A 72089-nucleotide genomic window follows, 5' to 3' on the forward strand; every position below is an offset into this window, starting at 1 on the left:
GAAGGATTAGGTGTTTAAAATTTTTATTAAAAATACTCGATGCACCGAAAATTTTAATGCCCAGAAACTCTTGACTATATCAATCAAAGTATAATAAAATAAATTTGGATTAGAAGAATACTTGTAATGCTAATCTAATTTTCATGAGACATCTAAGTGTCCACCCTCTAACAGTGATCCACATAGAAATTGAACTAAGGACAGTGCTCCTTCTTCACCTTGCTTCAAGAGTTCTAGCCCCTAGAACTCAACTAGCCACCAATCGATCAGATATTCTTTCAGACCTGAGTCTGAACCTTTTTGAACCATCTACTAGACTTGACCACCTTTTTTTATACCTCTTAAACCCTTAGAGCTATTAGGATTAGGCTTATCTTAAAAGAACAAGCCTTGTCCAAAAACCTAGAGTTGTAAGAGAGAGAGAGAGGGAGTGCATAGGGGATGTAAGAATTGAATGATCACCCCCTCTGTCATCCTTAATTTATAGCACCAGATGGGGAGCTAATAGAGAAGGCATGCCTCATCTAGAAAGGTATATCAACTCTTCGTATCACTTATCTAAGAGTCCTTAAACAGAAGGACTCTTCAGGGGGTGATACGTTGATTCCTGCCTTCTCACGCATGCATGCCCAGAATGAGATGCTTTTTGCATCTCTTCACATATCAAATTAGCATTAACTTTTGCCACATAAACCCTTATTCAAATAGAAAGGTCATCACCAAATGACACATTATTTGGATAAGAGTTCATATGTGAAGGACTCTTCATCGAAGAGACGTGCGAGCACCTTCTCCCTGTCGCACGCGCGCATGCCTAGTAAAGGGTGTGAAAAGCAACCTTTCTTAATCTGATAATTTTTTAAATTTTTATCATATGATAAGCACTTAAAACTAATCCTTATCACAGAAATTATTAGATAAAAAATCACTTAAGACTCCCTAAATAGAAGGAGTCTTCGCATCCCTTCACGTGCCTAGAAAAAACTATCATGCGTACAGCAAAGCTTTGAGCAATTTTATCATGCACAATCTGGTACATTTTTCATACTTCAAAAAGTGTGATAAGTGGCTCATCATCTGATCTACTTGTCATAAAAAATAGAGGCCCAAAACAGAAGGATTCTTAGTCCTTCTCCATGCCACAAATAAAGTGCGCATGCATTCTGCATATTAGTGCCAAGAGTCCTTCTTAAGTTGGACTCTTAGTTATTTGGCATGTACACCAGATATGATGTCTCTTTTTGATAGCTTCTAGGTGGCTTGACCTAACCCAATGTTCACCAAATTGGGCTGGCAAATGAGCAAGGTATGAGACCAAATTGATCTCTAAAAGAGCTAGGGATTCCACACGTACTAGCATGCTTACTGGAACCCCGATTGAATCCAAAATTTCAATCAACCTTTTTAAAAAGGATCCTTGACCTATTTTCATATGTGTGTAACCCATTTATTTTCACATCTAGCTAGTAGTAGGTCAGGATGCAAGTTGACCTAATTTGATTAGAATTTAATCTAACCGATTTAGGTCCAATCAAGCTAACCTGATTTCAGTAATTAGAACTCTTTCTAATTGGCGTTCGAATTAAACTCTTTAATTTGATCAAAAATTTACAAGTAAAGATTGAAATCTAGCAATATATCATGACTATCTAGAAGATATAAAAATTTAATAAAAATACTAAATATGCCCTTCAGTAGCAAGTTATCCTGCAATACAATCCTTTGATCATCCCAGCACCCTGAATATATTCATGAGTATGGAATCATGTCAAACTCAAACACATATTCATATTGATTCTCAATTAACCAATGATAACTTCAATGAAGAAGCATTAGAAACTCTTTCTAATCTACTTCTTATTTTTGGCAAAAAAAAATTTTCTGAGTCATCTACGAATGAGAATACACAGGATGCGATCTCCTCTTACTAGGAGCGATCAATTCCATGTTGACCTACTCACAACCTTCATATACACTCCACCATATCTAAAATACCCCATACATATCTTAATGCTATACTTGGATATGAACCAAAATATGGGTTCATGTGCATAAGATTCTATGGTGGTCTCAGGTCTAAGGATTACTTACACAACTCCACTTAGAGAACTATCTTTGTCATGCAAGTAAGGCTTCCATAAGATGTTCTCTTTCATCGAATCAATTTAGTGGACTCATTTTTCAAATGAGCATCCACATCCTTGTATTAGTATCTCACACAAGTGGCTAGTGAGATCTGTCACTCTCTCTATCGAGCATACATAGAATGTGCCAGTCTATCAGAAATATTGATCTCCGACTCAATGTTCCTACGATAAAAAATATTTAAGATTAGAATTTTAAAATTTTAGATCTCACTAGCATGATCCATTCATGTCTCCTAAAATTATTATCCTAATCTTTGGAGTTCATCATAATCTTAGTTATAATAAGATGCAACTAATATGATGAATCAATACCTCAAATAATAAATGTCATTACATGAGTTAGAAAATTATAAAGAAAAGTTTCATCGCAACACACTTGTGATTGACTTATAGGGCATTCTTCTTTCAATCTTTCACTTGTACTAAAGTCAATCATCTTTGTATCTCATACAATCAAGATGGCGATTATTTAGCTGCTGTGGTATGGCCTTAGTGAATGGGTTTGCTATATTATTCTTTTTGTCTACTCATTCAAGGATAGCATCTTGTCTCTAATGAGATGGAAGTGTCTGAGGATGTGCTTGGATCTATAATGAGACCTAGATTTCTTTGCTTGAATAATGACCCCAGTGTTATCACGATAGAGTGACACTGGTCCTTCATTCTTAGGAATGACTCCTAAATCCATGATGAATTTTTTCATCCAGATAGCTTCTTTAATAGCTTCATTAGCAGCGATGTACTCTACCCCAGTAATTGAGCCAGATATTATCTGCTGCTTGGAACTCTTCCAACTCACTGTCGCATTATTTAGGGTAAACACATACCTTGATATCAACTTGCTATCATCTGCTTTCCAATGATCTTCCCTTGGATCAGCTTGAAATCTGATAGCTATGCCCAAAGCATAAGCTACATCAGGCCTGGTACATAGCATGGCATACATAATTGATCCTATAGCCAAAGCATAAGGGATTTCATTCATCCTCTTTCTCTCCTCTAATGTCTTAGGATATATTTTCTTGAAGAGACGTATACCATGACTTGTAGGCAGATAACCTCTCTTACTAGCCTCCATATTAAACCTCTTTAATATGAGATCTATGTACCGTGACTGGGATAAGCCTAACATCCTTTTAGATCTATCTTTATAGATCTTTATACCCAGTATATAGGATGCTTCACCCAAGTCTTTCATGAAAAACTTATTCGATAGCCAAGTCTTGATCAATTGCATTATTGGGATATCATTTCCAATGAGCAGTATGTCATCAACATACAAAATTAAGAGACAACAACACTCTCACTTGTCTTCTTATACACACATAGTTCATCCTTATTTTTTATAAAGTCAAACTCTTTGACTATCATATCAAATCGGATGTTCCAACTCCTCGAAGCCTGCTTTAATCCATAGATGGATCTCTTTAGCTTGCATATTTGATTTATCCTCTCCCTTGAGATAAATCTCTCTGGTTGAGTCATATAGACTTCTTCCTCTAAATTATCATTGAGGAATGTAGTCTTGACATCCATCTGCTAGATCTCATAATCGTAGTATGCTACTATAGCAAGCAAAATTTTGATGGACTTGAGTATAGCCACTGGTGAGAAGGTTTCATCATAGTCAATTCCTTGCTTTTGTCTAAAATCCTTCACCACCAACCTAGCTTTGTAGGTTTCTACTTGGCCATCTGCTTCGATCTTCTTTTTGAAGACCCACTTGCATCCTATTGGGGTCACACCCTCAGGTGCATCAATCAAAGTTCAAACTTGGTTGGTGTACATCGAGTCCATCTCAGATTTTATGGCTTTCAGCCATCTGTCTGAGTCTCTGCTCATGATAGCTTTTGAATAGGCCAGTAGATCATCATCTTGAATGATATTGATTGAATTGTCATTCTCAATGACAAAAACATATCTCAGAGGTGCTTGACGCACTCTATCTGATCTTCAAAAAGGTGTGTATTGTGGATGTACCTCATCTTTAGGTACTTCTGATTGAGGATCTTCTTGTGGTCCAACTACTAGTATTTCTGGATCGGTTTGCAGATCATAAACTTCAGTAAGTTCAATATTCCTCCCACTACCTTCTTCTTGGATGAATTCATTCTCCAAAAAAGTGGCATGCCTACTAACAAATACTTTTTAACTAGAAAGGTGGTAGAAATTATTGGAAAAGGTGCAGGGTTTCATGCATGAATTTCAAAACTTTTTTGAAATATAACACAGCGAAATATGTAAATTAAATAATTTAATCTATAAATATATGTAATCAAATTATTAAATCCTATAATTAAGACTTATAACATGTTATATTATATTTATAAATCAAAAAATAAAAAATTTGATATTGATCAAATCAATACCCTAGATCTGAAACAGTTTCAGATCTAAAACCTAGATCATATCTAGATAAAAGAAGAGATCAGATCTCTTACCTTCATTCAGGTCGAGAACTCTATGGTTGATTTTTTTTATTGCCTTTAGAGCCGCATACGCATCCAACCTCTACAAGTGATCCACACGAGGCTGCAACAAAATCAGAAATTCGTCGAACGAAGATCCGCTCGAAGTGCTAGCTTCTTACAGATCCCTCCGGATGGTTAATCTAAAAAATATTCTTCAGATCTTTTGGATATTCCAAGAGATGAAGAATATGAGAAGAAATAAGGGAGAAGTCAAACCTTTTGATGTCCCTAAAATCAAAATTAATATTTAATAGAAAAGGATCCTAAGAGAAGACAGATCTTCTCCTTCAGTACATCAACAATTGATATCTTGAAAATATCTCTATGCTAGGACATGAGAAGACCTTCTTCTCTTGATTTTTTTTTAGTTTCTAGATCTTATGATATCTAATTTTTTTCATAGAAAAATCTCATGATTTATAGAGAAGAAGGGTTCTAAAAGAAACCTTAAGAAAAGACCTTCTTTTCTTCTTCTTCTTCCATCAGAACATGATCATATCATTTCCAAAATAAGATCACCATGCTCCAACTCTTTGGAGCATGAATTCACCATGCCATCCCTCTTTCTCTTTCAAATTTTTTACCATATAAATAAAAAAATAAAATAAAGAGATATTAATATGAAAGAAAAAATAATAAGAGAAGACAATCTTCTCTCTTACCTTTCTCTCTACAAGACATCAACCTTTGATCTCTTGATTGAAGAATTTCCTCCAAAAATTTTGGCACCTCAAACCACCTATGTAATTCTTCTTTCTCTCTCATATTTTTATCACATAAAAACACAAAAACAAAGAGAAAAAAATAAGAAAGAAAACCAATAAGAGAAGACAATCTTCTCTCTTACCTTTCTTCTCTACAAGACATCAACTTTTGATCTCTTGTTAGAGAACTATCCTCCATGGATTTTGGTGCCTCAAACCTCCCAGGTATTCCTCATTCTCCTTTGGTATTTTTCTCAATTTTTCATGAATTTTTGACTCCTACATCATGGCATATGGGGCGGCCTCCTTTTATATGGCAGACTAGGTCATAAGACCTAGTCTAACAAGGAGTCCTTGGGGCATCCAACTCTTGGACGCCCCCTATCTCATTTATTTCATGGATAGTATGAAAATAACCACAAAAGGGGCAACAAAAAGAAGGATAAACATGGGAGAAGTTGACGCAAGAGAGGGAGGGAAGAGTCCTTGTGAAGAGGGACTCTTTCAAAAAGAGAAATAGGCTAAACCACTTTCCACAATGAACCAAATTAATTTTTATATTGAACCAGATCAAATCTGATGCAAATCTCTAAAATAAGTAGTGTGAGATTACTTCTCTTAGATATGAAAATTATAGAAAAATTATCTGGAATTAATTAGTGGGCATGGGCTTTGATTTTCTTAGGTGGCGCAAGAGAAGATGGAATCCTAGTCTAACTAGGATTCTTATTTAGATTAGGTCAAATACTTTGAACCCAATTTAAATTAATTGAAACCTAATTAATGGTGATCTTAATCCAACTAGGAGTTCAATTAAATCAGATTAAATTATATTTAATTTAAATCCTAACTTAATTAAGAATTAGGTGTGTTGGGTATAAAATACCCCCCCCCGGTCGAAGCTTGTAAAGGATCGATCCTTCCTGCACTCTTCCGGCTCCCGACCTTGTGCGTGGCACCTCTCCGAACCTCCTCGATCGTCCGGACTTCTCCGACAATGAACTTCTGCATTCTTCCATCGGGCCGCCCCGAAGGCCCTTTGGGGCTCACTGTCAGTCGACCTACTACAGCAACCAACTACCCCCCGAACTTCTTTCGGACTTCGTCAGTGTCCGAGCTTCCCCGACAACGAGAGTTCTATGGTAACCAGACTCCATCCGAGTTTCTACGGCGGTCGACCACCCCCCCGGATCCTAATCAGGCTCCCGCGAGAGCTGAACTTCTACTACGAACGGCCTACTTCGAACACCTACAGCGGGCTGTCTACCCCAAACGTCTACTGTAAGCAAATTCCATTCGAGCCTCTACTATGAACAAAATTTTTTTGAATTTCTATTACAGGTAGACCTCAGTCGAGCTACTCCATAGCGAGGGGATTCTGGATGAACTTCTACAATAGGACACTACTCCGATTTTCCACGATAACTGGTCCTCGCCCGAGCTCCTACAACAAACAGCCCCTTTTCGACCTCTCGCGAGAACCGGATCCCGTCCGAACTTCTCCAGTGGATGGATTCTGAATGAGCTTCTATGACAGACGAGCTCCAGTAGCTGGGTCCCTGCGATGGCCGATCACCCCCGATGTCTGTCGAGCCTCCCCAGCGCTATCCGAAGTCCATCACCGACCGACCTCCTACCAGGCTCCCCATAAAATCGAGCTTCCCCAGTGGACGATCTTCGGATGAGCCTCCACATCAGATAAAACCCAGATAGACTTCCCTAGTGATCGGACTTCCCTAGACTCCGCCAACAGAAAATCTCCATCTAAGCTCCTGCGGCAGGTGACTCCCGCCTGAAACGTCAGCAACCTTAGAACATCTGAGCCTCTCCCAGAATGAGGATGTGAAGAGCCATTCTGCTCCATCAAGTATCTCGATCGAGCTTCAACTAACGGATCCGAACTCTCTGACAAGCCACGACAAGAGTCGTCACCCCGCTCCACTCTCTGCAATGGATTCCACACAGCTCCACCACTCTCTGGCAAGTCACGACAACAGACACCACTCCACCCTCCGCAGTAAGCTCCACGTAGCCCTAGGCGACCTCTGACGCCACTATTCTCTGTAACAAACTCCTTACGTCTCTGAATGGCCCACTTCCAGACGGTTACAGACGTCGCTGTCAGTCAGTTACGCTCTCCATCTATAAATAAGGACCCCTAGATACATTCTTTTCTAAGCTCTAAACTCTATCTCGAAATTCTGCCAAAATTTTCGCTCGAGCACTCCATTTTTGTTGAGCAGAGTACTGACTTGAGCGTCGGAGGATCTTGCCGGAGTACCTCCAACTCCGATTTAGACTTTTTTTGCAGGTCCCGATAGCAGCCGCGATCATCCCAGCTCCAGCTTCTCCGACCTCGATGGAATTCTGCACCAACAAAATTGGCGCTAGAGGAAGGGCGCCTGCTGTGTCTTCGCGATACCCTTATTCTTAAAGGAGTGCTCAACGGGACTGATTCCGATCATCTTCTCCGACATCCTCTTTTCCTCCCTCTACTAGATCTTCACCCGATGCCTCCCCGCAAGGCATCCACCAGGCGATCCCCGACCTCCGTGGCCAGATCTCAAGCTCTGGCCTCGCCCCTGATTTTCCAAGCCCCTCCCCCTCCTCCGACAACAGTGGTCGACAGATCCATCCGACGCCGACCTGAAGGTAGGGAGAATCAGCCGAGGACTCTACCACGATCGACGCCATCGAAGAGGGAAGAACAACCTGAAAATCGATCTCCAATCGGGATCGTCTGCACCATCTCTGGAGAGCCCCGGAAGGGAGCGGCCAGTGAATCGACCGGACCGCCCAAGCGGCAAAGGACTGAAGGACCCATAACTTTTATTGAAGAAGATGCCTGAGAGATCCAGTTCCCCCATAACGATGCGGTTGTAGTTTCTTTAAATATTGCTGATTATGATGTATGCCACATTTTTGTTGATAGTGGAAGCTCGGCTGATATTTTATTTTATGATGCCTTCTCAAAAATGTCCATCCCTGACGGTCATTTGGGGCCGATTATCTCCCCTTTAGTAGGGTTTACCGGCGATGCTATCCTGGTGGAGGGAGTAATAACTTTGACTGTAGTTGCAGGTCAATATCCAAGACAATCCAGGGCTCTGATGGATTTCCTGGTGGTGAAGGCACCGTCAGCCTATAACGCAATCCTCGACCGACCCGACCTCAATGCCCTCCGGGCTGTGGTATCAACCTACCATTTGAAATTGAAATTCTTTACTAACCAGGGGGTTGGAGAAGTCAAAGGAGATCAAGCCTTGGCAAGGCACTGCTATAATATAGCCCTGCAAAGAAGTGGTCAGCCTGACCCCTATCCGGTTGATGGATTGGACACCCGCGATGACCTGACAGAAGAATGGGGCGGGCCAATGAAAGATCTTGTCTCAATTCCTTTGAATGATGGGAATGAGGAACACATGGTGAAGATCGGCTCCAACTTGGGGAAGGAGGTGCGGACGCAGCTTATCAATTTTCTGCAAAAGAATGCAGACATTTTTGCTTGGACTCCGACGAACATGCCAGGGATCGATGCTGAAGTCATACAACACCGCCTAGCCACCGATCCCAAACACCGATCGACGAAGGAAAGAGTTCGAAGTCATGCATCGGAGAGACAGGTGGCAATAGCCGAGGAGGTTGATAAACTCCTGAAAGTCAGGTTCATCAGAGAAGTCAACTATCCAAGCTGGGTTTCCAATGTGGTCTTTGTTAAGAAGACGAACGGCAAATGGAGGATGTGTATAGACTTCAAAAAACTAAATAAAGCCTGCCCGAAGGATAGTTACCCTCTGCCCAGAATCGACCAACTCGTAGATGCAACCTCGGGCCACGAGCTTCTCACCTTCATGGATTCTCCAGCTACAATCAGATCCGGATGGCGCCTGAGGATGAAGAAAAAATCATTTTTATAACTAACCGTGGCCTTTATTGTTACAGGGTCATGCCTTTTGGCCTCAAAAATACAAAGGCGACATATCAACGGCTAGTGAATAAGATTTTCAAAGAGCAGATCGACCACAATATGGAGGTCTACGTAGACGACATGCTCGTAAAGAGCAGATCCTCGACGAACCACGTCGCCAACCTTGAGGAGACCTTCAGCACCCTTCAAAGATACAAGATGAAGCTGAACCCAGCCAAATACACTTTTGGAGTAACCTCAGGAAAATTCCTAGGCTTCATGGTATCGGGGCGTGGGATCGAGGCAAATCCAAAAAAGATTCGCGCCATCCAGGAGATGACCGCCCCGAGGTCAATAAAGGAGGTTCAGCGCCTCACCGGGAAAGTAGCGGCTCTAAATCGCTTCATCTCGAGATCGACCGAGCGATGCCTACCTTTTTTTCGGACCCTCAAGCAGCCCAAGAACTTCTGTTGGACCGATGGATGTCAGCAAACATTCGAAGAGCTGAAGAACTACCTCGGCTCATCATCATTATTGGCAAAGCCCGAGCCTGGAGAGGAATTATTCCTATACCTGACGGTTTCCCCTGTGGCCCTCACTGCAGTTCTGATCAAGGAAGAAGCGAAGATCCAACGGTCAATCTACTACATAAGCCGAGTATTAAGAGATGCCAAAACCAGATATACCAAGTTAGAGAAACTAACTTATACCTTGTTGATTGCAGCTCGAAGGATCCAACCTTACTTTCAAGGACACACCATAACGCTGCTCACCGACCAGCCGATCAAGGCGATTCTGCATCGAGCGGATGCCTCTGGAAGAATCGCGAAATGGGCAATCGAGCTCATGGAGTTTGACATCAACTATCGACCGCGGCCGGCAATCAAAGCCCAGATATTAGCGAACTTTGTGGTGGAATGCACTATCCCAGAGGAGGCCGAACTTAGACAAGATGAAGCTGATAATCCCAGGCTCTGACCGAACTCCCCTGAAGAAAGAGCCGATCTCCCTAATGGTTCTTGGGCCCTCTACGTGGATGGTTCCTCCAACATGTCAGGCACAGGCGCAAGCCTGATCTTGGTCAATCCAGATGGAATTGTCGCAGAGTATGCACTGCGCTTCGAGTTCCCCACAATAAATAACAGAGTAGAATATGAAACTCTAATTGCGGGACTAAAGGTCGCCAAAGAATTAGAAGTAGATCGGCTTCAAGCCTACAGTAATTCTCAATTAGTAGTGGGACAGGTCAGTGGAAATTATGAAGCTCGGGAGGATAGTATGGCTAGATATCTCGAAAGGGTAAGGGAGATCATCCCTACCTTCGGCAGCTTCAACATCAGGCAGATCCCGAGATCGAAAAATATCAGGGCCGACCTTCTCTCCAAGTTGGCTACACTGGCTCCGGCCAAACTGCCTAAGGAAGTCTTCTTCGAGGTTCTGAAGCATCCGAGCATGGAAGAATCACAGTCTATGATGGAGGTCAGCTACGAACCCAGTTGGGTCGACCCACTAGTTACATACCTCAAGTACGGGGTTCTTCCTCCTGATGCAAAAGAGGCTCGGAAGCTTAAGAACTAGGCCTCCCGATATATCCTCTATGAAGGCAAGCTATATAAGAGGTCATACTCCTTGCCCCACTTGAAATGTCTCCAGCCTTTCGAAGCCGACTTCGCCTTGAGGGAGGTACATGAGGGAGTCTGTGGAAGTCACATGGGAGCCAGATCTTTATCCCATAAGCTACTCCGATAAGGTTATTACTGGCCTACCATGTACCATGACTCTGTTGAATATATCCGAAGATGTGACCGGTGTCAGAGATATGCCAATATACAAAGGCAACCTGCCTCCGAACTGACACCATTGAGTGCCTCGTGGCCGTTCGCGCAATGGGGGATGGACATCCTCAGACCTTTTCCCATGGCATCAAGGCAGCGAAAGTTCCTCCTGGTGGCAATAGACTATTTCATCAAGTGGGTCGAAGCTGAACCTTTGGCAAAAATCACAGAAGCCAAAGTGCGGGACTTCATTTAGAAGTCGATTGTCTGCAGGTTCGGCTTACCCAGAATCTTCATCACTGATAATGGGCGACAATTTGCTGGAGCAAAGTTTGCTGAATTTTGTGAGGATCTAAACATATCCCATAACTTCACTTCGGTGGCCCATCCTCAGGCAAATGGCGAGGCCGAGGTGACCAACAGGACTCTATTGCAGGGCATCAAAGCGAGACTTGAAAAAGCAAAGGGAACTTGGGCTGACGAGCTCTATCATGTGTTGTGGGCATACTGGACTACTCAGAGATTGCCCACGGGGGAGACCCCCTTTGCCTTAGCTTTCGGGAAAGAGGCCATGATCCTAATAGAACTCAAGCTTCCGTCAGCACGAGTCGTGGCGTTCGACGAACAGCGCAACCCACAGGATCTCAAGGCCAACCTTGACTTGTTAGAAGAAAAGCAGGAGACAGCTCAAGTTCAGATGGCGGCTTACAAATAGAAAGTAGCCTGCTACTACAACTCCCGGGTCAAAAGCAAGATCTTCCGGGCGGAGGACCTGGTGCTACGGCGAGCCACTGCCTCACAACCTCAGAATCAAGGAAAACTTGCTCCAAACTGGGAAGGCCCGTATGAAGTCAAGGAGGTAGTTCGACCCGGAATATACTATTTAAAAGAGCTCGGAGGAGCAGAGCTTCCGCGACCATGAAACTCGAAAAATCTACGGATGTATTACCAATAGCTATGCCTTAAATAAAAGTTTCATACTTGCATATTTTTCTTTTAGCATGAGTTTATAATGACAGAAAATAACTCTCTCACGTAATTGAAATTAAGCATGTTAAGAACAGGAGGAGAATCTCATCCTAATATGAGCAAAGTCGAAGGTCTGGTTTCTTGAAGACCGGATGGGGGGAGAGGCCCTTACAATGGCCCTTATGTGCCCCCACAGCCTTGTTAGGAACAGGAGGAAAACCTCGTCCTAACATGAGCAAAGTCGAAGGCCCGATTTTTTAAAGATCAGATGGGGGGAGAGGCCCTTACAACGGCCCTTATGTGCCCCCACAGCCCTGTTAGGAACAAGAGGAGAACCTCGTCCTAACATGAGCAAAGTCGAAGGCCCGATTTCTTAAAGATCGGATGGGAGAAGAGGCCCTTACAACGGCCCTTATGTGCCCCCACAGCCTTGTTAGGAACAGGAGGAGAACCTCATCCTAACATGAGCAAAGTCGAAGGCCCGATTTTTTGAAGATCGGATTGGGGGAGAGGCCCTTACAACGGCCCTTATGTGCCCCCACAGCCTTGTTAGGAACAGGAGAAGAACCTCATCCTAACATGAGCAAAGTCGAAGGCCCAGTTTCTTAAAGATCGATGGAGGGAGAGGCCCTTACAACGGCCCTTATATGCCCCACAGCCTTGTTAGGAACAGGAAGAGAACTTCATCCTAACATGAGCTGAAATCGGCTGTCGGGAACAAGGGGAGGACCTCATCCCGATGCAAGCAAAGACTCGGCTGATCGACAAGGAGGAAAGCTTCCTCAATGACTCTTCTACACTCTCACGACTCCGTCAAGAGCAGAGGGAAGACCCTCACTCAAACACAGAATAAAATGAGAGGTGAAAAGAAAAAGCGACGAACTACACCGACGATAGGTGAAAAACGAACTACACCAAAGGTACAAGGGACCTCGTCTTGATGAAAGAGAAAATCCTTGTCGAAAATCTTTGGTCCCTAAGGGAAATCGACACGGCAACGATCAGGAACCTTCAAACTACGTCGGCATCAAACAAAATGGAAGACAAAAGAAGTTTGGCAAACGATGACTCAAAGCAAGAACCGGTGAGGGATTACGAACTACATCGATGCCAAACAAGACAGAAGACAAATGGAGTTTGGTAAACAACCATTTAATACCAGAATGGACAAGGTAATAGATAATTTCATTTCTATTTCATTGGTGAAGTACACATTACAAAGCCTTGAAGGCCAAAAAAAAAAAAAAAAGAAGAAGAGAAGGTGACGAGGTAACGGAAAATTCTCTTTTCATTTCATTGACAAAGTGCACGTTACAAAGTCTTAAAAAAAAAAAACAAACAAACAAAACGAACAGCTCTAAAGGAGCTCATCTTCATCAGACTTCGAACTCCCAGTTTCGGCCATCATCGAGAATTACTTCAGGTACCTGGCTTCTTCTTCCAGTCCCCCTTTTCGGATCAGCAATCACTCCAACATTATCTTCGAAGTACATGTAGACGCCATCTTTTTCGCGCCATGGCTTCCACTGCTTTCGGATCAGCAATCACTCCAGCATTATCTTCGAAGTACATGTAGACACCATCTTTTTCGTGCCATGGCTTCCACTGCCTCACGATGACGGCAGGCATGACCTTCTTTCTAAGGTCAGGTTCCCCCTCACAGTGACGGCAGGCATGACCTTCTTCCTGAGATCAGGTTTCCCCTCACGATGACATGCACTAGGAAGCCCTCGCGATCGAAGATGTGCTATAAGTGCGGGCACTAGGCCATCAAGGCGAAATATGGTCGGATCCGTCTCTTCTACCCTCGCCTTCTTCGCCAACTCGGAAGTTGCAGTGTCTTCCTATTCGTGGGCTTTCAAACTCTGGGCTAACATCTGGGCCGTGACCGTGCCCATTTACGCGATGAAGGAAGACCAGCACGGTCTATGAACGGGGGCACGAAAGCAAGAAAAGTTTTGGGGCTAACCCAAGCTGGTCTAAGGGAGGCGGGGGTACAGAGATGAGGATGACTCAACGGATGCCTGAGGCCAGGAAGGAAAGACCGAAGAAACTCATGTACAAAGTGAGATCCCCGAAGGGGGAAGGCAGGTTTAAATAGGTGATGGGGGTCGGTGCAATAATGGCTGCAGGACTCCTCAGGCCAGTCCGTAACCGCCACATGGCCCACTCACCATGGCAAACGGCTGAAGGTGGCCGACAATTAGTAACACCATTATGGCACCGTACTTGGGGCCACACCCCGACGAAAATTCCAAAAAGAAGAAACCTTTTTCGAAAAGGCTCCAGTACCAACATGCCGATCGTCAAAATATCTGGCAACCGCCAAGCACGAAAATCGAGGGGGACAGCTTCGGCCATGAGAATTTCTCTGTACTTTCTTCATTCGTAGCTCGAACTCGAAAGTAGGAGGACTGGTGTTGCATATAAAATACCCCCCCGGTCGAAGCTTGTAAAGGACCGATCCTTCCTGCGCTCTTCCGGCTCCCGACCTTGTGCGTGGCGCCTCTCCGGACCTCCTCGATCGTTCGGACTTCTTCGACAATGAACTTCTGCATTCGTCCATCAGGCTGCCCTGAAGGCCCTCTGGGGCTCACTGTCAGCCGATCAGCTACAGCAACCAACTACCCCCCGAACTTCTTTCGAACTTCGTCAGCGTCCGAGCTTCCATAACAATGAGAGTTCTACGATAACCAGACTCCACCTGAGTTTCTACGATGGTCGACCACCCCCCCCCCCCGAATCCTAATTGGGCTCCCACGAGAGCCGAACTTCTACTACGAACGGCCTACTCCGAACACCTACAGTGGGTTGTCTACCCCAAACGTCTACTATAAGCAAATTCCATTCGAGCCTCTACTATGAACAAAATTTTTTCGAACTTCTGTTACAGGTAGACCTCAGCCGAGCTACTCCGTAGCAAGGGGATTCTGGATGAACTTCTACAACGGGACACTACTCTGATTTTCTACGATAACTGGTCCTCGCCCGAGCTCCTACAACAAACGGCCCCCTTTCGACCTCTTGCGAGAACCAGATCCCGTCCAAACTTCTCCAGCGGATGGATTCCGGACGAGCTTCTATGACGGACGAACTCCAGCAGCTGGGTTCCTGCGATGGCCGATCGCCCCTGATGTCTGCCGAGCCTCCCCAGCGCTATCCGAAGTCCATCACCGACCGACCTCCTACCAGGCTCCCCGTAAAATCAGGCTTCCCCAGTGGATGATCTTCGGATGAGCCTCCACATCAGATAAATCCCAGACGGACTTTCCTAGCGATCGGACTTCCCCAGACTCCGTCAACAGAAAATCTCCATATGAGCTCCTATGGCAGGTGACTCCCGCCTGAAATGTCAGCAACCTCGAAACATCCAAGCCTCTCCCAGAACGATGATGTGAAGAGCCATTCTGCTCCATCAGGCATCCCGGTCGAGCTTCAACCGACGGATCCGAACTCTCTGACAAGCCACGACAAGAGCCGTCACCCTGCTCCACTCTCTGTAATGAATTCCACGCAGCTCCATCACTCTCTGGCAAGTCATGACAACGGACACCACTCCACCCTCCGCAGCAAGCTCCACGTGGCCCTGGGCGACCTCTGACGCCACTACTCTCCGTAACAAACTCCGCATGTCTCTGAATGGCCTACTTCTAGATGGTTACAGACGTCGCTGTCAGTCAGTTACGCTCTCCGTCTATAAATAAGGACCCCCAGATACGTTCTTTTCTAAGCTCTAAACCCTATCTCAAAACTCTGCCAAAATTTCTGCTCGAGCACTCCATTTCTATTGAAGCAGAGTACTGACTTGAGCATCAGAGGGTCTTGCTGGAGCACCCCCAACTCCGGTTTAGACTTTCTTTGCAGGTCCCGATAGCGGCCACGGTCATCCCAGCTCCAGCTTCTCCGACCTCGATGGAATTCTGCACCAACAAGGTGCATACAAGTCCTAGTCAAACAGGGACTTGTTCTCTCTTGCAACTGGCTTATCCAATAAACCAATTAGACTTAATCCAATTAAATCCAAACCAATTCTAATTGAATCATATTCAATTAGACTTGATCTCAGCCCAATTTTTCAATCAGATTGAGCCAATTAGCAATTCAATTGCTAATGATCCTCCTGCAACACTTGCATTAGGTCAAACATCAATCACATTGATTGTTTAACCTTTGAACGATTCTCAATCATCGATTAACCATCTGATTAGGTTACAACCTCTTATGTGTGTGACCCTATAGGTTCAAAACCTAAGCTGATAGTATAGGAACTAATTTCTGTATCAGTCGAAGTAACCATCTATCAATGGTTCCCGATATCCAGATAGATCGAATGTATGCAAAGCAACATTTTAAGAATCCTGACCCATGGTTACCGTATAATTCATCCTTTTGACTAATAATACTCAAGATGACTTCGAGTATGCTATCAATCACTCATACAAGTCATCTCTATTGTATCTCAAAATTTTGCAAATCTCGTGACTCCTCACGAAGATTACCCAAGCCTAGGTTTTGCTAAATTGAAACACAGTGAGATATTCTCTTTTTGAAGTTAATCAGGAGTAGTCAATCTTATCTTGACTCACACACTGACTTCACAAGTACTTGACTGTACCCAAAAACTTTTCGAACCTATATTAAAAATACAAGCAGTCCGGCACCAAAGCACAGTGAGTTGCTTGCAAGTCACCGTAGTGATCTCAGGTCGGAGGGACACTTATACCCATTGGTCTTAGCTAGCTACTCTTGACAGTAGAGTATTACATTGATCATATTCAATGCAGATGTACTCCTACATCTCACCTGGATGCTATACCAGTGTCTCCACACCACTTGGTTACAAGGACAACCAACGTATATAGCATACAGTGACCTACACCTGATAAGTTATCATCCTTGTTAATAACTTATCATTTGATCATGAACAGTTTAAGAACCATCCGATAAATTCTTCTTTATCGATTGATTGTGGTTCTAAGGACTTTATCATAGTTTAGGAGTTCATTTAAGGAAGATTGAACTTTTATGATGAATCTGCCAAATAACTATTATTATTAGATAATTTATATACTAATTCCAATCATCTACCACTTAGATAATGGCATTAGGATATATTTTCCAACAACTCCCACTTGTACTAAAGCTAATCAGAATGATATCAAATATCCTATCTGTTGGGAAATGTGTTCCAAAAAGTCAATCGTCAAGCTGTTGATGGTTGAGTAACCAAGTATTGTAATTAATTTGTTAATAAATAAAATATATTTGGTATTTTCATCATAAGCTTTCATCTTCTAATGAACTCCATTTTTATGATGAAGTTCTTAGAACTATTTAGATTCGATAAAGAGAGAATTTATCGATTAGTCCTTAAAACAGTTCACGACCAAATGATAGGCTGTTAATAAGGACGATAGCTTCTATCGAGCATAGGTCGTTGTAGGCCATATGGGTTGGTTGTCCTCTTAACCAAAGAGTGTGGAGATACTGGTATAGCATACAGGTGAGATGTACTGGTACATCATCATTGAACGTGACCAACTCCAGAGTATTCTGCTGTCGAGAATGTCTTTGATGGGATGTAGGTATAAGTGTCCCTTAGACTTGAGATCGCCTCAGTGACTTGCAAACAACTCACTGTGCTTTGGTACTGGACTAACTGAATTTCTAATTCAGGGATGGAAGGCTTCTGGGCACAGTCAAGTACTTGCAAAGTCAGAGTGTGATCGAGATGGGATTGACCACTCCAAGAGTTGGAGAAGAATGAGTCGCTGTATTTCAATTTAGCAAAATCTTGGCCAGGGTAATCCATCAGATGGATTTGATATTTTGAAATACAATGTGGACAACCTGATCAGAGTTGATAGTTGAACTCTAGGGTGTCCTATGATCATTTTGGTCAAGGGGATGAATTATATGAAAGCTATATCCACATGGGTTCTAAGGATGTTGTTCTACACATTCGACCTATCCGATCGTCGGGTACCATTGCTAGATGGTCACTTCGATTGGTACAGAAATTTATTTTTATACTACCGGCTTAGGTTCGAACCTATGAGATCACACACATTAGAGTTCATAATCCGATCGGATGGTTGATCAATGATTAAGAATCGTTCTAGGGTTAAATGATCAATACGATTGACATTTAACCCAGTGCAAGTGTTGCAGGAGGATCGATTAGCAATTCAATTGCTAATTGGCTTAATTTGATTAAGCCAATAGGTTGAGATTAAGTTTAATTAAATATAATTTAATTAGATTTGGTTTGGGCTTGATTGGATCAAGTCCAATTGGTTTATTGGATAAGCCAAGTGCAAGGAAAAACTAGTCCTAGTTCAACTAGGACTTGGGTCAATCTAATTTCTAATTTGATTAGAAAATTAAATCAGATTTAAATCTAATTTAATCTGATTAAATTAAATTTTTAATTGGGTTAAGACCTATTTTAATTAGATTGATCTAATTTTGGTTTAATTTAGTTTGAGAAACTAAATTAAAACAAGTCATAAGATAGAATCCTAGTAAGACTAGGATTCCACCTTGCACCACATAAGCCTTCCCCACGCCCTCTCTCTCATTCAACGCCAATCTCCTCTTATTTTGTGTGACAAAAGCCCTCTCCCAGGTCTCTCCCACGTTCACAAAAGGTCTCCTCTCTTCTTTCTTACATGGAAGGTGGTTTGGATCAAATCAAAAAGGAATAAGTTTGGATTTCGAATTCTATGAGATAGAGTTTTAGAAATCCAAAACTCTTTCAATATTGCACCGAATCTATCCAAATTTTTTTTTGGAATTTTTATGGATTTTAGGGTACACATTATGTACCCTTTGCTAGTGATCCATGCATGAAAATAAGGAGGAGGTGCTCAAGAGTTAGGCGCCCCTTAACTTGCCATGTTTGGATAAGCCTTGACCGGGTATTTGACCTAGATAAAGACTCTATCATATCTCTCTATATAAAATGAGTTTCTTCATGAAATTTTTGAAAAAGATAGATATTTGAGAGACCTTTGGGCCATCCAAAAATTAGAGAGAAAAACTTTTAGATTCTGGAGATATAAAAGACACAAGTTAGGATGTCTAGAGAGAGAAACGAGAAGAAGAAGAGGGTCTTCTTCTAGGATTGTTTGTTTTCATATCTTTCCTCCCTCCATCTTGAGTTTTCTGAGAGTGTCTTAGATCTGAAACTTCTCCTTCTACTTTTCATCTTTGGAAGAGTCCAAATCAAGAAGAAGGAGGCACCTGATCAACCATCAAAGAAGAATCAGCGCAGTACTAGCATATTGTGCTGATTTCCTGAAGCAGGACTTCTGATCGAGATTCGTGGGCTCGTGTGGATGACTCCTAGAGGCTGGATGCGTGTACGGCTTGCAACATCATCCTCAAGCCTAGATCAGCAAGGTTAGAACGTCTAACTTGCAAGGTAATAGATCTGATCTATTGTTTAATACATACATTAGATGTAGTATAGAAACATGTTGATATGATCAACATGTAGTTCATGCTATATTTATATATTTTAATTTTTAATTTAATGCTATGTAATAATTATGTAATAGGATCTTAGATCTAGAGATTCTCTAATTTTAAAAAATAATTTTGATTTATTTTAGTCTTCCGCTGTATGATCTTGAAAAAGTTTCAAGATCTAACCCTGAAATCCTAGATCTGGTTCCTACACTATCTTCCACTTGAGTTCGTAGAACTTTCTTATTCCGAGACCTCAGCAAATGGATCGATCAAGTTCTCTCTTTTCATCGATCTTCCAAAAATTGATGTCATTCTGATCTAAAATCAAAAGTACAGAGTATGCAGGTCCTTTGATTCTTTAGCCAGATTTATGGCTCCAGTGCTATGATAGGACTGGACCATCGGTGGAGGGTGCCACTCCAAACCTATTAATGAAGCTCAGTAATTACACAGCTTATATGGCAGCATCATATGCTACGATATACTCTACATCACTAACTGAGTAGACTAAAGTATCCTGCTTGGAACCTTTCCAGCAGATTGCTCCTACAATTAGGGTATGATCCGACACTTTCTTGTTGTCATCTTGATCTAACTAAAATCGAAACATCCACATGTTTAAAGTCAGTATTTTCATATTTGAGTCACTGGATCTTAATATTTTCCAAATACTTAAGGATTGTCTATACAATCTTTCAGTGATTTTTACTTAGATCAGACAGGTATCTGCTCACTACCATTAGTGAGCATACCATATCTGGTCTTGAACATGGAGAAATTAGATGACACCCAAACCTTTATTCCTTGCAATGCTGGATTGTCATTCCCGATTAAGAGAATTTCATCCACAGGCAACACAAGGAATAACACTACAGAATATTTTGCCCACTTGTAAATGCAGGGTTTCTCTTTATTCATAACAAAGACATATATTCAAAATATATGTTCTAACTCTGGGATAATAGCGAAATGAGCTTTATAGGTCTCCACCTTCCCATCTGTGCTACTCCGACCCTTTTGAAAAATTCATTCACATCCAATGGATTTTATTCCTTCAGATGAATCATCTAGTGTCCATACACTATTGATTTTCATGGACTTCAATTTGGATTTAATGGCTCCAAGTCACTTCTTAGAGTTAGACCACTGCATTGTGTTTACTTTAATGGGCTCTGAGTTTGATCTAATCAAATCAGTTCTGTAGGTTTACTGGATTATGTCGGTTCATTTTCTACCAGTCAAACTTTCAAGTTCAATTTGATAGGCATCAGTTCCTTCTCTAAGGAACTCCTTTCCAAAAGGAATGCCCTACTACTAATGAGCATCTTATGTTCTTCAGCATGATAGAATTAGTAACCCTTAAACACCTATTGGACCATGAACCAAGTTTATCTATATGCAAACCTTTGACATAGGCTGATCAACTCCAAACCCAAAGGTGAGAGAGTCTAGGTCTATGTCCGATCCATATCTCATATGGAATCTGCACAACAGACTTACTCAGTATATTTTCAGAGTAAAATAAGTAATCACACAAGAGCACAATCCTGAAACAGGCAGATTAGTGAACCCTATCATGGATTGAATCATGTCTAACAAAGTTCAACTTCTCCTTTCAGATACACAGTGTTCTAAAAAAGAATCTACTGAGAGAGAATCTAATTCTCTCCTAGATATATCATCTTTTTCATCATTTGAATCATTTGAACATTTCAAATGATTTGAACAGACGCACCCATGCCCAAATAGGTCGTCTGTAATGAAATATTAATATCTTCCTCTGGCACTTAAGTTCACAGGTCTACATACATACTATGTATGAGATTTAGAACTTTATCAGCTCCTTCACCTTTTTTATTAAAAGGTGACTTTGTCATCTTTCTAAGAAGATAAGACTCACAAGCTATCAATGATTCACAATCATTGATGTCGAGATTTCTCTCTCAAGCTAATCCGTTTATCCTGTTCTTATCAAGATGACTAAGTCTATAATGCCAAAAATAGACATTCATGATATTATCTAACTTGGTTGTATACATTATACTTAACTGACTGTGTAAATATCATTTTCTTATTATCCATGTATTATTATAATATTATTCATAATAATATCATAATAATCTTCTTTTATGAATGATGATCATCTTTAGCCAAAAGGCCAACAAAGATTATAAATAATGGACAATAGTAATAATTACTTTAAATGATAATATTTGAAAATAAGCTCTACAATTCTTAAAGTTAGGATTGGAATAAGACTTCCATCCCTAACATTCAAGAATTTCTCACCATTTTGAAATATTTCACTTACTTGTAGTCCTAGCAATAAATTGCATAAAACTATTGATATCTAATACCTAGGTAGTGAAATTACATAGAGAAACTTTAAGGTGTTATCATATAACATCCTTGATGAGCAACCCTTGCTTCTTTCTCTTGTTCAGCCTATTATGGTCAAGGAAAGTAAGACAATTCTTCTTCCTATGACCCTGTACTTTTTCTTGATTTGGATCAATTTTGGACTAATTATTTTGACTGGACTAAGAAGCCCCAATACGAACCCATTCATACTGCTGAACTAAATTTAACTTTTGATATTAATTAACGAAGTTAGGTCCCATAAGTTATCACTATCTAACAGTGATTGGAGCAATTAAGATTTAGCCTTATTTTGAGAAAAGAGAACAATGACCTAATGTATATGAATTATTTTAAGCCTAGAGACTTGGACTTTAGTCTCAAGATTCTCTCACTATTTTATTCAAATTGGTAGCCTCTACCTCCAATTCGAAAAAATTACTTTAATATCCTAGTAGGTACTAGAATCCACATAGACTACACACAAGTCCGACTTTGGTCGGCCAACCCATGTGCATCTACAGGTAGGTTCATTAACCAATTGTTTCTCCAAACAACTTCTAGTAATTTAATTTTGTCCCAGAAACCTAATCAGTAGGCTTTGGCCTCCACTGTAAGGATCCGGTTAGGTCCAACCATTAACATGACCATACTTGGTGCATCTAACCAATAAATGATTAAATCCAACTTTGGTTGGCTAACCTAACCATCATTAGAGAGACACATCCAAGTCATCATATGATGAGTGATAATTCCATTAGTCAACAAGCACCAGGCCTTTGGGTCTGCAATGATTATTGAGTTAATGGACTCATTATCAAACACCTTAATGGAAGGCTATGACTCAGTTATCTCCATAACTTTATCATTTTAAGGACCTAATAATTTTAGAGGATTTAAAATTATAAATGATTTAAGGATAGAAAAGACATGGACCAATTCGCTCCCACTGACTTCATCAAGTCAAGTCCTCCAACTGACTTCTCAAGTCATTAACAAGGATTAGGATTAAATTTGATCCATGGGCACCTAGATCAGTCTCACTGAATGAAATCAGACTCTCTGATTTCCTATGTGACATGGGTTAGCATGAATCAATGAGCAACCTAATCAAGACCTGATTAACCACATTGGCCAGGTAAGTATGATCAATGGGAGGGTCTGCCAATGCTTACCTTAGACACCATAAGAAATGGCTAGGTAAGCATGCTCCCAATTAAAAACCACTGGTCAAGTTTATCTTAGACACCAACTAATTTATCAATTTTGATTTGGTATCCCTAAAGACTCGGGCTCAGCCGCTGAGCCACGATCAGTGTCCATGTGTTAGATATATGGATTTTGATCAACTATAACTATTGAAGTGATCTATAGAAATGACCTAATCCTAATTAACTTTTAATTAGGTTTGATCAATTTCTTAACTTAGTCCATATTTAATCTAACCCTAGGTCTAACCCAGTTAATGATCTGATCAAATCTAACCCATTACCCTTTAATCCATGTTTTATGACATTATCTTAGGATCTTTAAATCACAAACCTAGATCCTAAACAATCACTTAATTATTTTAATTAAGTTCATGGCTGAGGGTTGGGGTTCGGCATTTTAAAAAATATTTTTAATTTTTGAAATATTTAATACAATCTAGTGTTGTTTCACTAAATAGGTCGACTCATTTCAAAAATAGGACAGCTTATTTCACTAACAAATACTAACAATTAAAATTAGTCAGAAATATAATTCAACCAATTTTTCAGTCGAACTGGCATGCTGGTCGAGCTGGCTTGCTGGTCAAGCCGGCCTGATCAGCAAATAGAACCTTCACAAGATCCTGTTCTAGGCTGATTTTAATCTATGTACATTACATAAAAATTTATAAAATAAAATAGACTTAATCTAAAATATTCATGATAAGATTTATTTAAACTCTTTTAAATTTTTTAGATCGTAACGTACCAGGACAACCTTTGCACTGTAAGGGGTAAACCTTACAGCAGGACAACCTATAGTCCGTGCGATTATTATTTTATTTTTTAAATTTATTTTAATATAATTATGAACATATAATAAAAGAACCTAGATGCTCTGACACCACTATTATGAAAGGTACAGGATTTCATGCATGAATTTCAAAACTTTTTTAAAATATAACACAACAGAACATATAAATTAAATAATTTAATTTACAAATGCATGTAATCAAATTACTAAACCCTACAATTAGGACCTATAATATGTCATATTATATTTATAAATTAAAAAATAAAAGATTTGGTATTGATCAAATCAATACCCTAGATCTAAAACAGTTTCGCATCTAAAACCTAGATTATATCTAGATAAAAGAAGAGATCAGATCTCTTACTTTCATTCGGATCGAGAACTCCATGATTGATTTTTTTTGTTACCTTTGGAGTCGCACATACATCCGACCTCTACAGGTGATCCACATGAGGCTGCAACAAAATTGGAGGTTCGTCGAACAATGATCCGCTCGAAGTACTAGCTTCTTGCAGATCCCTCGGATGGTTAATCTAAAAAATATTCTTTGGATCTCTTGAACATTCTAAGAGATGAAGAATATGAGGAGGAATAAGAGAGAAATCAAACTTTTTGACCACCCTAAAATCAAAATTAATATTTAATAGAAAAGGGTCCTAAGAGAAGACAGATCTTCTCCTTCAGTACATCAACAATTGATATCTTGAAAATATCTCTATGCTAGGACATGAGAAGACCTTCTTCTATTTATATTTCTTTAGTTTTCAAATCTTGTGATATCTGATTTTCTTCATAAAAAAATCTCATGATTTACAGAGAAGAAGGGTTCTAAAAAAAATCTTAAGAAAAGACCTTCTTTTCTTCTTCTTCTTCCATCAGAACATGATCATATCATTTCCAAAATAAGATCACCATGCTCCAACTCTTTGGAGTATGAATTCACCATGCCATCCCTCTTTCTCTTTTAGATTTTTTATTATATAAATATATATATATATATATAAAACAAAGAGATATTAATATAAAAGGAAAAATAATAAGAGAAGACAATCTTCTCTCTTACCTTTCTCTCTACAAGACATCAACCTTTGATCTCTTGATTGAAGAATTTTCTCCAAGGATTTTGGCACCTCAAACCACCCATGTAATCCTTCTTTCTCTCTCATATTTTTATCACATAAAAATACAAAATAAAGAGAAAAGAATAAGAAAGAAACCAATAAGAGAAGATAATCTTCTCTCTTACCTTTCTCTCTACAAGATATCAACTTTTGATCTCTTGTTAGAGGACTCTCCTCCATGGATTTTGGTGCCTCAAACCTCCCAAGTCTTCCCCATTCTCCTTTGGTTTTTCTCTCAACTTTCCATGAATTTTTGACTCCTATATCATGGCATATGGGACAGCCTTTTTTTATATGGCAGACTAGGTCATAAGACCTAGTCTAACAAGGAGTCCTTGGAGCGTCCAACTCTTGGATGCCCCCTATCTCATTTATTTCATAGATAACATGAAAATAACCACAAAAGGGGCAACAAAAAGGAGGATAAACATGGGGGAAGTTGACACAAGAGAGGGAGGGAAGAGTCCTTGTGAAGAGGGACTCTTTCAAAAAGAGAAATAGGCTAAACCACTTTCCACAATGAACCAAATTAATTTTTATATTGAACCAGATCAAATCTGATTCAAATCTCTAAAATAAGTGGTGTGATATTACTTCTCTTAGATATGAAAATCATAGAAAAATTATCTGGAATTAATTAGTGGGCGTGGGCTTTGATTTTCTTAGGTGGCGCAAGAGAAGATGGAATCCTAGTCTAACTAAGATTCTAGACTTAATCTAATTAAATCTAAACTAATTCTAATTAAATTATATTCAATTAGACTTGATCTCAGCCTAATTGCTCAGTCAGATTGAGCCAATTAGCAATCTAATTGCTAATGATCCTCCTGCAACACTTGTATTAGGTCAAACATCAATCATATTGATTGTTTAACCTTTGAATGATTCTCAATCATCGATTAATCTTCTGATTAGGTTATAACCTCTTATGTGTGTGACTCTATAGGTTCAAACCTAAGCTGGTAGCATAAGAATGAATTTTTATACCAGTCAAAGTAACCATCTAGCAATGATTTCTGATGTCCAAATAGGTCGAATGTATGCAAAGCAACATTCTAAGAATCTTGATCCATGGTTACTGTATAATTCATCCTTTTGACCAATAATATTCAAGAAAACTTTGAGTATACTGTCAATCACTCATACAAGTCATCTCTTTTGTGTCTCAAAATTTTGCAAATCCCGTGACTCCTCACGAGGATTACCCAGGCCTAGATTTTGCTAAATTGAAACACAGCGATACATTCTCTTCTTGAAGTTAATCAGGAGTGGTCAATTCCATCTTGACTCACATACCGACTTCACAAGTACTTGACTGTATCCAAAAATCTTTCGAATCTATATTAAAAATACAGGTAATCCGGCACTAAAGCACGGTGAGTTGCTTGCAAGTCACCGTGGTGATCTCAGGTCGGAGGGACACTTATACCCATTGGTCTTAGCTAACTACTCTTGACAGTAGAGTGTTACATTGATCACATTCAATACAAATATACTCCTACATCTCACCTGGATGCCATACCAGTGTCTCCATACCACTTGGTTACGAAGATAACCAACGCATATGGCATACAGCGACCTACACTTGATAAGTTATCATCCTTGTTAATAACTTATCATTTGATCGTGAACAGTTTAAGAACCATCCGATAAATCCTCCTTTATCGATTGATTATGGTTCTAAGAACTTCATCATAATTTAATAGTTCATTTAAGGAAGATAAACTTTTATGATGAATCTGCCAAATAACTATTATTATTAGATAATTCATATACTAATTTCAATCATCTACCACTTAGATGATAGGCTTTAGGACATATTTTCCAATAGAAATAGTATCCATTAATTTCCTTAGGATACTCTACAAACCTACACTTGTCTAATTTAGCACTAAGCTTGTGTCCAAAAATATTTTTGATATAAGCTGGACAGCCTCAAATCTTAAGATGTTTAAGATTAGACTTTCTTCCCTTCCATATCTCATATGGTGTGCTTGCAACAGACTTTGAAGATACTCTGTTTAATATATATGCGGCAGTCTCTAGGGCAAATCTCTAAAAAGATATTGGGAGATCAGTAAAGCACATCATGGATCGCACTATATCCATTAAAGTGCGATTCTTCCTTTCTGCTACATCATTTAACTGAGGTGTATAAGGAGAGGTCCATTCAGAGAGAATACCTTTACTTTTAAGATGATCAAGATATTCACTGGATAAGTATTCTCCTCCTCGATCAAATCGAAGAACTTTGATACTTTTTCTAGTTTGTTTCTCAACCATGCATTGATACTCCTTGAACTTATCAAAGACTTCGGATTTATGTTTCATAAGATACACATACCTGAACCTTGATAAATCATCTGTAAAGGTAATAAAATAGAAGTATCCACCTCTAGCCTGAGTTGTCATGGTCCACATACATCCGTATGTACTAGGGCTAATAACTCACTTGTCCTCGCTCCATATCCAGAAAATAAAGTCTTGATCATCTTACCTATGAGATAAGATTCACAAGTTTTGAATGATTCATAATCATATGGGTCAAAGAATTCTTCTTTGTATAACTGATTTATCCTTGACTCATTAATATGACCAAGATGGTAATGCCAGAGATATGTGATATTCACATCTTCTCTCTTTCTTTTCATATTTCTTTCAATATAAAAAATATTTTTATTAAGTGAATGAATTAAAAGATTGTTATCAATATAACTACTGCCATAAAAGTCATTAGAAAAAAAAATGAAACATCTATTTCCCATTAACCTTATTTCATAACCTTGTTTTAATAACAAAGGTATAGAAATAATATTTTTAATAATTTTTGGCATGTAATAACAATCCTTCAATACTAAAGTTTTGCCTGAAGGTAAATTAAGCATACAGGTTCCCACAGCCTCTGCACTAATGGACTCTCCACTTGCGCTATAAAGCTCGAGATCACCTCTTTTCAAACCTTTAATATTCTATAGTCGCTATAATGAATTACAAATATATGATCCACAGGCAGTATCTAATACCCAAGTATCAGAGTTTGAGCCACTCAATGAAAAATAGGTTTGTATCATATACACACCTTTTGGTGCTATACTTGCACCTTGCTTCAAACTTGCAAGATTATTCTTGCAATTATACTCCCAATGTCCAAACTTGCCACAAAATAAATAGTTAATATCCGTATGGATATCTTTTACCTTCTCATTATTACTGACCATCCCAAGATCAGAAATATCCAGAAATTGGAGTTCTTCTCCGATATGAACCTAACTTACAAGTTCCTCAATCCATCCATATAGTTGGGATCGGTCAACATATTTTTATCTATAGTGTTATACAGTGAAAATAAAGAAACCATAATACAGACTTAAATCTGTATAAATAAAAAATAATAGTATAAGCAAACCACTCAAGTTTGACATACATTACTAGTTGAGGACTTTTAAAAACTAGTTATGTCTCTCACTATTTTATCGGATAGCATAGTCCTCTCCTATGGCAAACAAGAAACCCTAATCTGGTTTCTCAATGGGGTTGAGATCCTAATTTTTTATTGAAGTCTTATGGATATCACAACAAACCTCAATAAGTTTAAAAATAGAAAAATCTATCTAATTGTATCTCATGCAACTCTCAACATAATCTGCCTCTAAAAATACTCATAGCCTTGTGGATATCACAACATACTATAGTATTTTTTAGTTAAGTCAGACTCTTCATTTTCATACAGTCATATCTAAAAAATGATGCCTCTATAGATATCATAACAAAGCAACATATCCAAATATACCATAAAGCATATAATATGTACTAAGACAAATCTACATCAATCTCCATAGCAAACCTTGTGGATATCACAACAAACCTACTATGATTTTTAACAGGATATTGACTAGGCATGAAGGAAGGTATATGTAGTGTTCTAAATACTGAGCTATTTTCATTCAAGATTCAGACTAATCTAATTAGCCAGAAAAATATTAAGATTGATGGGGGTCCCCCTGTTGCTTTTCTTAGACACCAATAAAATTGATCAGGCCAGCAACGGAACCAATTAAATAACCACCATACTTGAAACACTCCTTAGACACCAATTAATTAATCGATTCAAAAAAATAGATTAGCTACTGATCATAACACTATAACTTAATATAATTTTTATGGAGGCTTTAATGGTCTTAAGCACATCCTAATTTAATCACAATGATGCATTATTATAGTTATATCTTAATAATCATAACAACTAATCATGACATCTATTCATATCTCTAAGATATGAAATCATAATCATTCAATATGATTATAACTAAGCATCTCAAGTATATCACATATGCATGAAGTTCTAATAACATGCATGAATATAAAATATTCTTTTCGTGGTTCTTCTTCTTAGGACATCACAATGGCACCCCTACATACCATAAGAGTACCCTATTGAATAAGAAGAGAGGATCTCTGAACCCTACTTGCTCTTATGACCGGACAATCTGGAGATGAACCTCAATTAGAGTACTAAGCTGCTAAAAAAATTTTATATATATATTATGTATTTTATATTTAAAACATATCTCTAAGACAAACTAGGGTTTGAATGTTCAATCAAGTTCAACCCTTGAGCCGACTTGAATCAAACTAAAAACTCATACTTGATCACAATCAAGATAATAATTTAATCTTTAATTATATAGATCAAGATAGGCTCTGATACCACTGTTAGATTTCAGTGGTGCAGTAGAAGGATTAGGTGTTTAAAATTTTTATTAAAAACATCCGATGCATCGAAAATCCTAATGCCCAGAAACTCTTGACTATATCAATCAAAGTACAATAAAATAAATTTAGATTAAAAGAATATTTATAATGCTAATCTAATTTTTATGAGGCATCCAAGTATTCGCCCTTCAATGGTAATCCACATAAAAATTGAATCAAAGACAGTGCTCCTTCTTCACCTTGCTTCAAGACTTCTAGCCCCTAGAACTCAACCAGCCATCAATCGATCAGATCTTCCTCCAGACCTAAGTCTGAACCTTTCTGAACCATCCACTAGACTTGATCACCTTTTTTCAGACCTCTTAAACCCTTATAGCTATTAGGATTAGGCTTGTCTTAAAAGAACAAGCCTTGTCCTAAAACCTAGAGTTGTAAGAGAGGGAGAGAGGGAGTGGATAGGGGATGTAAGAATTGAATGATCACCCCATCTACCATCCCCAATTTATAGCACCAGATGGAGGGCTAACAGAGAAGGCATGCCTCATTTGGAAAGATATATCAAGTCCTCATATCACTTATCTGAGAGTCCTTAAACAGAAGGACTCTTCAAGGAGTGATACGTCGATTCCTGCCTTCTCACACGCACATGCCCAGAACGATATACTTTTTGCATCTCTTCACATATCAGATTAGCATGACATTTTGCCACATAAGCCCTTATTCAAATAGGAAGAACATCACCAAATGACATATTATTTGGATAAGAGATCATATGTGAAGGACTCTTCACCGAAGAGACATGCGTGCACCTTCTCCCTGTCGCGCGTGCGCACACCCAGAAAAGGGTGTGAAAAGCAACCTTTCTTAATCTGATAATTTTTTAGATTTTTATCATATGATAAGAACCTAAAATTTATCTTTATCACAAAAATTATCAGATAAAAAGTTGCTTAAGACTCCCTAAACAGAAGGAGTCTTCACGTCCCTTCGTGCATCCAGAAAAAACTATCATGCACGTAGCAAAGCTTTGAGCAATTTTATCATGCATAATATGGTAGATTTTTCATACTTAAAAAGATATGATAGGTGGAACATAATCTGATCTACTTGTCATAAAAAATAGAAGCCCAAAATAAAAGGATTCTTAGTCCTTCTCTGTGCCACAAATAAAGTGCGCATGCATTCTGCATATTAGTGCCAAGAGTCCTTCTTAAGTTGGACTCTTAGTTATTTGACGTGTACACCAGATATAATACCTCTTTTTAATTGGTTCTAGGTGGCTTGACCTAACCCAAATGTTTACCAAATTAGGCTAGCAAATGAGCAAGGCATGAGACCAAATTGATCTCTAAAAGAGCTAGGGATTCCACACATGCTAGCATGCTTACCGGAACCCCGATTGAATCAAAAATTCTAATCAACCTTTTTAAAAAGGGTCCTTAACTAATTTTTATATGTATGTGACTCATTAGATTTCACATCTAGCTAGTAGTAGGTCTGGGTATAAGTTGACCTAATTTGATTAGAATTTAATATAACTGATTTAAGTCCAATCGAGCTAACCCGATTTCAGTAATTAGAACTCTTTCTAATTGATGTTTGAATTAAACTCTTTAATTTGATCAAAAATATATAAGTCAAGATTAATATCTAGCAATATATCATGACTATCTAGAAGATATAAAAATTTAATGAAAATATCAAATATGCCCTTCAGTGGTAAGTTACCGTGCAATACAATTCTTCGATCATCCCAGCACCCTGAATATGTTCATGAGTATGGAATCATGTCAAACTCAAACACATATTCATATTGATTCTCAATTAACCAATGATGACTCTAATGAAGAAGCATTAGAAACTCTTTCTAATTTTCTTCCTACTTTTGGCCAAAAAAATTTTTCTGAGCCATCAACGAATGAGAATACACAGGATGCGATCTCCTCTTACTAGGAGCGATCGATTCCATATTGACCTACTCACAACCTTTATATACACTCCACTATATCCAAAACACCCCATACATGTCTTAATGTCATGTCTGGGTATAAACCAAAATATGGGTTCATATGCATAAGATTTTATGATGGTCTCAGGTCTAAGGATTACTTGCACAACTCTCACTTAGAGAACTATCTTTGACATGCAAGTAAGGCTTCCATAAGATGTTCTCTTTCATCGAGTCAATTCAGTGGACTTATTTTTCAAATGAGTATCCACATCCTTGTATTAGTGTCCCACACAAGTGGCTAGTGAGATCTACCACCCTCTCTATCAAGCATATATAGGATGTGCCAGTCTATCCGAAACATTGATCCCCGACTCAATGTTCCTACGACCAGGAATATTTAAGATTAGAGTTTTAAAATTTTAAGTCTCACTAGTATGACCCATTCATGTCTCCTAAAATTATTATCCTAATCTTTAGTGTTTGTCATAATCTTACTCATAATAAGATGCAGCTAATATGATGAATCAATACCTCAAATAATAAATGTTATTACATGAGTTGAAAAATTATAAAGAAAATTTCCATCGCAATACACTTGCGATTGGCTTATAGAGCACTCTTTTTTCAGATATATGTTTATCATTAAGAATGATAACTCATCACATATCATTGAGAATGATGATCCAACAACCTATTCAGAAGCAGTCATGAGTAGTGACTCGACAGATGATTTAAAGCCATAAAATTCAAAATGGACTCTATGTATGCCAACCAAGTTTGGACTTTGATTAATGCACCTGAGGGTGTGACTCCAATAGGCTATAAATAGATCTTCAAAAAGAAGATTGGAGCAGATGGCCAGATAGAGACCTATAAGGCCAAACTAGTAGCAAAAGATTTCAGACAAAGGCAAGGTGTTACTATGAAGAAACCTTTTTGCCTATAGCCATGCTCCAATCTATTCAGATCATGCTTGATATAGCTACATACCATGACTATAAGATCTGACAGATGGATGTCAAGACTGCTTTCCTCAATAAAAATCTTGAGGAAGAAGTTTACATGACTCAGTCACAAAGGTTTGTCTCCAGTGGAAGGACAAATCAAGTATGCAAACTAAAAAATCTATTTATGTATTAAAGCAGGTATCGAGGAGTTAAAATATCTATTTTGATGAGACAGTCAAATCATTTGGCTTTATCAAAAATATGGATGAACCATATGTATATAAAAAGTGTTGCTCCTTGAATTAATTTTGATGATTACAAAGTATTTGAGGAGGTTACTAATGATTTTGGCTTGGAAAAAGACTTATTGTATTTCAGGAGCAAAATCATAATTTTGTCAAGACCTGATTCAGAAGCCTCAAGAGCAAGAACTAAAGACGTACAATCCATTGGAGGAAATTTTAATATTTTTGGAAGTATATTTTGTAAGAAAAATAGATTTTTATTTTTGAGTCGACTCATGGCTTAAAGGGCTGAACGGCACGCTAAAATTTTGGCTGGCACACTCTGTAAGTCGACCCCATGGGTCGACCCCTTGGCATGAGTCAACCCTATGAGTCGACCTCTACTGCTCTACAAGTCAAAATTATAGAACAGTCATTTTCTGCTCTTTTTCATAGAGGTCGACCCCATGAGTCGACCCATGAGCATGAGTCGACCCTATAAGTCGACCCCTGTGACGGAAAAATTCTACAATAGCTAGTTTTTAACCCATTTCAATTATATTTAATGCTCGTTTAATGTGCTCTAATGGCTCTATTTCAGTCCAGATTACTCTCCACCAATATTTGAAGTTATATAAAGGAACTTAAAAGAGGAAATCGAACAAGAAGAAAAAAATTTGAAAAAAGTTCTTCAAGCATCTTTTCAACCCTAAGCAAGAGCCCACTTACAGCGTTCAAGAAGCTTTTAATTCAAGTTCACCAACTCCTCAAGTGCTCATTCAAGTCTCCAACTATCTTGAGAAAATCAGAAAGAGCTTCCTTCAAATTATGTAAAGTGTATTTAATGCCTTATTCACTCATTAAAGGAGCTTCATTTGTATTTCTGTGCTATTAACTATAATACTCTTTTTGAGTCATTATTTTTTATTTTGAAAGGGTTCCAAAACATGGGAAGGTTGATCCGAACCTTGAATCGGATTGTATTGAGTTGGCTTGTATCTGAAAAATAAGTGTTCTAGCTTGGAATAGCTAGAGTCGGAGGTTCCAACGAGTGTATTCAAATTGAATACAATTTAGTGGATTGAAATTTCCAAGTAGGAGCTTGGGGAGTGGATGTAGGTGCAAGGTTGGTACCGAACCACTATAAATCTTCTTGTTTGTATTGTGCTTAATTGTTCTCCTTTTAAATTTCTTTATTCTCTTGCATTCTTGCATCTAACCATTACCCTTGCATCAATTACATTCTCCTCACTTATCTTGCTATTGTTAAATATTCTTCATAAGTTGTAAGTTAAGTTTAAATTTTTAGAAATCCAATTCACCCCCCCCTCTTTAGTTGCATAACTGGGCAACAAGTGGTATCAGAGCTCGATGCTCTAGTCCTACTTTGATTTAATCAATCAAAGAGCTAAAGATCTATGGTAACTCAAGTTGAAACTTCTCTAGCCGAGGGGCAATCCACTAACTGACCTCCACTTTTCAATGGGTCAAACTATACCTATTGAAAAGCTCAGATGAAAATCTTCATTCAAGCACTTGCTATGATATGTGAAGTATCATAGTAAACAGCCCTCACACACCCACTAAAATTATTGATGGTATGGAATCAACCAAACCCGAAAAAGAATCGGATGAGGTTGATAAGAAAATGGCTCAACTAAATGCTAAAGCCATGAATGTTTTGTATTGTGCCTTAGATGCTAATGAATTCAATCATATTTCAACATGCATGTCTGCTAAGAAAATATGGGATAGATTAGAAGTAACTCATGAAGGAACTAATCAAGTAAAAAAATCCAAGATTAACATGCTCGTGCATAAATATGAACATTTTAAAATGGAGCATGATGAATCTATAACTGAAATATTTACTCACTTTACTAATATTATAAATGATTTAAAAAGTCTTGATAAGTTTTATTCTAATAGTGACCTCGTGAGGAAGATTCTTAGTGATAAACACTTAAGTTAAGTATTTTAAATTAAAAAATTATATTTAATTTATCTTATTTATTAAAAATTTGATGTTTCTTTTTATGTTTTACAGGAAAGGTGATCGTCGATACAAAGAGTCCAATTCATAGATCAAAAAGACTCAAGTTTGATGAAAATTGGACTTAAAATAAAATTAAAATAAAAGAAAGACGCATCCGATATTATAGAAAATGAAGATACTATGCAAGGAATCCAAAAAGGATATAGATGTCATTATGAAGGAACTTTTGTTTCTTTTTGGAATATAAAAAAAAAGGATTCACGTGAATTCTTTGGCTCTGGGCGGTTTCACGTGGATTCAAAAGCCTGGGCGCGCGTGAATGTGGGCAGCATGGGCTCGTATGCGTGCGTGAACACGCGGGACGCGGCGTGGATGCGGGACGGGCGCTGACGTGGGTGTGGGCGCACAGCAGACAAGTTCAAAATAAGGAAAAAAATAATATTTAGAAATATTTTAAAAGATTTATATTTTTTTAGTCTCACATCGAAAAATTATGTAAAACTCCTCCCTCCTAACACCTATAAAAAGACTTTTGTACTCTCATTGGAGGGGGAGCCCAGAAATTCTTCTAGAGCCTTGCATAGTGGAATAGAAAGAGACTACTTCATGAGCAGCTAGGCTAGTAGTCTCGAGAGTGGAGAAGAAATTTTGTAACGACACAGAGATGGTTTATTATTCTAAACTTTCCTGTATTTCTTTATATGCAATAAAGATTATGCTTTTTATTTAAATTATCATGAGTTCTTTATTTGCTCCCTTTCATATGCTTTTATTTATGCTTTCTTGTTAGATTAATATTAGGAACAACTTTTACTTTCCGAAGACGCACCGTGATCTACGGATACGGGACGTGCCAAGGAAAGAAGAGTTATTTACCTAGTACTTTTCGGAGACGCGCCATGATCTACGGGTACGGAGCGTGCCGAAGAAAGATAGGTATTTTTTCTAAGATTAATCACATCAATTTAGTTAAAAAAAAGAGATACAACTCTGCTAGTGCAAATTAATTCAAAACTCCCGAGCTCTTTATTTTTTAATTACCTCAATTTTAAGATAATTTATTTTTTAAATCAAAAACAACGCTTCTTTCTTTTACCTTGCAATCTCAACTTAGCCCAAGGTCCCTGAGGATACGATCTCGACTCATCCTACCTACGTAGTGAGTAGAGTTATTTTTTTGGTGCTATCAACGACTACGCATCAAATTTTGGCACTGTTGCCGGAGATCTTGGCCCGATTGAATTAAAAAATTGAAAAAAAAAAAATTTAAAAAAAAAAAATTACTTTTCAGTTTTTATTTCTCGTTTTAAATTTTTTTTCAGTGCTTTCTAGCTAGATAATCTTATTTGCATAATTACAGAATTACCTTGCATAACTAATTTACTACTTAGGAATTTTGCTGCTTAGAATAATTTGCTACTTTTCATAGCCCAGTGATTTATTACTTTTTAGACTTAATCACTTAAATTTATTTTCTTACAAAATTAAAAAAAAAATTAAAAAATATATATATAAAAAGATAAAATTATATAAAAAAAAAATCACTAACATTTCATAACACTTAACTAAAATAGCGTAACCTCAAATATAAAAATTTCTAACTTGATTGGACACCTTGTTTCTTTGCATTGCATCTCCATAATTAATCTTAAGGGCAATAACCCATTAACCAGATAAGGTGGGGATTTGATCACCCTTCCTTGGCCCACAAATCACTCCCTTGCATTTGCATAACCTAGACCTTAATTTAAAATCAACTAGACGTCAGCCCTAGAAATTTCGAGCTCAATAGGATAACAAAGCTCTAGAGTTGAACCGAGTGCGGATTGGTTAATTGCTCGGTGTCTAAGGCAAGTGGTTAAAGAAAGTGATTTTCAATTGGTTCCATTGACTGACCTGGCCAACTTAGTTGGTGTCTAAGGAAAGCAACGAGCAGGAAACCTCCCACATCTTACGCTTACCTGGCCGAGTCAGTTAGTCAGTCTTGAGCTTGGAGTGCTCAAAAGCAATCTTGAAAGTTAGGAGCTGTCTAGATCTAAGTTAACCTTAGGATAGAGAGTCTATGATTGTTTAAGTTGATTGCAATTAACATCTAAACATTAACTAATTTCTCTCTTTTCATAGATTTAAGATTCTTAGGTTTTTCTCTTTAGATTTTCTTCATTCTTTTCTCACTTTATTATAAAAATATATATTATAAAAAAAAAAAAAATTTGTGTTTGCTCTACAGTATAATTGCAAGGTGTATGCTTGGCTGTAGATCGTTACGATCAGAAATCCAACCTTTTGATCCAGAAATAGAAAGAACCCTTAGAGCCAACAGACATAAAAAGATGGACCGAAATCAGGAGAATGATCCATCCAAGCAATTGAAGGAGTACTTTACTCCTTCCACATATACCTACTCTCCTTGTATTCAAGTACCCCCTGTGGAGGCCACTCAATATGAAATTAAGTCCAGTATAATCCAAATGTTACCTTCATTTTATGGACTTAGTAATGAAGACCCTTATAAACATCTTGAAGAATTTCTTGAGATATGCTCAACTGTCAAAATTCACAACTTCTCCGATGATGCTCTTAGGTTGAAATTATTCCCTTTTTCACTTAAGGACAAAGCCAAATACTGGCTACATACTTTGGATTCCATGACTATATCAACCTGGGACCAGCTGCAAGGAGAGTTTCTCAAGAAATATTTTCTCATAGGAAAAACTAATCAAATAAGGAAAGCCATAACTAGTTTTTCCCAATTAGATGGAGAAATATTTCATGAAACATGGGAGAGATTAAAAGACCTTATTAGAAAATGTCCCCACCATGCTGTACCCAAGTGGCAGTTAATCCAATATTTTTATGATGGGCTCTCTGAAAGACATCGACAAATGGTCGATGCATCATGCGGTGGGACATTTATGCTGAAAAGTGAGGATGAGGCATGGCAACTGTTTGAAATTTTAAGTGAAAATTTATTACATCATATGTCTGCCTCTATTAGAGATAAACCCATGTTAAACTCAAAAAGAGGTGGAATATATGAAGTAGGAAATGCCATAGATATCCATCAAAAGGTAAATGAACTGTCTCAAAAATTAGATCGTCTTCTAAACACTGGACAATCCCCGATTCTGCCTAATCCAATTCAAGAAGTTTGTGCATTGTGTGCAACTCCGAACCATTTTATTAGTGAATGCCCAGCCGCACCCTAATTTTCTGAGTTTGTGCACGAGCAGGTTCAGCAAGTCCAACAAGCTCGCAGATCAGGAAACGATCCATATTCGAACACTTATAACCCCGACTGGAGAAACCATCCAAATTTTTCCTGGAGACCACAACCAGTGGTTGGTCCTGCCACACCTCGACCTCAATATCAAGACCCAACATATAGGCATGGATCATACCATCAATTTCAAAATGCTCCTCAACCATCTACTACTGGTCACAGCTCAGCTTTTGAGGAAAAAGTTCTGAAAGCACTAGAACGATTAGAAGTCAACACTCAGATTCTTAACTCTCACACACAATCCATTGCTAAGCTAGAGATCCAAATAGGTCAACTAGCGACTGCATTCAGTAGGAGGGAAGAAGGAAAATTACCTAGCCAACTCGAGAGCAACCCAAGAGGGCAATTTGTGATTGAGAGTTATAATACCCCAGAAGCTTTTTCTGAACATGCCAAATCAATCATGACTCTGAGAAGTGGGAAGGTCATTGAACACACTAGTAAAACTAATGAGACTGACCCTAAACCTCTAACCGAATCCAAATCACCCAAGAACAAGGAGGACCTGAAAATAGAGAAGGAACCAACTGCACCGAAATCATCTTACTTGCCTAAAGCCCCATTTTCGGATGCCCTGAAAGCCCCTATTCCTGCAGATAAGAAGGGAGAAAAACTCGATGAGATGTTGGAATTGTTTAAGCAAGTCCAAATTAATCTTCTCCTTCTAGATGCAATCAAACAAGTCCCTGCTTATGCCAAATTTTTGAAGGATTTGTGCACCCAAAAACGTAAATCTAGATCACAAATCCCAAAGAAAGTACATCTCACTGAACAGGCTAGTTCTGTCTTCCAGCATGCCACTCCTCCAAAGCTTAAGGACCCAGGAGAACCCATCATTTCCTGTGTTATAGGAGATTATCACATTGAAAAAGCTCTTTTGGATTTAGGGGCAAGTGTGAATCTTTTACCTAGTTCGGTGTATGAACTTTTTGGATTTGGAGAACTGAAACCCACATCAGTCACACTGCAGTTAGCCGACAGATCAATTAAGGAACCACGTGGAATGCTTGAGGATGTCTTGGTCAAAGTAGATGAGTTTTACTTTCCAGTTGATTTTCTGGTTCTCAATATGGAATTAAGTGGCAACCCCAGACAAATTCCCATTATCTTAGGATGACCCTTCCTAGCTACGGCAAATGCATGCATCAATTGTAGGACAGGAGTCATGGACGTATCGTTTGGGAATAAGAAACTGAGACTGAATGTGTTTGGTGCTTCCCAAGGACCATCAATGGATAGTTGCTTCAAAGTAGATACACTAGAAGACATTATAGAAGATGCAACACCCACAATTCTAGCACCTGACCCCTTAGATACTTGCTTGGCTCACTTTGGAGTGTATAACTTTAAGGGATATATGAAAGAAGTTAACATATTGTTGGATATACCACATGATAAAACCACTCCTCCATGGACAATCAAGTATGAGCCATTGCCCATTTTTTGTTGGTTTTATTGCATATGACGTCTGGCTGAAGACGTAAAACTTAGCGCTTTTTGGGAGGCAACCCAAATTTTTTCTATCTTGTTTTAACTGATCATCATTTTTTTTAAAGAATAAAGGACCACTCTGTATGGAAGAGTCTGTTAATAAACTTGACGTCTGGCTGAAGACATAAAACTTAGCGCTTGTTAGGAGGCAACCCAATGATTTCATATTTTTTTACTTTACCACAGCTGCAGAAATTTAGAACAAGAGCCTATTAATCAATGAAGCTATCTTCAACTTCTAAAGCAAAATTATCCCAGGTGCACTCTCTCCTTTTATTTTCTTTGCTTTTCTACTCCATTGAGGACAATGTAGATTAAGTTGGGGCGGGGAAAAATTAATCAAATCCTCGAGTATGGTCAGAAATAATTAGTTTTGTGTATTCAAATTTTGATTAAGAGTCAATTAGGCATCCTAATAAATGAATGATTAACGGTCAAGATAATTTTAGAGATACTGAAGAATAAATTATTAAGAAAACCCAATGAATGGTAGGGTTTAAACTAGATCAAATTTTAGGAGTGATTCTACAACCTTCTTCTTACTGATCTCAATAAAAAATCTGCTTCATGAGAAATTGGGTGGAAAGATCGAGGTATGCAAAAAAAAAAAAAATTTCTCCTTAAAATTTATATATATATATATATATAAATAAAAAAATAAAAAAAAAAAAGAGAAAGAAAAAACAACATTGGTCTCCTACTGAGTAACCGGGTCCTTTCGCCTAAGTAAGCGTTGTGGTTCGCGTAAAAAGGTAGGCAATGTTAAAAAAATAATAATAATAATAATAATAATAATAATAATATATATATATATTAAGGGGACTAAATTGCAAGAAGATAATAAACCTCTTTTCCATTAAGTTAGAGGATTTAAAGAGTAAAGTGGAGAGTTGGTGAAAGAAAAGCTCTAAAATTTCTTTAGTTAATACTCGGCCACTAATTGGGTCAAATTGATAATCCAATGAAATATCTCTTTAATGGTCTGACCAAGTAACATCTACCTTTTGGGATGCCTAACCTACTTTTTATTCAAAATCAAGTCAGTACACAATGCTGATATATCTATTTTACTCGAGGATGAGCAAAATTCAAGTTGGGAGGTGTGATAAACACTTAAGTTAAGTATTTTAAATTAAAAAATTATATTTAATTTACTTATTTATTAAAAATTTGATGTTTCTTTCTATGTTTTACAGGAAAGGTGATCGCCGATACAAAGAGTCCAATTCATAGATCAAAAAGACTCAAGTTTGAAGAAAATTAGACTTAAAATAAAATTAAAATAAAAGAAAGACGCATCCGGTATTATAGAAAATGAAGATACTATGCAAGGAATCCAAAAAGGATATAGATGTCATTATGAAAGAACTTTTGTTTCTTTTTAGAATATAAAAAAAAAGGATTCACGTGAATTCTTTGGCTCTGGGCGGTTTCATGTGGATTCAAAAGCCTGGGCGCACGTGAATGTGGGCAGCATGGGCTCGTATGCGTGCGTGAACACGCGGGACGCGGCGTGGACGCGGGACGGGCGCTGACGTGGGTGTGGGCACACGGCAGACAAGTTCAAAATAAGAAAAAAAATAATATTTAGAAATATTTTGAAAGATTTGTATTTTTTTAGTCCCACATCAGAAAATCATGTAAAACTCCTCCCTCCTAACACCTATAAAAAGACTTTTGTACTCTCATTGGAGGGGGAGCCCAGAAATTCTTCTAGAGCCTTGCATAGAGGAATAGAAAGGGACTACTTCATGAGCAGCTAGGCTAGCAGTCTCGGGAGTGGAGAAAAAATTTTGTAACGACACAGAGATGGTTTATTGTTCTAAACTTTCCTATATTTCTTTATATGCAATAAAGATTATGCTTTTTATTTAAATTATCATGAGTTCTTTATTTGCACCCTTTCATATGCTTTTATTTATGCTTTCTTGTTAGATTAATATTAGGAATAACTTTTACTTTTCAGAGACGCACCGTGATCTACGGATATGGGGTGTACCGAGGAAAGAAGAGTTGTTTACCTAGTACTTTCCGGAGACGCATCGTGATCTATGGGTACGGAGCGTGTCGAGAAAAGACAGGTATTTTTCCTAAGATTAATCACATCTATTTAGTTAAAAAAAAGAGATACAACTCTGCTAGTGCAAATTAATTCAAAACTCCCGAGCTCTTTATTTTTTAATTACCTCAATTTTAAGATAATTTATTTTCTAAATCAAAAACAACGCTTCTTTCTTTTACCTTGCAATCTCAACTTAGCCCAAGGTCCCTGAGGATACGATCTCGACTCATCCTACCTACATAGTGAGTAGAGTTATTTTTTTGGTGCTATCAATGACTACGCATCACTTAGGTCCTTACCAAGAATTTGGGAAGCCAAAGTGACCGCTATCCAAGAAGCCAAGGATCTAAACATCCTACCCTTAGAAGAGCTTCTAAGATCACTAATGACACATGAGCTGAGCATGAAACAACATCAAAAAGAAGAAGTCAAAAAAAAGAGGACAATCACCCTCAAATCCATGGCTCAACTTGATGAAAAGACTAATGATACGAAAAATGAAGAGCAGGATGAAGAAATGGCTCTCATTACTAGAAGGTTTAAAAAATTTTTGACAAAAAAGAAACAAGAAATGAGGAAGAGGCCACCCATAAAAGGAGAATATAGCAAAGAAAAGAATAAAGATCAATCCCTTATTTGCTACGAATGTAAGAAATCGAGATATTTTAAGTCTGAATGCCCACAACTGAAGAAGGATCTCAAGAAGTATAAGAAGAAGGCCATGATGGCTACTTGGAGTGGAGTGATGAGTCAAGCTCCGAAGAGGAAGACTCAAATGAACAAACCAACTTGTGCCTTATGACACATGAAAATGAGGTAAATTCTGAAACTCCTGTTGACTTTACCTTTGAAGAACTTCATGAAACTTTTTATGATTTAATTGATGAACTAAAGAAGCTAGGGGTAAAGAACAAAGAGTTAAAATCAAAAAATCAATCTTTACTAAAACAAAATGAGAGCATTTCAAATGAAAAATTTATCCTGCTTCAAAAAAAATCTGAATTTAAAGAATAAAATTGCCAAGCTAAAATCAATAGTTGAAAATTTTACTTTAAGTTCTAATAAACTTAATATGATTCTTGAAAATCAAAAGGCTGTTTATGATAAGGCTAGTCTTGGTTACAACCCCTTAAAGAAACAAAAGTTTTTAAAAAATATCTATGTAAACTCTTCAAACAACAAGTTCTCAAACATTACTTGCTTTAAATATGGTAAAATAGGTCACAAGTCATACACTTGTCTCTCTAATAATTTCTTAAATTTTAATGCAAAGAAAATATGGGTTCCAAAAGGAACCATTGTGACTAACCAAAAAGGACCCCAAGAAAGCTTGGGTACCTAAAGTAAAAACTTGACTTTTACTTGCAGATGTGTCTAGCATCCCAAGGAGCAAACCAAAAATGGTATCTTGATAGCGGATGCTCGAGACACATGACTGATGATGAATCCCAATTCATCACACTTAATGTTAAAAATGGAGGGATGGTCACCTTTGGAGACAATGGCAAAGGAAAGATCATCGGTATAGGTAACATTGGTATCACTCCCTCCAAGTACATTGAAAATATTTTATTAGTAGATAGTTTAAAACATAATTTATTAAGCATCAGTCAATTTTATGATAAAGGATACAAAGTTATTTTTAAATTTTCTGTTTGCATTGTAACTAGTCCTGTTAATGAAGGCATTAAATTTATTAGGCATAGACATGACAATGTTTATATGGTAGATTTGAATGATCTATCCAAAATAAACATACAATGCCTAGTATCCTTGAATGCCAAGATTAATGAGACTAGTTGGCTTTGGCATCGTAGGCTTGCACATATTAGCATGCATTCACTTTCAAAACTCATTAAGAAAGAATTAGTTATTGGTTTATCCAAATTAAACTTTGAAAAGGATAGAATTTATGATGCATGCTAACTAGATAAACAAACAAGAGTTTTATTCAAATCTAAAAATATTGTTTCAACTACTAGGCCATTAGAATTATTGCATATGGATTTATTTGGACCTACTAGAACTACTAGTCTAGGAGGAAAATGATATGATTATGTAATTATTGATGACTTCTCTCATTTTACATGGATTTTTTTTTGGGCACACAAGGATGAAACTTTTCAAGTTTTCTCTAACTTTTATCGAAAAATCACAAATGAGAAAAGTTTTCCAATTCAAAATATTCGAAGTGATCATGGAACCGAATTTGAAAATCAAGATTTTGAAAAGTTTTGTGATGAAGAAAGAATAGGTCACAACTTTTCGGCACCTAAGACACCCCAACAAAATGGAGTAGTAGAAAAGAAAAATAGAACCCTTAAAGAAATGGCCCGTACCATGCTATGTGAAAGCAACCTTCCAAAATACTTTTGGGTGGAAGCTATTAACACTGCATATTACATATTGAATCGTGCTTTAATTAGACAAATTTTAAAAAAAACTCCCTATGAGCTTTGGAAAGGAAGAAAATCAAATATTGCATATTTTCATATTTTTGGTTGCCGATGCTTTGTGTTAAATAACGGTAAAGAAAGACTAGGAAAATTTGATGCAAAATCCGATGAAGCGATTTTTTTTGGTTACTCCTCTTCTAGCAAAGCCTTTAGAGTTTTCAACAAAAGAACCTTAGTAGTAGAAGAGTCAATACATGTTGTCTTTGATGAAACTAACGATCTTCCTTCAAGGAAGAATGAAGGTTTTCATGATGCAGATCCTCTTATAGAAGGAATAAAGGAGATCAATCTAAAAGATTCAACAATTCAAGATGATGAAGAATATGAAGACAAATAAGATGAGGAAGGTGAAGAACGACAAGAACAATCTCAAGGTACAAATAATCTACCCAAAGAATGGAGGGATGATCACAATCACCTCAAGAAACTAAACATTGGTGATCCTACACATGGTGTAAGAACTCGTTCCTCACTTAAAGATGCACTCAATCATTTTGCTTTTGTCTCTCATCTTGAACCTAAGACTATAGACGAAGCTGAAAAAGATTATAATTAGATTAATACAATGCAAGAAGAACTTAATCAATTTGAAAGAAATAATGTATGGACCTTAGTATCAAGATCTAAAAATAATTCAATAATTGGCACAAAATGGGTATATAGGAATAAATTGGATGAACATGAAAATGTGATAAGAAATAAAGCAAGATTGATTGCAAAAGATTATAATCAGGAAGAAAGAATTGATTTTGATGAGACTTTTGCACCTGTTGCTAGATTAGAGGCAATTAGACTTCTACTTGCATATGCTTGCTTTATGAAATTTAAATTATTCCAAATGGATGTCAAAAGTGCCTTTTTGAATGGATATATTGCTGAAGAAGTTTATGTAGAATAACCCCCAGGTTTTGAAAATTATGCTTTTTCTAATCATATTTTTAAATTAAATAAAGCACTATATGGTTTGAAACAAGTACCCAGGGCTTGGTATGAAAGGCTAAGCAAATTTCTACTCAATAATAATTTTTCAAGAGAAAATATAGACACAACTCTTTTTATTAAAAAAAATCAAGATGATATATTAGTTATACAAATATATGTCGATGACATTATTTTTGGATCTACTAATGAAACTCTTTGTCAAGAATTTGCAAAGCTGATGCAGGGGGAGTTCGAGATGAGCATGATGGAAGAACTCATATTCTTTCTCGAACTTCAAATCAAACAAATGAAGGAAGGAAGCTCCATCACCCAAACCAAGTACACTAGAGAATTACTCAAAAGATTTAGAATGGAGAACTCCAAAGCAATTGGCACACCCATGAACCCATCATGTAAGCTTGACAAGGACGAAGAAGGTAAAAGTGTAGACTTAAAATCTTATAGAGACATGATTGGTTCTCTATTATATTTAACTGTTAGTAGACCTGATATTATGTTTAGTGTTTGCCTATGTGCTCGTTTTCAATCAAATCCAAAAGAATCATACTTGAATGTAGTTAAAAGAATCTTTAGTATTTAAATGGTACACAAACTTTAGGATTATGATATTCTAAGGACTCACTAATTGACTTAATAGGATATTTAGATGCTAATTTTGTTGGATGTAAATTAGATAGAAAAAGTATTAGTAGAACTTGCCAATTTCTTGAAGTTAACCTAATCTCTTGGTTTAGCAAGAAACAAAATTCGATAGCACTATCTACAGCCGAGGCTGAATACATTGCAGCCGAAAGTTGTTGTGCTCAAATCTTATGGATTAAGTAATAACTCGAAGACTTTGGTATCAAACTCAATGAAACTCCTATAAGATGTGATAACACTAGTACTATAAATCTCACTAAAAATCTAATTCAATATTCTAGGTCAAAATATATTGAAATCAGGCATCATTTCATAAGAGAACATGTCCAAAATAAAGACATAATTCTTGACTATGTTTGTACTGAAAAATAATTAGCTGACATCTTTACCAAGGCCTTAAGTGAAGATAGATTTTGTAAAATTAGGAGAGAACTAGGAATCCTTGATCCATCTGCATAAGTGTCTCTCTGATTTCAAGGTATCATCACCAAAAATCCTTTTAGCTTAATTCTCATCTTTTTTCTCTAAGATCAAAAATCCAAAATTATCATTCTTATAATCAATTTTTGGGTAAACATCCTTCTCCTAATATTTCAATTTTTTTCAAAATTATTTCATCATTTTTCTGAATTTCTCTGTGCCATGAGTCGACCCCCAGGGTCGACCCTAGGGTAAACTTGTAATATTGACTAAATCCTTCGGGCGCTTTCTTTTTGTTGGAAAACCTCCCTTGAGCCGACCCAACTCTCCATCTTCTTCCTTCCACCAAGCCAAAAGACTCCCTCTCTTCTTCCTCAAACCCAAGTTTTTCTCCAAAACTCTTCTCCCACCATCTCTCACCCTCTAAATCACCCTCTTGGAACCAAGCTCCTCTCTTTCTCCTTCCTCATTGGGAGTGAGTCGAGCTTACCCTAGACTCTACCCGTCTTCTCCAAATCGGCACTCCACTTCTCCAAAATCCTTGTCTATCCACTCAAATCCCTTCATCTCTCCCTCATATTTGCTCTCCTAAGTTCCTTGCTGTTTCGACCTGTGCAAATGGCTCCGAAGATGAAGCTTCCACAGAGGAGGAAATCAGTTCGTGGGTTGGAGGAGAGTGTGCGCCGGAAGAGACAAGCAATCGAGACCACTTCTACTTCAAACCCTGCTCTTGCATCTGCTCCAGCTACAACTCGGTCTCCAATCAGCCCCAGTAAGGTACCCCTCTCCGATAGGAAGGTAGAGCCTGACAAAAACATTGATTTCAGATGTTTTGAAAAGGAAGGGTTCTCTATCGGATCAAAAATTAAGGACCAAGGTTGGAAATTCTACTGCTCCCTAAAAGAAAATACCTATGTGGATCTTGTTAGAAAATTTTATCTAAACTTGGGATACAGCAATGAAATAGTAAAATCCACAGTGAAGGGTGTAGAAATTAGCCTAGATCCTATGCTTTTGGAAGAAATTCTTCATTTACCTTGTGAGGGATACACAAACATGGAACTCTCAGTTAAAGAGGAGGGAATAAATGTTATTCTAGGAAGAACCTTCTCTGGAAGCCTAAACAAATTAGAGGCTAAGATTCTTTCTATTGAGATGAGGCTAATACACCAAATGGTAACTAAGTTATTTTTCCCTAGAAGTGGTAGATATGATCTCCTCTCTGGTCGGGACATCTGTATTATGTATCATGTTATTACTCAAACCCCCCTGAACCTCCTCGCATTGATAATTGAGGCTATGAGAGAGACCTTGAATAGGTCCAAGGCACATTTGCCTTTTGGTATGGCTCTCACTTTAGTATTTAGGAGGTTTGGAGTTAGCTTTGAGGGGGAGGCAGTAGCTAGGCTATCTCACTCCGACACTATCAACCACCATACTCTACACCACATGAGATTTTCCAAGACTGATAGTGGTTGGACAAAAGGTGTGGAAGAGAGAGCTGAGGATAGAGCAGAGGAGGAAGGACTATCATCACCTCTCCGTGATCACAGGGCTGTATCTCCAGATATACAGTTGTTTCTGATCACGAGGCTGGCCCGTCAGAGTCTGCGAGGAGGCATACTTCAGTTCAGTAGCCGGACAGTAGAGCACATCCTTCAGAGATTAGATTGGCTGATGATCAGATAGAGATGATATCGTAACGTGTAGCCTCCATACTATCTCGTCAGATGGGCACTTCAGCTTTTGCTCGGGGATCGACATCTCATGATGTATCTGATCAGACACTGTTCCCCCACATCTCCACTAATTTTCAGATGATTTCTGATCAGTCAGTATGCATCGAGTAGCTTGAGGGTTGTATAGTGAGACTGACTGGCAGAGTATTTGACTTGCAGAGGCAAGTGTTAGCTCTAGTCCATCCACAGCCACATGAGGACATCACTGAGGTCTCAGACCTATCTGCGGAGGCAGCCAGACTGCGAGGAGTCTTAGAGAATGATTTTGACTTTCTGAGGAGAAAGATCAGGGGCTCTAGTGAGCATGCTTCCACTCAGTTCACTGCACTGCTACAATCTGTTTCGAGAGCCTTGAACCTTCTGGACACCATCAAACTCTCTCTTGTAGCTCAGTCCTTTGCTTCTCAGTCTTCAGGATCTTCTCACCCCTCCACTCGTGTTGGCACCTCTACCCGTGGCAGAGGCAGATGCAGTCGAGGTCGAGCTCATGGACATGATCCTTCATCTCCTCACCCCATCTCTGATTCATCATACTCCGATCCATCCAGTCATGATATCTATTAGATCCAGTGTAGTCTGTCCTTTCTTTAGTTTTTATCTAGGATCTATCTTATGGGCCATGTAATGTAATATTGACTGATTGACTCTTGGATAGTTTCTATCCATATCTTTTGTACTCTAAGTCAACACTTATGTATTAAAACACTATATTTTCTGTTACCTTTTGGATATATATATATACTTTGACTTTCAATGAATATCTATGAATGTGATCAAATTGAATTACTTTTAAATTCTGAAATACTTGAATAGCAATATTGAGGGGGAGTAAAACAATAAGCAATAAAAAAACAAGCAATAAAGAAGGAAGCTAAAGATGTAAAATTGATCCCATCAAAAGGAAGGAATAGAAAAAATATATTAAAAAAAGGAGGAAAGTAAAGAATCTCAATCGATGCTGTCAAAAAGGAGAGTAGAGAATCAAGATTGAGATTGAGCAATAAAAGCAATAAAGAGATAAGAGCAATAAAGATTGAACATTAAGCAAAAATTCTAAGAAAATCAAAATTGAGATTGAGCAATAAGAGCAATAAAGATTTAACAATAAGCAATCAATAAAGATTAAGAAATAAGCAATAAAGAATGAGTAATAAGTAAACTGTTAAGGAAATGGGCACATGTGTCATATGCCAAAGAATCAAAATCAGCTTTTTCTTTCCAAGCAAATGCACTTATAAGCAAATTTCAAATTTGTCTTTAAACTGATTATGATGCATTTTGTTCCAATACTTGGCTATAATATCTAAGTGATGCATCTTCATAAATTTGAAATTCATATTCAATACTTTATATATGCTTTTCCTCAAGTATTTTGTCATCATCAAAAAGGGGGAGATTGTTGCTCCTTGAATTGATTTTGATGATTACAAAGTATTTGAGGAGGTTACTAATGATTTTGGCTTGAAAAAAGACTTATTGTATTCAGGGGCAAAATCATAATTTTATCAAGACCTGATTCAGAAGCCTCAAGAGCAAGAACTAAAGACGTACAATCCATTGGAGGAAATTTCAATATTTTTGAAAGTGTATTTTGTAAGAAAATCATGTTTTTATTTTTGAGTCGACTCATGGCTTAAAGGGCTGAACGGCACACTGAAATTTTGGCCGGCACACTCTGTGAGTCGACCCCATGGGTCGACCCCTTGGCGTGAGTCGACCCTATGAGTCGACCTCTACTGCTCTACAGGCCAAAATTATAGAATAATTATTTTCTGCTCTTTTCCACAGAGGTCGACCCCATGAGTAGACCCATGAGCATGAGTCGACCCTATGAGTCGACCCCTGTGATGAGAAATTTTGCAACGGCTAGTTTTTAACCCATTTCAATTGTATTTAATGCTCATTTAATGTGCTCTAACGGCTCTATTTCAGCCCAGATTACTCTCCACCAATATTTGAAGTTATATAAAGGGACTTAAAGGAGGGAATCGAACAAGAAGAAAAAAATTTAAAAAAGGTTCTTCAAGCATCTTTTCAACCTTAAGCAAGAGCCCACTTAAAGCATTCAAGAAGCTTTTAATTCAAGTTCACCAACTCCTTAAGTGCTCATTCAAGTCTCCAACTACCTTGAAAAAATCAGAAAGAGCTTCCTTCAAATTGTGTAAAGTGTATTTAATACCTTATTCGCTCATTAAAGAAGCTTCATTTGTATTTCTGTGCTATTAACTGTAATACTCTTTTTGAGTCATTATTTTTTATTTTAGAAGGGTTCCAAAATGTGGGAAGGTTGATCCGAACCTTGAATCGGATTGTATTGGGTTGGCTTGTACCCAAAAAATAAGTGTTCTAGCTTGGAATAGTTAGAGTCGGAGGTTTCGACGAGTGTATTCAAGTTGAATATAATTTAGTGGATTAGAATTCTCAAGTAGGAGCTTGGGGAGTGGATGTAGGTGAAAGGTTGGCATCGAACCACTATAAATCTTCTTGTTTGTATTGTGCTTAATTGTTCTCCTTTTAAATTTCTTTATTCTCTTGCATTCTTGCATCTAACCATTACCCTTGCATCAATTATATTCTCCTCACTTATCTTGCTATTATTAAATATTCTTCATAAGTTGTAAGTTAAGTTTAAATTTTTGAAAACCCAATTCACCCCCCCCCCCTCTTGGGTTGCATAGCTGGGCAACAAAAAGACTAGTGGGAGTATCATTATCTTCTTGGTCTTGTATGTGGATGACATATTACTCATTGAGAATAACTTTTCTATATTGCAATCAGTCAAAATATGGCTATCACAAAAATTTTTCATGAAAGACTTGGATGAAGTGTCCTATATACTTGGTATAAAGATCTATAGGGATAGATCGAAAAAGATGCTTAGCTTATCCCAATCCAGATATATAGATTTTGTGTTGAAGAGGTTCAACATAGAGGGTGAAAGGAATATACCCTATAAGCCAATCAAAATTTATATTTTGATGAATTTTTCTTGTAATCTTTCAGACTCATGTAATTGACACTATATAAATATAAGATATTTATTTTTTTATCATATGCTGCATCTTACATTCATAATAATTATAATGAGCCCCATAAATCAAGGCAATAGTTTTAGGATTATGATGAGATCATATCTATGAGACTTAAAATCTTAAAAATTTTGATTTAGAATATTCCTAGTCATAAGAATATCAATGAGGGTATCAAAATTTCGGATAGACTGATGCATCCTATATATGCTCGATGATAAGAGTGGCTGATCTCATAGGCCACTTGTATGAGATACTAATATAAAAATATAGGTTCTCATTAGAGAATGAATTCACTGAATTGATCTGATTTAAGAAATATCTTATGAAATCATCTTACCCGTCAAAAGATATTTTTTTATAATGGAAATTGTACATGTAATCCTTTGATCTAAGACTACTTTAGAACCTTATATACATGAATCTATATTTTGGTTCATACTTATTCCTGACTTAGTCATGTACGGAGTGTTCTAGATATAGTGGAATGTATATGGAGGTTGTGAGTAGGTCAACATGGAATCAGTCACTCCTGATAAGAGGAGATCGCATTCTACTTGCTCTAATCGACTGATGATTCAGGGAGTCTTTGATCAAAGCAAAATAAAAATTAGAAAGAGTTTCTAATATTTTATTAATTGAATCATCATTATAAGATTAAGAAAAATATGAATGTGATATTGGATTTGACATGTTTTCATATCCAGAGTCATATTCGGAATGTAGGTTGATCACAGGATCGAATTGCATTGTAACTTTCCATTGAACGATATTTTTGGTATTTCTATTAAAATTCCATATCCTTTAGATAGAAGTGATATGTTGGTAGATAGCCTTTCTTGGAATTCTCCATGCTGAACCTCTTCAGCATAGTATCTATGTACGTAGACTGGGATAAACCAAGCAACCTTTTAGATCTATCCCTATAGATCCTCATCCCTAGGATGTAGGAAGCTTCTCCCAGATCCTTCATGAAGAACTGTGATGACAGTCAAATCTTTATTCCCTGTAATGCAGGGATATCATTCTCCATTAAGAGAATGTCATCCACATACAATACAAGAAATATTACTACTGGACCATTAGCCCACTTATAAATGCAGGGCTCTTCTCCATTCTTAACGAAGCCATACGTCTTGATCGTCCTATCAAAATATATGTTCCAACTCCGGGATGCCTACTTAAGTCCATAAATGGACCTCTGTAGTCTGCACACCTTAGACTCATCTGTGGATGTGAATCCTTCAGGTTGTATCATATACACCTCTTCGTCCAGCTCTCCATTTAAGAAAGCTGTCTTCACATCCATCTACCAGATTTCATAGTCCAGATGGGCAGCTATCACAAGCATAATCCTAATAGATTTGAGCATTGCCACAGAAGAAAATATCTCGTCATAGTCTATACCATAACGTTGACGATATCCCTTGGCAACCAGACGGACTTTATAGGTTTCCACCGTTCCGTCTACACCCCTCTTCCTCTTGAAGACCCACTTATACCCTATGAGTTTTACTCCTTCGGGTGGGTCAACCAATGTCCACACATCATTGACCTTCATGGACTTCATTTCGAATTTCATGGCCTCTAGCTATTTCTCAGAGTCGGGTCTCTACATTGCATCCATGTAGGTGATCGGATCCTCATCGTTTTCATCAAGTTCGATAGGATCATCATCTCAGACTAAGAAATCATAGTATCTGTCCGGTTGACATGGTACTCTACCAGATTGCCTTAAGGGTGCTTGAACAATGGGCTCCGGATCTGATCTAATCAAATTCGGTTCAGGTTCAGCAACATGCGTCGGATTTTCCACCTGTCGAATTTCATCAAGTTCGACATTAGAGGCAACAGTCCCTTCACCAAGGAACTCCCTTTCCAAAAAGATTACCTTAAGGCTGACAAATATTTTTTGCTCATCAGCTAGGTAGAAGTAATATCCTTTGGTCTCTTTTGGGTACCCTATAAAATTACACTTGTCAAACCTAGGTCCAAGCTTGTCCGTAATTAAACATTTAACATAAGTCGGACACCCCCAAACCCAAAGGTGCGAGAGTACTGGCTTACGTCCTATCCATATCTCATATGGCATTTTGGTTACAGACTTACTCGAAACCCTATTTAGAAGGTAACAAGCTGATTCGAGCGCAATCCCTAAAGGAAGATCGACAGACCAGCAAACCCCATCAGGGATCGAACCATGTCTAACAAGGTCTGATTACTCCTTTCAAACACACCATTATGCTATGGTGTTCCAAGAGGTATCCACTGAGAGAGAATCTCATTCTCCCCAAGATATGTCAGAAAATCATTGGAAAGGTATTCATGTTGGGAATAGTATCCCAAAGCCAATCGTCAGCCTGTTGACGGTTATGCTCATTTTTATATTTGTACATGAATTATGAATTAATAAAAATTATTTTGATACAAAATATTTCATCTTCTAATGAACTCCTATATTGTGGTGAAGTCCTTAGGACTATTTAGACTCGACAAAAGAGGATTTATCGTTTAGTCCTTAAATCTGTTCGCGATCAAATGATATGTTGTTACCAAGGATGACAACGTTTATCAAGCATAGGTCGTTGTGTGCCATATAGGTTGGTTGTCCTCTTAACCAATGAGTGTGAAGATACTGATATGGCATACAGGTGAGATGTAAGGGTACATATACATTGAACGTGATCGACTCCGGAGCTATTTCTGTTGTCAAGATTTACTCCGATGGAATATGGGTATAAATATCCCTCCGACCTGAGACCACCACGGTGACTTGCAAGCAACTCACTGCACTTAGGTACTGGACTATCTGAATTTTTAATTCAGTGACGGAAGGCTACTGGGTGTAGTCAAGTACTTGACTTGTCAGTGTGTGTGTCAAGATAGGATTGACCACTCCAGTTTAGGAGCTGTGTACAGTCGTGTTTCAATTTAGCAAAATCTTGGCCAGGGTAGTCCTTGTGAGGAGTCACAGGACTGTTTGAGTTGAGCACGATTCGGATGATCTGATCAGGGTTGACAGTTTAACCCTGAATCGTCCTAAACATAGGGGTCAAAAAGATGAATTATACAGTAACCATATTCATGTAGGTTCTGAGTGTTGCGATTGTGACTCTTCGACCTATCCGAATGTCGGGTACCATTGCTAGATGGTCACTTCGATTAGTACAGGAATTGGTTCCTGTGCTACCGGCTTAGGTTCGAACCTGCGTGGTCACACACATTAGAGGTTCCTATCTGATCTGAGGGCTGATGTAGAATCCTACATGTTTGAGACTCAGTGATCAAGAATCAGGATTCTCTGATCACAAGTTTCATACATTATGGGTACCGGGGTCAAGAGTCCCACTGGTTGGGATTTTTCGATCAGGGTTACATATCGATGAATTTTGATGCCTGATTGCCCACCGGATTTGGACTCAGTACTTATGAGAGGTTTAATTAGTGATTTGATCGCTAATTAACTCAATTTGATTGAGTAATTATTTTTGGATCAAGTCCAATTGAATTGGATTCAGTTGGGTTTGACCCGATTAGGTTAAGAGTTGACCTAATCGTCGAGATGGTTTGGTCCCTGATTTGATCAGGGGTTGGGCTTAATCAATTCCTGATTTGATTAGAATTTTATTGAGCCTAATTTAGTTGAGTTTAAATTAGTCTAATTGGACCTAATTTATTTGGTTCAATTAGATTGGTTTAAATAATTAAACCACCTTGACCCAATCTCCATGCGCCACCTCACTTCCATTGCACTCATTTGAATTCATGAGAAGGAACTTCTCATGAATTTTTTTTCTCACGCCAAGCCCTCTCCACACCTCACTTTAATGTGCCATATGAATGGATAAGGATGATTGGTTGGCCATTCAAATTCAAAATAAAGTTTGAATTTGAATGGGCAATCAATCTTTGCACCTTATCCCTTTTTTTACGCCCCATTTATTACATGAGAAAAGGTTTCTCATGAAATCACTCCATGCATAATTTAAGCCATGCCTCACGCCTTTAGTGGATAAGGGATGAGTTGGTATCCATTTAAATTTAAATTTGATTTAAATTCAAATGTGCAATTACTCATCATTATCCTTTCTTTTGGATAAGACGTTTGACGTTGTTATAAAAGAAGGAGAAGAGTGGGGCGCACAAGAATAAATTTTTTGAAGAAAAATTCTGAGGCATGAGAAGTCTTGTGCATGAGAAGAAAGTCCATATCCTTCCAAGAAAAAAAGAAAGAAAAGTGCGAGCAAGGTTTCCGGTGAGTTTCCTAGAGTTTTAGCCTGGGGTTCGGGAAGTGAGAAAGTGAGCTACGAGTGTTGTGAGCCCACAAAATCTCAGAAAGATCTTCAACATCTTCTCAAGCATGTCTGTTGACGATCTGGAGCATCCAAAGAATCGACAGACATCGATAGAAAGAGTTTGATCAGCATCGACCGTCAAAAAGGCTCTACAACGAGCTAGCACTCGTGAGGAGTCGATTAGATCGGGAGCTTCGTGTGGATGATCCACAGAGGTCAGACACACTGTGTGGCTACATCATGATAATTAGACTCTCTTGATGGTGATCAGATTGCGGCGATCTACTACCCACACAAAGGTATTGTGTTCTGAACACATTACAGTAAAGTGTTTACTGTTCGAATTTGAATTTCAAATTTAAATGCATGCATGCTATATATCATATTTAGATCCTAGTATAGGATAAATTTATATTAATTAATTAGATTAATTAATATTTTTCTACTATAAAATCCTAATTTTGAAAAGTTTTAAAATTACCATTTTACCCCTGCACTGATTTTTCCCATAAATGGTATCAGAGCGGTTTCTTAGATATGATATATATATTTGCATGTGTAGATTAAGTTGTAATCTAAATATTTAAATTTGAAATTTGAAATTCAAATTTTGAAATTTGAATTTTGAAAGTTGTTCGAAATTCAAAATTCAAAATTTTGAAATTCAAAATTTGAAATTCGAAATTCAAAATTCAAAAATTTAAAATTTGAAATTTGAAATTTGAAATTTGGTTAAAATTTCAAATTTGAAATTTAAAATTTAAAATTCAAAATTTGAAATTTAAAATTTGAAATTCAAAAATTTGAAATTTGTTTGAAATTTGAAATTCAAAATATGAAATTTGAAATTTAAATTTTAAAATTGATATATTTAGATATACTTGATCCAAGTAGCAAGTAATCGAATTGGGTTGGTTGCCATGGTCGTCCGATCATAGGAGAAAAGCAGGGTTTAAAGGCCCTCTCCTCCCATTTGATGGGGTCTCCTATGGCGGTAGGGGTGCTGCTGCAATTATATCCCACGCAGATGAAGCAGCGAAAGAAATTAATTATAAAGGTTCAATTGTAAAATTTATCATTAATGTGTTAGATTAGATCTAAAAGAATATTCATGATTTATTTTGATTGAGTTATTTTCTGTTATGTAATTAGCAATAGGATTGCTATTTATGAAATGTGCTGATCTATTTGTGAAATGAGTCAACATATTTGGTGAACAGAAAATAAAATCTTTCAAATTTGAAAATTATTTTCGAAATGCCAAACCCTGACCCATCAGTCCAAATACTTAATTAAAAGAATTAAGTGTTGTCTAATAGGTCTAGAATTCTGAATTAAGACCTAAGACAATTGCATAAACTTGTGGGTCAATGGGTTAGATGGATTAGGTCCATAATTGGGTTAGACCTAAGGTTAGCTTAAAGAAATGAACTAAATTAGAGTAATTGGTCAAATCTAATTAAAAGTTGAATTAGATTAGGTTAAGGATACTCTAGACTCAACTCCAATAGTTGTAGTTGAATGGGTCCATGTCTTTAACTAGACCAAGATGGACTTAATTCATGGCTACGCGGTGGAACCCTATTTACTAAGTTGATCAAATTAAAACTAATGAACCGGTTGGTGTCTAAGGTAAATTTGGCAGTTCGACTAGTGGTTTTTAAGTGGGAGCTACTTGCAGTGATTCGATCTCTGATGAGTTAATGGCTTATCCCCACCACTGATCTCACTTACTTGGCCAACCTGGTGAATTAGATTTTGATTAGATCACTTGGTGATTAGGGCTCACCCATGTCATTAGGTAAATCAGTTTGACTGATTTAGGTGCTCCTAATGCCAGTTTTAATTAAATCCTTTTTAATCTGACTTGGTGAAGTCAGTGGGGGACAGGATTGAAATTGGTTGGATATTTTCTTCTCATCTATCCTTTAATAAAATTCTCAAAAATTATTAGGTCCCTAAAAATGATTAAGTTATATTGATAACTAAGTCATAGCCTCCCATTAAGTGAGTGATAATGAGTCCATTAGTTTAATAATCATTGGAGGCCCAAAGGCCTGGTGCATATTGACTAATGGAATTATCATTCATAATATGATAATTTGGTTTGAGTCTTTCTGATGGTGGTCAAGTTGGCCGGCCAAAGTCGGGCCTGATCATTTATTGGTCCGATTCACCAAATCAAATCATGTTAATGGTTGGACCTAACCAAATCTTTTCAGTGGAGGCCAAAGCCTATTGATTAGGTTCTGAGGCAAAATCAATTACTAAAAGTTGTTTAGAGAAACAACTGGTTATGAACCTACCCATAGATGCACATGGGTTGACCAACCAAAGTTGGACTCGTGTATAGTCTGTGTGGATTCTAGTACCCACTAAGAAATTAAAGTAATTCCTTGAATTGGAGGTTGAGGCTACCAGTTTGTAAAAATATTGGGAGAAACTTTAGACTAAAGTCCAAGTCTTTAGTATTTATAATTTATGTACTAATAGAGGTCTGGTTTTCCTTTATGCAGCTATGGCCACTATCCTGTCTCTCTGGTCATTATTAGATAATGACAAGCTCATGGGACCTAATTTCGATAGCTGGTATCAAAAATTAAAAATCATCTTTGAGCATGAGCAGATCCTTTATGTAGTAACGGATCCGGCACCTGAGGAGCCAGCCCCGAATGATAGAGGGATGGTCTGAGATACTTATCAGAAGTGGTTCAACGATCGCACCACCATTCGGTGCATTATGCTAGCGGCAATGAATGATGAGTTCAGCCGCAGGTTCGAGAACGCCCAGCCACAGGAGATGCTTCAAATGTTGAATGACTCTTTTGGCATGCCTGACGACGTTGAAAGGCACAAAACTGTTGTGCCATTTTCAATGCTTGGATGAGGGATGGATCCTCAGTCACTAATCATGTACTGTACATAATCGAAATGATTGAGCGCCTAACTAAACTAGGTTTTCCCCTGCATGAGCAGCTCGGTAAGGATGCGATCCTTAATTCATTGCCCAAGTCCTTCCTCCTCTTTCTTACTCATTTTCGGATGACAAAGTCTGCAGTGAACTACCATGGTTTTTTGGGATTGCTGCAGAACTTTGAGAAGGATCACTAGCTCTATAAGGAGTCGGTGAATGTTGTGGGAGGGTCTTCTTCTGATCGTCGACCCTTTAAGAAAGGGAAGAAGAAGAACAAGAAGAAGAAGAATAAGAAGGTGCAGCTGCATGCTGGAATGTCTGCACAGGGTCAGACCAAGAAGCGCAAGCCTGACCAGAGCCTGGTAGAGTGCTTCTTTTGTAAGAAGCAGGGGCACTGGAAGAGGAACTATCCTCTATACATTACCTCCCTGGACCCGAACAGACCGAAGAAGAAGCAAGGTACTTATATGATAACACCTTGCAACATTTTCATTTGTGATACTACTGCCTGGGTATTGGATACTGGAAGCCCTTATCATATTTGCAATTCGATGCAGGGTCTGCAGGTCAGTAGGAGATTTGATGAAAGCGAGAGGTTCCTGAACGTTGGAGATGGAAGCAAAGTTCTAGTTCTAGCATTAAGAATCATGAACCTTGTAATCAATTCTCGAAACATAATTCTGAGTGAATGTCACTATTGTCCAAGCTTTTTATTAAATATTATTTCTGTAGGCCTTTTGGCCATGAACGGTTATCAATTTTTAATAAAAGAAAACGTTTGCAATATCATTTTGAATAGTGTTACAATGTTTGTTGGACAACTTAATAATGGAATTTACTTTCTATCACAACCTGTTAATGTGGTTCAAACCTTCGGTAAACACCCTAGAATAGATAATGTGTCAGAAGTCTACCTTTGGCACTATAGGCTAGGTCATATCAATAAGAATAGGATAAACAGGTTGGCTCAAGAAGGAATTCTTGAAGTAGGTGATTGTGAATCACTTTCAACCTGTGAGTCCTGTCTTCTTGGTAAAATGATCAAATCACCTTTTACTGGAAAAGGTGAGCGAGCCAGTGAACTCTTGGGTCTGGTACACTCTGATGTATGTGGACCCATGAGCTCAAGTACAAAAGATGGATATTTCTACTTCATAACCTTCACAGACGATCTATCGAGGTATGGGTATGTCTATTTAATGAAGCATAAGTCGGAGTCATTTGAAATATTCAAATTATTCCGAAATGAGATAGAAAAACAAACTAGAAAGTGTATTAAAATTCTTCAATCTGATCGAGAAGGTGAATACCTTTCCAATGATTTTTTGACATATCTTGGGGAGAATAGGATTCTCTCTCAGTGGACTCCTCTTGGAACACCACAACATAATGGTGTATCTGAAAGGAGGAATTGGACCTTGTTGGACATGGTTCAATCCATGATGGGGTTTGCTGGTCTATCGATCTCCCTCTGGGGATATGCGCTCGAATTAGCTTGTTACCTTCTAAATAGAGTTCCGAGTAAGTCTGTAACTAAAACACCATATGAGATATGGATAGGACGTAAGCTAGTACTCTCACACCTTAGGGTTTGGGGGTGTCCGGTTTATGTTAAATATTTAATTACGGACAAGTTTGGACCTAGGTCTGACAAGTATAATTTTATAGGGTACCCAAAAGAGACCAAAGGGTATTACTTCTACCTAGCTGATGAGCAAAAAGTGTTTGTCAGCCTTAAGGCAATCTTTTTGGAAAAGAAGTTTCTTGGTGAAGGGACTGCTGCCTCTAAGGTCGAACTTGACTAAGTTCAACAGGTGAAAAAATCGACACAAGTTGCTGAACCTGAACCGGATTTGATTAGATCATATTCGGAGCCCATTGTTCAAGTACCCTTAAGACGATCTGGTAGAGTACCACGTCAACCAGACAGATACTATGGTTTTTTGGTCTGGGATGATGATCCTATCGAACTTGATGAAAAAGATGAGGATCCGATCACCTACATGGATGCAATGCAAAGATTCGACTCTGAGAAATGGCTAGAAGCCATGAAATCCGAAATGGAGTCCATGAAGGTCAACAATGTGTGGACATTGGTTGACCCACCCGAAGGAGTAAAACCCATAGGGTGTAAGTGGGTCTTCAAGAGGAAGAGGGGCGCAGACGGATTAGCCCATCTGGTTGCCAAGGGATATCGTCAATGTTATGGTATAGACTATGATGAGATATTTTCTCCTGTGGCAATGTTCAAATTCATTCGGATTATGCTTGCGATAGCTACCCATCTGGACTATGAAATCTGGCAGATGGATGTGAAGACAGCTTTCCTAAATGGAGAGCTGGACGAAGAGGTGTATATGATACAACCTAAAGGATTCACATCCACAGATGAGTCTAAGGTGTGCAGACTACAGAGGTCCATTTATGGACTTAAGCAGGCATCCCGGAGTTGGAACATATGTTTTGATAGGATGATCAAGATGTATGGCTTCATTAAGAACGGAGAAGAGCCCTGCATTTATAAGTGGGCTAATGGTCCAGTAGTAGTATTTCTTGTATTGTATGTGGATGACATTCTCTTAATCAGGAATGATGTCCCTACATTACAGGGAATAAAGATTTGACTGTCGTCATAGTTCTCCATGAAGGATCTGAGAGAAGCTTCCTACATCCTAGGGATGAGGATCTTTAGGGATAGATCTAAAAGGTTGCTTGGTTTATCTCAGTCCACGTACATTGATACTATGCTGAAGAGGTTCAGCATCGAGAATTCCAATAAAGGCTATCTTCCGATAGGCCATGGAATTTTTCTCTCGAAGAAGGATTGTCCGACAACACCTCAAGAGAGAGAGCGTATGGATAGGATTTCATATGCTTCGACAGAGGGATCTATCATGTACACCATGACATATACACGACCATATGTGGCATACTCACTAGGGGTAGTGAGTAGATACCAATCTGATCCAGGGGAGAATCACTGGAAGGTTGTTAAAACCATCCTAAAGTATTTAAGAAATACTTAGGACTAGTGGCTTGTTTATGGTGAATCGGACTTGAGACTTATATAGGGTTTACAGACTCTAGTTTTCAGTCTGATCACGATGACAGCAAAAGTATGTCAGGATTTATTTTTACCCTTAATGGTGGGGCTATCTGCTAGAAAAGTTCCAAGCATTACACAGTGGCTGATTCAGTTTGCGAGGCAGAGTATGTCGCCGCATCAGATGCTGCCAAAGAAGCTGTGTGGCTGAGAAAATTCATCACCGAGCTCGAAGTAGCACCCTCCCTTGTTGGTCTAGTTCTGCTCTACTGTGACAGCACTGGAGCCATTGCTCAGGCGAAGGAACCAAAGGCACACCAGCGGACGAAGCATATTCTGCGCCGCTACCATCTCATTTGAAAAATTATGGATCGAGGTGATGTCGATCTTCAGAAGATCGACAGAAAGGAGAACCTGGCTGACCCATTCACTAAAGCCATTGCGGTGAAGGAGTTCGACAACTACAAGTCGAAGATGAGTATTAGATACTGCACCGATTGACTTTAGGCCAAGTGGGAGATTGTTGGAAATAGTGTCCCAAAGCCAATCATCAGCCTGTTGACGGTTGTGCTTATTTTTGTATTTGTACATGAATTATGAATTAATAAAAATTATTTTGTTATTTTTCATCACAAAATATTTCATCTTCTAATGAACTCCAATGTTGTGGTGAAGTCCTTAGGACTATTTAGACTCGATAAAGGAGGATTTATCGTTTAGTCCTTAAATCAGTTCGCGACCAAATGATACGTTGTTACCAAGGATGACAATGTTTATCAAGCATAGGTCGTTGTGTGCCATATAGGTTGGTTGTCCTCTTAACCAATGAGTGTGGAGACACTGGTATGGCATACGAGTGAGATATAAGGGTACATCTGCACTGAACGTGATCGACTCCAGAGCTATTTCTGCTGTCAAGATTTGCTCCGATGGAATATGGGTATAAATGTCCCTCCGACCTGAGACCGCCACGGTGACTTGCAAGCAACTCACTGCACTTAGGCACTGGACTACCTGAATTTTTAATTCAGTGACGGAAGGCTGCTGGGTGTAGTCAAGTACTTGACTTGTCGGTGCGTATATCAAGATGGGATTGACCACTCCAATTTAGGAGCTGTGTACAGTCGTGTTTCAATTTAATAAAATCTTGGCCAGGGTAGTCCTTGTGAGGAGTCACAGGACTGTTTGAGTTGAGCACGATTCGGATGATCTGATCAGGGTTGACAGTTTAACCCTGAGTCATCCTAAACACAAGGGTCAAAAGGATGAATTATACAGTAACCATATTCATGTAGGTTCTGAGTGTTGTGATTGCGACTCTTTGACCTATCTGGATGTCAGGTACCATTGCTAGATGGTCACTTCGATTAGTACAGGAATTGGTTCCTGTGCTACCGGCTTAGGTTCGAACCTGCGGGGTCACACACATTAGAGGTTCCTATCTGATCTGATGGCTGATGTAGAATCCTACATGTTTGAGACTCAGTGATCAAGAATCAGGATTCTCTGATCATAAGTTCCATACATTATGGGTACCGGGGTCAAGAGTCTCACTGGTTGGGACTTTTCGATCAGGGTTACATATCGATGAATTCTGATGCCTGATTGTCCATCGGATTTGGACTCAGTATTTATGAGAGATTTAATTAGAGATTTGATTGCTAATTAACTCAATTTGATTGAGTAATTATTTTTGGATCAAGTCCAATTGAATTGGATTCAGTTGGGTTTAATCCGATTAGGTTAAGAGTTGACCTAATCATCGAGATGGTTTGGTCCCTGATTTGATCAGGGGTTGGGCTTAATCAATTTCTGATTTGATTAAGATTTTATTGAGCCTAATTTAGCCTAATTTAGTTGGGTTTAAATTAGTCTAATTGGACCTAATTTATTTGGTTCAATTAGGTTGGTTTAAATAATTAAACCACCTTGACCCAATCTCCATGCGCCACCTCACTTCCATTGCACCCATTTGAATTCATGAGAAGGAACTTCTCATAAATTTTTTCCTCATGCCAAGCCCTCTCCACACCCCACTTTAATGTGCCATATGAATGGATAAGGATGACTGGTTGGCCATTCAAATTCAAAATAAAGTTTGAATTTGAATGGGCAATCAATCTTTACACCTTATCCCTTTTTTTACGCCCCATTTATTACATGAGAAAAGGTTTCTCATGAAATCACTCCATGCACAATTTAAGCCACGCCTTACGCCTTTAGTGGATAAGGGATGAGTTGGTGTCCATTTGAATTCAAATTTGATTTGAATTCAAATGTGCAATTACTCATCATTATCTTTTCTTTTGGATAAGACGTTTGACATTGTTATAAAAGAAGGAGAAGAGTGGGACATGCAAGAATAAATTTTTTGAAAAAAAATTCTGGGGCATGAGAAGTCTTGTGCATGAGAAGGAAGTCCATATCCTTCCAAGAGAAAAAGAAAGAAAAGAAAGAAAAGTGCGTGCAAGGTTTCCGATGAGTTCCCTAGAGTTTTAGCCTGGGGTTTGGGAAGTGAGAAAGTGAGCTACGAGTATCATGAGCCCACAAAATCTTAGGAAGATCTTCAACATCCTCTCAAGCACATCTGTTGATGATCCAGAGTATCTAAAGAATCGACAGACATCGATCGAAGAAGTTCGATCAGCATCGGCCGTCAAAAGGACTCTACAACGAGCTAGCACTCGTGAGGAGTCGATCAGATCGGGAGCTTCATGTGGATGATCTACAGAGGCCAGACACACTGTGTGGCTGTATCGTGATGATCAGATTCTTCCAACGATGATCAGATTACGGCGATCTACTATCCGTACAAAGGTATTGTGTTCTGAACACATTACAGTAAAGTATTTACTGTTCGAATTTAAATTTTAAATTTAAATGCATGCATACTATATATCATATTTAGATCCTAGTGTAGGATAAATTTATATTAATTAATTAGATTAATTAATATTTTTTCACTGTAAAATCATAATTTTGAAAAGTTTTAAAATTACCATTTTACCCCTGCACTGATTTTTCTCATAATTCACCTCCTCGATCAGATCGAAGAGTTTTAATACACTTTTCAGTATATTTTTCTACCTCATTTCAGAATAGTTTGAATATTTCAAATGACTCCGACTTATGCTTCATTAAATAGACATACCCATACCTCGATAGGTCGTCTGTAAAGTTTATGAAGTAGAAATATCCACCTCTTGCACTTGAGCTCATAGGTCCACATACATCAGAATGTACCAGAGCCAAGAGTTCACTGGCTCGCTCACCTTTTGTAGTAAAAGGTGACTTGGTCATTTTACCAAGAAGACAGGACTCACAGGTTGGAAGTGATTCATAATCACCTACTTCAAGAATTTCTTCTTGAGCCAACTTGTTTATCCTATTCTTATTGATATGACCTAGCCTATAGGGCCAAAGGTAGACTTCTGACACATTATCTATTCTAGGATGTTTACCGGAGGTTTGAACCACATTAATAGGTTGTGATAGAAAGTAAATTCCATTATTAAGTTGTCCAACAAACATTGTAACACCATTCAAAATGATATTGCAAACGTTTCCTTTTATTAAAAATTGATAACCGTTCATGGCCAAAAGGCCTACAAAAATAATATTTAATAAAAAGCTTGGACAATAGTGACATTCACTCAGAATTATATTTCGAGAATTGATTACAAGGTTCATGATTCCTAATGCTAGAACTGAAACTTTGCTTTCATCTCCAACGTTCAGGAATCTCTCGCCTTCATCAAATCTCCTACTGACCTGCAGATCCTGCATCGAATTGCAAATATGATAAAGGCTTTCGGTATCCAATACCCAGGCAGTAGTATCACAAATGAAAAAGTTGCAAGGTGTTATCATATAAGTACCTTGCATCTTCTTCGGCCTGTTCGGATCCAGTGAGGCAATGTATAAAGGACAGTTCCTCTTTCAGTGCCCCTGCTTCTTGCAAAAGAAGCACTCTGCCTGGCTCTGGTCAGGCTTGCACTTCTTGGTCTGACCCTGTGCAGACATCCCAGCATGCGGCTGCACCTTCTTATTCTTCTTCTTCTTGTTCTTCTTCCTTTTCTTAAAGGGTCGACGACCAGAAGAAGACCCTCCCATAATATTTACCGACTCCTTATGGAGCTGGTGGTCCTTCTCAAAGTTCTGCAGCAACCCTAACAAGCTGTGGTAGTTCACTGCAGGCTTTGTCATTCGAAAATGAGTAAGGAAGGGAAGGTAGGACTTGGGCAGAGAATTAAGGATCGCATCCTTATCGAGCTACTCGTGCAGGGGAAAGCTCAGTTTACTTAGGCGCTCAATCATTTCGATCATGTACAGTACATGATCAGTGACTGAGGCTCCATCCCTCATCCGAGCATTAAAAATGGCACAACTAATTTTGTACCTTTCAACATCGTCAGGCGTGCCAAAGGAGTCGTTCAACATTTGAAGCATCTCCTGTGGTTGGGCGTTCTCGAACCTGCGGCTGAACTCATCATTCATTACCACCAGCATAATGCACCGAACGGTGGTACGGTCGTTGAGCCACTTTTGGTAAGTATCTCGGACCACCCCTCTAGCATTCAGGACTGGCTCCTCAGGTGCCGGATCCGTTACTACATAAAGGATCCGCTCATGCTCAAGGATGATTTTTAATTTTCGATACCAGTTATCGAAATTAGGTCTCATGAGCTTGTCATTATCTAATAATGATCGGAGCGACAAGATAGTGGCCATAGCTGTATAAAGGAAAATCAGACCTATATTAGTACATAAATTATTAATACTAAAGACTTGGACTTTAGTCTAAAATTTCTCCTAGTATTTTTATGAATTGGTAGCCTCAACATTCAATTTGAGGAATTACTTTAATTCCTTAGTGGGTACTAGAATCCACACAGACTACACATGAGCCCAACTTTGGTTGTTCAACCCATGTGCATCTATGGGTAGGTTCATAACCAGTTGTTTCTCTAAACAACTTCTAGTAATTAATTTTGCTCCAGAACCTAATCAGTAGGCTTTGGCCTCCACTAAAAAAATCTGGTTAGGTCCAACCATTAACATGATTTGATTTGGTGAATCGGATCAATAAATGATCAAACTCGACTTTGGTCGGCCAACCTAACCACCATCAGAAAGACTCAAACCAAATTATCATACTATGAATGATAATTCCATTAGTCAATAAGCACCAGGCCTTTGGGCCTCCAATGATTATTAAACTAATGGACTCATTATCACTCACTTAATGGGAGGCTATAATTTAGTTATCAATATAACTTAATCATTTTTAAGACCTAATAATTTTTGAAGATTTTATTAAAGAATCGAAGAGAAGAAAATATCCAGCCAATTTCAATCCTCCCACTGACTTCACCAAGTCAGATTAAAAATGATTTATTTAAAGCTGGCATTAGGAGCACCTAAATCAGTCAAACTGATTTACCTAATGACATGGGTGAGCCCTAATCACCAAGTGATCTAATCAAAACCTAATTCACCAGGTTGGCCAGGTAAGTGAGATCAGTGGTGGGGATAAGCCATTAACTCGTCAGAGATCGAATCACTGCGAGTAGCTCCCGCTTAAAAACCACTGGTCAAACTGCCAAACTTACCTTAGACACCAACTGGTTCATTAGTTTTAATTTGATCAACTTAGTAAATAGGGTTCCACCGCGTAGCCATGAATTAAGTCCATCTTGATCTAGTTAAAGACATGGACCCATTCAACTATAACTATTGGAGTTGAGTCTAGAGTATCCTTGACCTAATCTAATTCAACTTTTGATTAGATTGGACCAATTACTCTAATTTAGTTCATTTCTTTAAGCTAATCTTAGGTCTAACCCAATTATGGACCTAATCCATCTAATCCATTGACCCACAAGTTTATGCAATTGTCTTAGGTCTTAATTCATAATTCTAGACCTACTAGACAATACTTAATTCTTTTAATTAAGTATTTGGGCTGATGGGTCAGGATTTGGTATTTTGAAAATAATTTTTAAATTTGAAAGGTTTTATTTTCTGTTTACCAAATATGTTGACTTATTACACAAATATATCAGCACATTTCATAAATAGCAATCCTATTGCTAATTACATAACAGAAAATAACTCAATCAAAATAAATCATGAATATTCCTTTTGCTGCTTCATCTGCATGGGATATAATCGCATCGGCACCCCTACCGCCATAGGAGACCCCATCGAATGAGAAGAGAGGGCCTTTAAACCCTACTTTTCTCCTATGACCGGACAGCCATGGCAACCAACCCAATTCGATTACTTGCTACTTGGATCAAGTATATCTAAATATACCAATTTCAAAATTTAAATTTCAAATTTTAAATTTTAAATTTTAAATTTCAAATTTTAAACAAATTTCAAATTTCAAATTTTTGAATTTCAAATTTTAAATTTCAAATTTTGAATTTTGAATTTTAAATTTTGAATTTTAAATTTGAAATTTCAACCAAATTTCAAAATTCAAATTTTAAATTTTGAATTTTAAATTTTTGAATTTTGAATTTCGAACAACTTTCAAAATTTAAATTTTAAATTTTAAATTTTAAATTTAAACTTTTAGATTACAACTTAATCTATGCATGCAAATATATATATCATATCTAAAAATCCGCTCTAATACCATTTTTGGAGAAAATTCAGTGCAGGGGTAAAATGGTAATTTTAAATTTTTTTCAAAATCATTATTTTACAGTAAAAATTATTAATTAATTTAATTAATTAATAAAAATTTATCCTACACTAGGATCTAAATATGATATATAGCATGCATGCATTTAAATTTAAAATTTGAATTTGAATAGTAAACACTTTACTGTAATGTGTTCAGAACACAATACCTTTGTGTGGGTAGTAGATTGCCGCAATCTGATCATTGTCGGGAGAGTCTGATCATCATGATACAGCCACACAATGTGTCTGATCTCTGTGGATCATCCACATGAAGTTCTCGATCTGATAGACTCCTCACGAGTGCTAGCTCGTTGTAGAGCCCTTTCGACGGCCGATACTGATCGAACTCCTTCGATCGATGTCTGTCGATTCTTTGAATACTTTGGATCATCAACAGATATGCTTGAGAGGATGTTGAAGATCTTCCTAAAATTTGGTGGGCTCACGACACTCGTAGCTCACCTTCTCACTTCCCGAACTCCAGGCTGAAACCCTGAAGAACTCACTGAAACCCTGCGCACACTTTTTCTTTCTTTTCTTTCTTTTTCTCTTGGAAGGATATAGACCTTCACCTTGCACACAAGGATTCCTCACACCCAGATTTTCTCTCCAAAATTTTTCTTGCACACGCCCCTCTCTTCTCCTCCTTTTAAAACAATGTCAAACATCTTATCCACGTGAGAGGATAAAGATGAGTAATTGCACATTTGAATTCAAATCAAATTTTGAATTCAAATGGAAACCAATTTATCCCTATCCACTAAGGATGTGAGAAGAGGAGGGCATGGCTTAATTTGTGCATGAGTAATTTCATGAGAAATATTTTCTCATGTAATAAATGGGGCGTTAAAAGAGGATAAGGTCAAGGTGCTAAGATTGGTTGCTCATTCAAATTCAAACTATTGTTTTGAATTTGAATGGCCAAGTAATCATCCTTATCCACTCATTTGGTGCATTAAAATAGGGTGTGAGGAGGGCTTTGCATGAGGAAAAATTCATGAGAACTTCCTTCTCGTGAATTCAAATGGGCGTAGTGGAAGTGAGGTGACACAGGGAGAATGGGTCAAGGTGGTTTCATTATTTAAACCAACCTAATTGAACCAAATAAGTTAGGCCCAAATAGACTAATTTAAACCCAACTTAATTAAGCTTAATTAGGCTCAATAAAATCCTAATCAAATCAGGAATTGATTAAGCCCAATCCCTGATCAAATCAGGGACCAAACCATCTCGACGATTAGGTCAACTCTTAACCTAATCGGGTCAAACCCAACTGAATCCAATTCAATTGGACTTGATCCAAAAATAATTACTTAATTAAATTGAGTTAATTAGTGATCAAATCACTAATTAAATTTCTCATAAATATTAAGTCCAAATCTGATGGGTAATCGGGTATCAGAATTCATCGATATGTAACCCTGATCGAAGAGTCCTAAACCAGTGGGACTCTTGACCCTGGTACCCAAAATGTGTGGAATTCATGATCAGAGAATCCTGATTCTCGATCATAGAATCTCAGACATGAAAGACTCTTCACCAACTATCGATCAGATAGGAATCTCAAATATGTGTGACCCCACAGGTTCGAACCTAAGCCGGTAGCACAGGAACCAATTCTTGTACTAATCGAAGTGACCATCTAGCAATGGTACCCGATGATTGGATAGGTCGAATGGTTGCAATCACAACACTCAGAACCTATGTGAATATGGTTACTGTATAATTCATCCTTTTGACCTCTGTGTTTAGGATGACTCAGGGTTAAACTGTCAACCCTGATTAGATCATCCGAATCATGCTCAACTCAAACAATCCTGTGACTCTCACAAAGACTACCCTAGCCAAGGTTTTGCTAAATTGAAACACGACTATACACAGCTTCTAAACTGGAGTAGTCAATCCCATCTTGACAACGCACCGACAAGTCAAGTACTTGACTACACCCAACAGCCTTCCGTCACTGAATTAGAAATTCAGGTAGTCCAGTGCCTAAGTGCAGTAAGTTGCTTGCAAGTCACCGTGGCGGTTGTTGGGAATAGTAGCCCAAAGCCAATCGTCAGCCTGTTGACAGTTGTGCTCCTTTGTATTAGTACATGAATTATAAATGAATAAAAGTTATTTTGATATTTTTTCATCACAAATGTTTCATCTAATAATGAACTCCTGTGTTGTGGTGAAGTCCTTAGGACTATTTAGACTCGACAAAGGAGAATTTATCGCTTAGTCCTTAAACCTGTTCGCGATCAAATGATACGTTGTTACCAAGGATGACAACGTTTATCGAGCATAGGTCGTTGTGTGCCATATGGGTTGGTTGTCCTCATAACCAAGGAGTGTGGAGACACTGATATGGCATACAGCTGAGATATAATGGTACAACTGCACTGAACGTGACCGACTCCGGAGCTATTTCTGCTATCAAGATTTGTTTCGATGGGATATGGGTATAAATATCCCTCCGACCTGAGACCGCCACGGTGACTTGCAAGTAACTCACTGCACTTAGGCACTGGACTACATAAATTTTTAATTCAGTGATGGAAGGCTGCTGGGTGTAGTCAAGTACTTGACTTGTTGGTGCGTGTGTCAAGATGGGATTGACCACTCCAGTTTAGGAGCTGTGTACAGTCGTGTTTCAATTTAGCAAAACCTTGGCCAGGGTAGTCCTAGTGACGAGTCACAGGACTAATTGAGTTGAGCACGATTCGGATGATCTCATCAGGGTTGACAGTTTAACCCTGAGTCGTCCAAAACACAAGGGTCAAAAGGGATGAATTATACGGTAACCATATTCACGTAGGTTCTGAATGTTGCGATTGCGACTATTCGACCTATCTGGTCATCGGGTACCATTGCTAGATGGTCACTTCGATTAGTACAGGAATTGGTTCCTCTGCTACCGGCTTAGGTTCGAACCTGTGGGGTCACACACATTAGATGTTCCTTTCTGATCTAATGGCTGATTATAAGTCTTATGTGTCTGGGACTCTATGATTGAGAATTTGGATTCTCTGATCATGAGTTCCACACATTTTGGGTACCGGGATCAAATTTTTGAATTTCAAATTTTGAATTTAAAATTTGAACTCTTCGATCAAGGTTTCATATTGATGGACTTTGATACCCGATTGCCCATCGGATTTGGACTCAATAATACTGAGAAGTTTTATTAGTGATTTGATCACTAATTAACTCAATTTGATTGAGTAATTATTTTTGGATCAAGTCCAATTGAATTGGATTCAGTTGGGTTTGACCCGATTAGGTTAAGAGTTGACCTAATCGTCGAGATGGTTTGATCCCTGATTTGATCAGGGGTTGGGCTTAGTCAATTTCTGATTTGATTAGGATTTTATTGAGCCTAATTAAGCCTAATTAAGTTAGGTTTAATTTAGTCTAATTGTGCTTAACCTATTTTGATTAGGTTGGTTCAATTAAGATCAAACCACCATTTGAATTTGAATCCTTGCACCACCTTAAATCTCTGCGCCCATTTGAATTCACGAGAAGAAACTTCTCATGAATTTTTTCTCACACAAAGCCCTTCTCACACCCACTCTTGTGCACCAATATTTGGATAAAGATGATTAGTTGGCCATTCAAATTCAAAGCGTGTTTGAATTTGAATGGATAACTTATCTCTTGCGCATACATGACATTATCCACTTTAGCACCCCACATCTCACACGAGAAAGAGTTTCTTATGAAACCTTTCCATGCACAAAGTAGACTCCCACCTTCTCTTCTCACGCCCAAGTGGATAGGGATGAGTTGGTTTTAGTTTGAATTCAAATTTGATTTGAATTCAAATGTGTAACCACTTGTCTTTATCCTCTCACGCGGATAAGACACGTTTTGAACTGTTTTAAAAGAGATAGGGAGCTGAGGCGTGCGTAGAAAAATTTTGAGAAAGAAAGTGGGGCATGAGGAAGCTTGTTTGTGAGGTGAAGGTCCAAAACCTTCCGAGAGAAAAAGAAAGAAAAGAAAGAAAATTGGGTGCAAGGTTTTTTTGGTGTGTACCCTAGGGTTTCTACCTAGGGTTCGAGAAGTGAGATTGGTGTGCCACGAGTGTCGTGAGTCTACCAAATTTTAGGGAGAGATCCATCAGCCTCTCAACCAATTATGCAGATAATCCAGAGCATCCGAAGAGTCAGCACACATCGATCGAAGGAGTTCGATCAACATCAACCATCAAAAGGATGAAATCATGAACTAGCATTCGTGAGGAGCCGATCAGACGGGAGCTTCATGTGGATGATTCACAGAGGCCAGACACTAGTGTGGCTGTGACATGACAATCAGAGCCCTCCGACG

At 38.1% G+C, this 72089-nt stretch overlaps 1 non-coding gene across 1 annotated transcript; it reads right to left on the bottom strand.

The window, feature by feature from the left end:
- Positions 1 to 37480: 37480 nt before the first annotated feature.
- Positions 37481 to 37586, bottom strand: LOC140852317 (small nucleolar RNA R71). Its single transcript, XR_012135219.1, has one exon. It is a non-coding gene; the product is annotated as a small nucleolar RNA R71 (small nucleolar RNA).
- Positions 37587 to 72089: the final 34503 nt, after the last annotated feature.

This window comes from Elaeis guineensis, chromosome 10, assembly GCF_000442705.2.
Source record: "Elaeis guineensis isolate ETL-2024a chromosome 10, EG11, whole genome shotgun sequence".
Lineage (NCBI taxonomy): Eukaryota > Viridiplantae > Streptophyta > Magnoliopsida > Arecales > Arecaceae > Elaeis > Elaeis guineensis.